Source organism: Mytilus trossulus, chromosome 4 (assembly GCF_036588685.1).
Source record: "Mytilus trossulus isolate FHL-02 chromosome 4, PNRI_Mtr1.1.1.hap1, whole genome shotgun sequence".
Lineage (NCBI taxonomy): Eukaryota > Metazoa > Mollusca > Bivalvia > Mytilida > Mytilidae > Mytilus > Mytilus trossulus.
The window spans coordinates 78,619,638-78,691,726 of record NC_086376.1 but is presented as its reverse complement, the minus strand read 5'-3'; the positions used below and the strand labels follow the sequence as shown (position 1 = coordinate 78,691,726).

General features: G+C 32.2%; 3 protein-coding genes across 20 annotated transcripts in view; all 3 read left to right on the top strand.

The window, feature by feature from the left end:
- Positions 1 to 2,248, top strand: part of LOC134716049 (uncharacterized) — a 7,614-nt gene extending 5,366 nt beyond the window's left edge. For both annotated transcript variants that reach the window (XM_063578753.1, XM_063578754.1), the window contains 2 exons: positions 566 to 775; positions 1,361 to 2,248. In XM_063578753.1, coding sequence (XP_063434823.1) covers positions 566 to 775; positions 1,361 to 2,131 — 981 coding nt within the window. In that variant the 3' untranslated portion in view covers positions 2,132 to 2,248. The remainder of the gene's footprint in view (positions 1 to 565; positions 776 to 1,360) is intronic.
- A 19,232-nt stretch (positions 2,249 to 21,480) lies between these two features.
- On the top strand, positions 21,481 to 46,330 carry LOC134716048 (tropomyosin). Of its 17 annotated transcripts, none has more exons than XM_063578747.1 (9): positions 21,481 to 21,817; positions 23,001 to 23,126; positions 29,827 to 29,960; positions 35,146 to 35,263; positions 37,635 to 37,705; positions 40,002 to 40,077; positions 41,822 to 41,884; positions 42,603 to 42,672; positions 45,202 to 46,330. In XM_063578747.1, exons 1-9 carry the CDS (start codon positions 21,704 to 21,706, stop codon positions 45,282 to 45,284), a joined length of 855 nt encoding a protein of 284 aa, XP_063434817.1. In that variant the 5' UTR covers positions 21,481 to 21,703; the 3' UTR covers positions 45,285 to 46,330. The 17 variants fall into 17 exon arrangements, with proteins under 17 accessions (XP_063434817.1, XP_063434818.1, XP_063434816.1 ...); XM_063578748.1 differs by lacking the exons at positions 35,146 to 35,263; positions 37,635 to 37,705; positions 40,002 to 40,077 and adding exons at positions 34,646 to 34,763; positions 37,771 to 37,841; positions 38,862 to 38,937; XM_063578746.1 differs by lacking the exon at positions 40,002 to 40,077 and adding an exon at positions 39,866 to 39,941 and having other exon boundaries at positions 21,483 to 21,817.
- Positions 46,331 to 71,560: 25,230 nt separating this feature from the next.
- The window catches only part of LOC134716830 (uncharacterized), a 2,381-nt gene continuing 1,852 nt past the window's right edge, over positions 71,561 to 72,089 (top strand). The window contains exon 1 of the mRNA XM_063579842.1: positions 71,561 to 72,089. This exon is cut by the window's right edge and continues 786 nt beyond it. Coding sequence (XP_063435912.1) covers positions 71,561 to 72,089 — 529 coding nt within the window.

The following is a 72,089-nucleotide window of genomic DNA, read 5'->3' as shown; positions in this document are numbered from 1 at the left end:
AAAAAAATTCATCGACAGATTGTAGAGCCATTAAAGTCCACATGTACATGATATAATATTTAGTTTGATTATATGTTACTGATGATAAAGTCAATATTCATACCAAAAGAAATCCATTTTTCCGTATTCTACTTTTAAATGCCAGGTAAAAACACATTCACTCTGTGGTTGAATTTTTAAAAAAATTAATTACTTTCTTATACTTTTTTTTTTAATTTGTTCCAAACTTGGACAGATGCTTGTTTATGATCAAAAGTGTATAGTATCGAGAAGAAAGTTTTGTCAATATTTTGTACCTGTGTATCTGTATTTTACTTATATGAAAATGGACTTAGTTTTTCTGACATTACATACAGTCCACAGTTAACGTTTTTAAACATTTCATAAAATATCCTGGATTTTTACCAAAATTGAACAGAAGCTTCTTAATATCAAAAGATAGTATCAAGTGGAATATTTTTATTGATTTTTTTCCTCATTTTTGTTGAGCCTTCGATTTACAGGAAAAGTAGACGAGACACTGGGTACCGCGGAACGCTTAAAAGATATTTTTTTTATCTTTCAGTTCCTTAAAAACAAGTCATTAGGAAGAGAAAGAAGATATTTAATTGCAGATATTGGTTGTGCCATTTGGTTCACACCATTTACAATTGGTTCCTTCACTGGGTGCATGATTGGTGCCAGCTATTTTACATCTGTTGACAAAGACTGGCAGGCAACAACACTTATTCTTCTAGCCATGATCAACCTTCTGATTTTCTCTTTGTGGTGTGGGGTTTGTATTTAATATCTATTATTTTAATCATCTATTTATAACCTTATAAAAAAAGGTTTAATTAGTATTGCATGCATTAACTGGACAATCAGTAAATGTGACCGCGATGAATATTTATCATTCATAGTGCCAAATCAGATAATGGATAACTCGAAAGTTATATATAGGAGGTATATATAAAGTAAGACAAGGGAGATGGAGAAATGCGTAAGAAGGAAGAATAAAATGCTAAAGTGATCTTAATTATTAATCTTAAAAAACCCGTTTGATTAAATCTGAAGATTGGAATCGTTTTTGACTATACTGAAACTCTCTAAGTCAAATGTCTAAATATTCGACTAAAAACAGGAAAAGAAACCTCACCAACGTTCATTAGAACTTCTTTTTGCTTTTATGCTTTTAAATTCATCAGACCTTTTTAGAAAAACAACAAACGGTGTTTTGACTTTTTAAAAGCAAAACGAAGTTCTAATGAACATTAAGTTGGTATGCTTCTTTTCCTGTTTTCTGTCGAAAATTCAGTGTTAATTTGAAGCAGAACCATGCAAAACAAGTTTCTATATAGTCTGTTTGCATTTTTTTCAGTTTACAATCAGGCGGAACTATATTCTGTGTTCAACATGGCGAGAAAACTTTCAAGAGATAAAAATCAAATATAATCCACCCGACAAAAATAATAACAAACAAACTGTCAGCCGAGGAAGTTCTGTCACTGACCGAATGCTTCTGGAAAACAGCTTTAAAACAGTGCATGCGGGAAAGACTTCTCCAGAGTTTCCAGCAAAACCAATTATCAGAAAAATAACATATGAAACTTCTCCCAAACACAGAAAACAACACTGTCACATTGAACTGGAAGAAGAGGATTCGACTCTGCAACCAGGAACACCATATCCAAAGCGTAAACAAAGTTCAAAAATGAAAAGATGCTGTGCTGATAAAACAATGACGGAAACTCTCCCACCAAATGAATTAACAATTTTAGAGGGTAAAAAAGTTAGAAAAGTAAGAAACAAACGTGTCGATCATCTTCAAAATAATTCCACTTCTACACCAGCCAAGACGAATTCTGGAATGCATAATATCTTTGATGAGAACCACTGTTCAGCTACACCTATACAGCTTGTGCCTTACCAAAATATACAATCCGATATAATATATGCTAATCCTGCTGCTGTAGATCATCCAGGCATGTTTGTGGAAACTCCTTTTGCGATCGTGCATACAAACGTTGCTACTCAAAGTATGACGAGACAAGGACTTATTTTCCAAGCTCCCCCAAAAGCCCGACGGTGTGAAGAAGCTATGGCGATGCCACCTGATGATATGGACAATGGAATACAAGACGTTAGCTAATAACTTCATAGTGCTAGATATTGTGTAAACATTGTTATATTCTATTTGCAACTGAAAATCATTCATTATCTATCAATTATCACTGTCTTGTCTCAAAATATAGAATTGCATTCAAAACTTTATGTATCGTTATATTAACTATAAATTATACTGTGGTAAGGTTAAAAGACCTTATAAGTTCCATACCGTTGTATAAAGGTCAGATGCGTTATTTTACAAAGTGTCCATCGTTCATTTGTACTCATAATCATGGTGCTCGAAAGTGTATAGGGATTTTGTTACGAGTATTTCTAACTTATAATGAGTCTTATGATATTTGGTTTATGAGATTCTTGCATGGATTAAATCCCCGCCAAAATAAGGATTTAGTTGATATCGATCTCGTCTCATGGAATCTTGGACATGTTAAGTTTGTTAAGTCATGCCCATATCTCGGTAATGAGCAGTAGGTCAACTATTGATAATTGTTGGTATATGAAATAATTGTAAATTGTCCATGTCTTTCTGGCAGGTTATACATTTGATTAACTGTCATTTTTATTGTTTCATTTATCAAATACATTAAGCAAAAGGTCACCGAAGTTTGGTGTATTCAATGATTGCATTGTGTAAATGTCTGTCTGGCAGGTTGGTCTGACATTGTCCTCAGTTTCATGGTTCAAACGTCAGCATTATGTTTTCTTGTTAAGGTCAGTTTCTTAAAAGCTATAAGAAATAGATGAACTATATCTGGCATATGTGATGATTGTAATGTATAATAAGAAGACGTGGAATGATTTCCAATGGAGTCAGGTAAAGAGTTGGCAATGAAACTCTTTACCAGACACCAAATTACATAAAAGGTGTAGGTCTCCGTTTGGCCTCTCAAAACCTCATATCTCCCAAAAAGCTACAAAAAGCCCCAATTTTTTCCGTTTTTTAACATTTTTACCCAGAAGTACCCAAGTATTAGGTACTAGGAGGTGTACTCTACGGATATGAACGTAAATAACTTATAGTATCACAAGCTTGTCAAAACTGAGGCTGTATATTCGGATCCCGCACGTGGCAGGTACGTTTAACTTCAATCTTAATTGACTAGGATTGTCATCGGGTTCTCACCGTCTTCCTCCGACAAAAACACGTTTTAATGACCCTCTTGCTTGTGGAATGATTCAAAGTTTGGGTAGGTCAGGATATGATTTGCTATTTATAATCTGTCATCGGTCTTGAAATTGGTACCACTGATATCAAAATTAAAAGTATAATGCGTCACAAGATATGGATAGTTATTTCTCTCCTTATTTCAAATGTCCTTGGAGTCGCATGCCTGAATACTTCTGTCTGTGCAAATTATACTTTGACTCTTTCTGGCTCAATCGTTAAGTAAATATCAGTGACAAATAAATATCGCAACTTAGGGTAAAAATCATTACAGCGGAAGAAATTTCATGGCTTCAAACATAAAATCTAATTAGAGTTATCTTTCTTTTAAAGATGGGTACAATATCATGTAGACAACAAATACTCTCATCTGTTTAGTCTCTACGACGAGTATCACTTTTGACAATCTGTTTTCATGATAACTCAGTAGCGCTAATAACATAACTATTTATATAAAATTAAAATCAAACTCAATCATATTATGGTCTATGTAATCATTTTACTTGTAAAAGCCCATTTTATATCATTTCAAAGAGACTCTCATTTTACTGTTTGGTCTCAATCAAATCAGTTTGTACACCGAAAGTCGACAAACCCGATTTTCAGAAATCGCGATGTGTTCAAAATCAAAAACTGCCATTTGCTTTGATGCAAGTAGAAATGAAAATAGCAGATGTCAACGAGGGCGTAAAAAAATGTTTGTTTTAAAATAGAATGCAACCATTGTTTGATATAAACTTTAATCATGATAAAGAAAAAGCATCTGAAGAAGAAAAAAACTGGATCTTTTTTATTTTTCCATATTCAACTAATTAATGGTTGCAGTAGACATCCTTTATGTTAATACTACAGGAATCGCAGGGGAGACAAATGCTTCATATGAACACTTTAGTATTTTTTACTTAAATGGAAACTATTTGTGGGGAAATCGTGAAACCTTTTTTATAATCATCTAATTTTTATCAAGGAACAAGAAACTCGTTCAAGTGACCAGTCAAGAATTTGAACTTTCATGTTTATTTTTTACTTAATACCACTCAACAAAAATATAACAGATTAGAAATATTTTCAATTCATATGAGCTTAAACATCTAATTCAACACTTGAAAATTCTTAAACCAGTGTTAAAGTACAAGTATTAAAATAGTCCACCGTCTTGATTTCAAGTTTAAAGTAAACAAACTTTCTCTAATCAGTTTAAATAAAAGAATTCCTGTGTGTTTGAGTGTTACTGTGTATCCAATTATCAGAAGTATTCAAATTAGGATACTTTTAACGTCAATGATCCTAATTGGAATTCCGTAAAGATAAAAGGTAAGGCTTTATTTGGGTTTTTCTTCTGGAATATAAACAGAAAGAAGTGATTGTGGGGAGGGTAGCGGTCACTCAATAAAACTAAAGAAATACATTCAGATTAAGATAATTCACGACTCCTTACTTGTATATTAAGAATTTAGTTTATCAACATAAAAGCTACGTCCGTCTCCGGCCATACCTGTATGTCTCCAACCAACCTCATTTAAATTCAAATACTTATCACAGCAGTGTTAAACAGCATTTACATATAAGTCCGCATGCATTTTTCATATATATTAGCACCTCTTTTGGTTTTAGTTTATATTCATTATTTACAATTATTACGATATATCAATGATATTCAATCCTATATTTCATTTGAACAATACAGTTTTGTAACAATTGGCTCACGCTAACCTTGATTAAACATTAACGTTCACATTGACATTGCTATATCTGAAGCGTTTAAATTGATGTTCTGCTATAACTTTCCACTTTTATGCTATAATGTTGATACCCCAGTAATCTAAAATACTTTTGGCATAACGACTTACGATTTCACGCTTGCATGATTATTAGAAAATAATGCAACTATCGTGGAAAAGAGATAATATGACTTATCTTTTATTTGCATAAGATAACTGCGGTAACGCCAAAAAAAAACAAAAAAAAACAACGCTTTTATTGATGTTGTTCATCTCAAATTCACAGTGAGGTTCTCAATCCGTCCGTTCGAATATTTTGCTTAATTTAGTCGATCACGTGCATGATTACTGAAGACGTTTTTAGGATAATAGAGATATATCTGGCACATATAGGTCCAAGTCGTAATTTCATGATTATTTTTTTGTGATTTCTAGGCACTGACAAAGGTTTTACTTCCTGGTTTAGTTCTTGCATGGACACAGTCGGGGATCCAGAAGGGGGAGGGGTTCCAGGGGTTGGAACCCCCATTTTTTAACGATCAATGGATTTGAATGGGGACATATAATTGGACCCCCCCCCCCCCTTTTAAATTGTCTGGATCCGCCCCTGGGACAGATATCTATACAAAAAAACTGTTGATTAGTATATCTAAAATGAATGTTTAGAAAGCCCAACGCTTTGTTAGAGAAAAGTCATAGTTACTATGCATTATGATAATTGGCTTGTAAAAAGAAATAATAAATGACAGATAAAAAGACATTATCTATTAATCTAAATGTTTCACATTCCTTTCTACATTCATCTATGTAATGTTTAAGGTTATGTTAGTCTGTTTTTATTTGCAGTGGGGGTGACTAATTTTGGGTTTAGTTTAACTTAAAGACATTTGAATGTCGTGCATCAAAATTGAAATAGCAATCCATTCCAGGAACAATAATCTCGGGTAATTGTTTCGATATGCATCCATTTATTGGATTTTCTTTTGAAAATATACTGAATAATGATATTATCCAAAGTCTTCTAATCTCGGTAAGTTTGTGTGCATGATGATTGAATGGCATCGGGATATTTTATCTTAGCCAAGGTAAATTATCAATAATATATCTATTATGAGAGTTTGAGGTTTGCTACATCTGGTAAGAACTGATTGTAGGCAGAATATGTATGTATCAATGAATCATATGGCTTTTGTTTATTATTATAAACAAACGTCATTTGATCTGATGCCAGTTGCTATTGGAGGTCATATGATATTACATGCATATCTACATACTGTGCCTTTACCCGAAGTTACCCTTACTAATTGCAGACACTGTCATTCAACTGCTTCCTAAATTACACTTTCGTTTTTCGGTTAGCTTGCATTGACAGTTGCATAGATACAACGAATAAGTTATACCATGGAAGTACTATATCAATATGATACTTCCATGGTACTCCAAGCAGGTGCTATCTCTTAGGGATGACCCTGGGAACAGTATATCTAATAAGTTAATATATTAGTTTGTATGTTCCGGGATGACTTTAGTCAAATTATTTCGTTATGATGACTAAAAGTAAGATAACCCCCCATATCGGACACTCAGTGATCATTTACTTCCAGTTAAGGTATCAGTAAGGATTATGTCTTAATCATGTTATTATCTACAATACCAAATTATGCGATACTCTATAATGTATGCTTCCGTCTTAATTTCCATTTACGCCATCCTTAATTATTACGCAACTTCACTTATGAGTGTGGAATGTGACTGAGTTGCAAGTAGACAATCTAACATTCCTTGTTAAAACTGATGAACATAATTTAAGTAGTTGCTCCTGGGAGTAGTTGTAACGTGAAAGATAAAGATAAAGATATTTATTGGTTTAAAATCAAAATTTACAGATTGCTACATAATTTGACAAAAAACATTGGCTATATATAAACATACAAACACATATTTATCAACATTTATAAACATTTTTTTAAAATGTAAGGTGAAATAAACGTTGCACGCACACTGAGGTATAGAGAAATCCTACTGGCAAGAAAACAAGAACCAAGCAACAGTAGTAAAACTTAGACTGTCACTCGCAGATTAAGTCTTCGGAAATTAGATCCGCTCTTATATGTCAACGTTAAAGGAGAAGAAAGTTTAACATCCGCACATTATCAGATACTTTACTAACATCATGCAAATTTTTCGGACGATAAATTAGTCTCGCCAATCGAAGAACGCCGATGGACGGGCAAATGAAGAAAGATCCGAGATACAATGCGCATTTTAAGACAAACTTGAGAAAGGCGAAAAACGAATACATAATCGCTAAAACGCTTTCCATTGAAAACTCAAGGAAATCAATAAGATCAATATGTTCCATTAACTAATAAATTTGTTAAAAAATGAAGCATGTTTTTAACAGAAAGATATATTTCTTTCCCAAAATGTCTAAAACTATTTGTGAAAAAAAGGATTAATACATCAGTGGCAGTCTAATGTGTAAACTATAATTAAGCCTAAACATAAAATGAGTCCTCAATGCTAAAACCCATGCATAAATGACTTTGCCTATATATTCTACCTCTTAATACGTGTATCCACCCACCTCTGCCATTCTTTGTTTTATGCATGTCATTCTCTGTACCTTTGATTTTATATGGTGAACTATTGTACTCTTAACGGCATGAGCACGTTGGGTAATCAGATCAAAATGTTTATATACAATAGCTAGTTTCACATATAAAAAAAATAAGCATACGCTAAGATTCGAGGAAAGGGGATTTAACCGGCAAAAAGGGCAAAAACATCACCGACGTACCATGGTGAGAATTATTTTTTTACAAGGGTTTCCCAAAATGATTGGAATAAGGGGTCCTATTGTTTGTCATTAACCAAAGGACTATACTTTATTCTGCCAGGGTTATCACTAAGGTGGGTCCATGGGTCCTTCATTCATGAAAATATGAGTAAACTCATCGTTTTCAAAACTGGTTAGTCTGAAAAAACAGCGAGATGAAAAAAATGTTGTGTCAACTGAGCGCGAGAACCATTATTTTATAGCAAAAGTTTAACTGTAACATAAATTAGATGTCATTTTCGAACCTCGTTTTGTGATTCAAATGGAGATGAGTCATTGATAAATATTACAGCGATAGCATGTCTCCTTAATTCTCAATATGGAACTCGCCGTGGCCGTACAAGATGAGATCCTGGACTCGCCTTAAAAATATCCTTAATGAGAACCCTGAACTGCAATGCATTAGATAATACAGAAATCATCATTGGTGCAACTATGTAGTAAAAGTTCTGCCATCTTTCTGTAATGCATTGAAGTGATTTATAATATATAGCAATACCTTTATCTACTATCAAAATACACATCCTAAATCTCTTTTCTCCTATCTTCAAGATGACATGAATCGTTATGAAAAATCACGAGCGTTTATTATGTGTTATTTTTATCTATCGTTTCTGCTTTTATCGTAAAATGCACTTTCTAAATAGCTTTTCCAATGCTGTACTTATCGTGTATACATTTGTATGTCTAATTACACGTTTCAACACAAGTCTGGCAAAGAATCATCAGATCTTATCATTTCACTTACAAGCCAAACTTCTTATAAACACAATTTCAGAAGCTTTAAATTTACAAGAGAAATCGGTCAGTTTACACAAACAAAACATATCATTCTGTACATTTCTCAATTCTTATTTTTCTTTGCATCTGTCATCCTAGTTCATCTCGATAGACTTACCAAAATTTCAAAATATATTAATGTGTGTGTGTGTGTGTTTAGACCAGGACCAAACCAACCCCACCCCTCCTTAAAAAAGCTTCGGCAATCTCGCTGTGGTCAAAAGGTAACATGCACATTATGTTTGACCATGGAAGTATTATATTGACTTCCATATACTACTTCTATGGTTTGACTGACCTATATTTTCAACATCTTGTAAAAAATAATGCAAGTTGTACACAATTTGATTATAGAATCATATTCAAAACAGTGTGGTCCTGGCCATTGATTGACGACCTAAATTATCCCACTGACTGGGACAGATTAGGTGAACGTTTGTCGGTAACAATCAATGCTCACTATGTACTTGTTAAAAACACTGAATCTGTGGGGTCACCAAAGGTTCTCAGCACCTAAATAAAGCAATTCGAAAAACGAATCCGGAATAATACGATGTGTTGATTTATATTAATGATATGAATCAAAACATAAAGGTTATTCCTGAATAATTTTTTGAATAATTTTATTATTAAAGGCGTTAAGAACCTTTTGGTGACCCCACAGTTTAAATTCTATAATAAGTAAGAAGTGAGCAATGGTCGTTACAGACAAACGTTCACCTAATCTGTCCTAGTCAATGGAATAATTTAGGTCGTCAATCAATGGCCAGGACCACACTGTTTTGAATATGATTCTATTTTACTTCAAATCATATATTTTGAGTAGTAGTACCACCAAAGATGGCTGATGAATTACCTAACATGGTGATGTGACACAGTGTTTTGGTCATAATTTAAACTTAATTTCAACGGACTCAATTTCCTCTTTATATAGTGTTTATTTTCCGTTGTTAATGTTATATATTCAACTGTAAAAAATAAAAATATTAAAACATTCGGCAATCATTTTCCTCTTTCTATCTAATCATGTTTATAAAGTAAAAAGAAAAGTATAACGATTTTGTTTCATCTCTGTATCAAGAGTGTAAACATTTGTTTGTAATGTTTAAACTATTTGTGATAACGGCTGAATCATCTGGAATGCAAGAAAGTGTATTGTTGAATTTTCGATGTAGCAGTAAAGTAAACACTTGAGATTTAAATTAAAATCGAAGTGATGTGCATTAGAATGCAAGCGTGCATATTTTGAAAATAAACGCATTTTTTTCTTTCGAAGAGGTAACTAGAAACAGGTGTTTTGGGGGAAGATTATTTGTCGTGGTTCGACGGAGGCAATATTGACGAACGCGAACTGTTTCCGGCAGTAGCGTTGGCGGCGTCAACAATTGATCATGTCAGTTTAGGCAACAACAAAAAAATATGCCAGCAATATTTGGTATGCTGTTGTATTAACATTGGTGTATCTCATTTGCGTGGAAAATCTTTGGCTTTGCGCCTGAAGTCTTTGAAACATTGTGCATATGATATAGTTTTATATGTCAAAGTTTTGCCATTTCGATTTCAACCCGTAAGTTTGTATAAAGAAAATAGAAAAGTTTATTTTACTGTTGAACCTCGGTTTACTTTAAAGTTGAACCCAGGTTAAATAAAGTTTACTTTAAAGTTTAACCTTAGTTTATTCTACTATTGAACCTCAGTTTCTTTATCTGTTGAACCTAAGTTTATTTTACCGTTGAACCTCAGTTTCTTTTACTGCTGACCCTCGGGTTATTTTACTATTGAACCTCAGTTTCTTTATTGTTGTGTTGTTTTCTGATTAATACGAGAGCAATAATTTGAAATTTGACTTGGCTATAACAAATTGGTCTAGCTCAGAAGTACATAGGCGCTTCAATCTGATTAAAATTCAGATCTATCTGGAATATATGATGAGGATATCGACATCAGAGATCCATATTTTAATGATTGACAGGTACTTGTCTCTGATCTGAATTATATTAAGGTAGATATGGGTTTTTTTTCCGAGACAAGTGCCTGTTAGCTAGTATGGACGTTTTTGGCAGTTAAGACATGCGGGAGTATATTGTATTACGTAAACGAACATTATACAAAATTCATTAAGATAAACAAAAACTGCCTCCGCAAAAATGTGTTGTATTTACACGATGCACAATGAAGCTATTTATTACTTTTATACCCACAACGTGACGTGACCTTAGAGTTATCTTAGTTCAATTACGTATTAGATCCAGTCCTTATTTGGCAAATAATTTAAATGTACACTACAAAAAGGGATAAATATTTGGTAATATTTCATTCATAAAATAAAATCGTCACATTATTAGTCACGCGGTATTTTTTTAACCTGGGAAAGGTGTTTTTTAAGATTTACATAGTTGTATATATATCATAAACAATGTAGAGCAGTAAATTAAATAACTATAACGTATAAACCGCAGTATTTAGTAAGGTATGACATAATAAATAAACTAGAGGCTCTAAAGAGCCTGTGTCGCTCACCTTGGTTTATGTGAATATTAAACAAAGGAAGCAGATGGATTCATGACAAAATTGTGTTTTGGTGATGGTGATATGTTTGTAAATCTTACTTTACTGAACATTCTTGCTGCTTACAATTATCACTATCTATAATGAACTTGGCCCAGTAGTTTCTGTGGAAAATGTTACCGGTAGTAAAAATTACAAATTTTATGAAAATTGTTTAAAATTGACTATAAAGGACAATAACTCCTTAAGGGGTCAATTGACCATTTTGGTCGTATTAACTTATTTGTAAATCTTACTTTGCTGAACATTATTGTTGTTTACAGTTTATCTCTATCTATAATAATATTCAAGATAATAACCAAAAACAGCAAAATTTCCTTAAAATTACCAATTCAGGGACAACAACCCAACAACGGGTTCTTTGATTCATCTGAAAATTTCAGGGCAGATAGATCTTGACCTGATAAACAGTTTTATTTCGTCAGATTTGCTCTAAATGCTTTGGTTTTTGAGTTATAAGCCAAAATCTGCATTTCAGTCCTATGTTCTATTTTTAGCCATGGTGGCCATCTTGGTTGGTTTGGCGGGTCACGCCTCACATTTTTTAAACTAGATACCCCAGATATGATTGTTGCTAAGTTTGGATTAATTTTGCCCAGCAGTTTCAGGAGAAGATTTTTGTAAAAGATATATAAAATTTACGAAAATTGTTAAAAAATTGACTTTAAAGGGCAATAACTACTAATGGGGTCAAATGACCATTTTGCTCATGTTGACTTATTTGTAAATCTTACTTTGCTGGACATTATTGCTGTTAACAGTTTATCTCTATCTATAATAATATTCTAGATAATAACCAAAAACAGCAAAATTTCCTTAAAATTAGCAATTAAAGAGGCAGCAACCCAACAACGGGTTTTCAGATTCATCTGAAAATTTCAGGCCAGATAGATCTTGAACTGATAATCAATTTTAATTGTGTCAGATTTGCTCTAAATGCTTAGGTTTTTGAGTTATAAGCCAAAAACTGCGTTTTACCCCTATGTTCTATTTTTAGCAATGGCGGCCATCTTGGTTGGTTTGGCGAGTCACGCCGCACCTTTTTAAAACTATATACCCAAAAGATGAGTGTGGCCAAGTTTGGACTAATTTAGCCAAGCAGTTTCAGAGGAGAAGATTTTTGTAAAAGATATATAAAATTTACGAAAAATGGTTAAAAATTGACTTTAAAGGGCAATAACTCCTAAAGGGGTCAAATGACCATTTTGGTCACGTTGACTTATTTGTAAATCTTACTTTGCTGAACATTATTGCTGTTTACAGTTTATCTCTATCCATAATAAAATTCAAGAAAATAACCAAAAACAGCAAAATTTTCTTAAAATTACCAATTCAGGGGCAACAACCCAACAACGGGTTGTCCGATACATCTGAAAATTTCAGGGCAGATAGATCTTGACCTGATAAACAGTTTTATTTCTGTCAGATTTGCTCTAAATGCTTTGGTTTTTGAGTTATAAGCCAAAATCTGCATTTCAGTCCTATGTTCTATTTTTAGCCATGGTGGCCATCTTGGTTGGTTTGGCGGGTCACGCCAACTAGATACCCCAGATATGATTGTTGCTAAGTTTGGATTAATTTGGCCCAGCAGTTTCAGGAGAAGATTTTTGTAAAAGATATATAAAATTTACGAAAAATTGTTAAAAAATTGACTTTAAAGGGCAATAACTACTAATGGGGTCAAATGACCATTTTGCTCATGTTGACTTATTTGTAAATCTTACTTTGCTGGACATTATTGCTATTAACAGTTTATCTCTATCTATAATAATATTCAAGATAATAACCAAAAACAGCAAAATTTCCTTAAAATTAGCAATTAAAGAGGCAGCAACCCAACAACGGGTTTTCAGATTCATCTGAAAATTTCAGGGCAGATAGATCTTGAACTGATAATCAATTTTAATTGTGTCAGATTTGCTCTAAATGCTTAGGTTTTTGAGTTATAAGCCAAAAACTGCGTTTTACCCCTATGTTCTATTTTTAGCAATGGCGGCCATCTTGGTTGGTTTGGCGAGTCACGCCGCACCTTTTTAAAACTATATACCCAAAAGATGAGTGTGGCCAAGTTTGGACTAATTTAGCCAAGCAGTTTCAGAGGAGAAGATTTTTGTAAAAGATATATAAAATTTACGAAAAATGGTTAAAAATTGACTTTAAAGGGCAATAACTCCTAAAGGGGTCAAATGACCATTTTGGTCACGTTGACTTATTGTAAATCTTACTTTGCTGAACATTATTGCTGTTTACAGTTTATCTCTATCTATAATAAAATTCAAGAAAATAACCAAAAACAGCAAAATTTCCCTAAAATTACCAATTCAGGGGCAACAACCCAACAACGGGTTGTCCGATACATCTGAAAATTCCAGGGCAGATAGATCTTGACATGATAAACAACTTCTCCATGTCGGATTTGCTCTAAATGCCTTTTTAGAGTTATAAGCCAAAAACTGCATTTTACCCCTATGTAGTTTTTTTAGCCATGGCGGCCAACTTGGCTGGTTTTGAGGGTCACGTCACACATTTTTTAAACTAGATACCCCAATGATGATTGTGGCCAAGTTTGGTTAAATTTGGCCCAGTAGTTTCAGAGGAGAAGATTTTTGTAAAAGTTAACGACGACGGACGACGACGACGACGGACGATGAACGACGGTCGCCGGACGCCAAGTGATGAGAAAAGCTTACTTGGCCCTTCGGGCCAGGTGAGCTAAAAAGCAGTTATTATATGCATTAATAAAAACCCGAGTAAATAAAACTTGAAAAGGGGGAGGCGAACGGTATATTTTCAATTTCTGTTACATTGACTGATTCAACAATCAGAAATCAAGTTAGATCATGCATTTTACATCGATTGCCGACTTCATTTTTACATTTTTTCTCTCAGTGGAACTCAAGAAATGATTTTTTGTTTACAAAATTATACATTTCCGGTAGCCTCGTAAAATAAAACCCATAAGTACGCTGTAGATATAAAGCACTGAACAGCTAAACACAGGACACTTGTTACATGAATTTTGTTTTGTTACAAGGCGGATACATAATAGGATAGAAATAGCTATTCACAAGTCATTATATAAGTAGGTTGTTCTTGAAATTACCTGCAGTGTGTGACGACCAGGATGTAGGGCGGAAGATTTGGACTGCCACTGGAATACAAAGGTATATGTTGGAGGGCAACCCATATATTAACTCATGCAAGGCCACATACGGCCATCTCAAATAGATGTTGCAATCCCACTTCTATGACATGCAAAGAGCGCTGAGAACGCGAGATGCATTTCAATGATGATACACAGCTTAATCAAATAATTAAACTATACAACTTTAATAATTCTAACCGGACGTAGCAGCGAATTTATACAAAATATTCTTCTGCAATGAATTACGAGCCCATTCATTGTTGACATCAATATAGATATCTCCATTTTCATATACTAGTATATGCAAGGCCCATACAATAATTCCTTGCATGGTTACATTACACTGACCGCAACACTTGCAGACGGGACAAGGGGTCCCGCGTATGTTCTTTGTTATCTTAGACAGAAGCTAACACAAGACGAACAGTTATTTCTGTCAGAGAGCTATTTTGATTCTATTGACAATCAATTTTAAAATACATATTTAGTCATAGGATAGGCATTTAAAGGAAATGTAAATACGAATTAATAAATGTTAAGTTAATGAATAAATAAACATTATCAAATTAAATCATTTAACCTCTACTTTATGTGGAATTTTAATATTGACTTTGATATTTTAATTTTACAGTTAGGATTCCGATATGTCACAAGTTATTTATATAAGTTCATGAAGTTTTAAAAGGGAATGTAACTCTCGATGTATGCAGAGCTTCTTGCAAATAGTCGGATGGAAAGTTTTGGATTGCATGGTCTTGTATGGTGATATGATTTTAAGGTTTTGCTAGAGAACTTCTGCGTTAATCATAATGTGATAAAATTATAATTCTTGTATTGTGACCGAGGTCAATTAAAAAATAGGGTATGTGGTTCATAAATGTTTCCCTTTTTTTTTTTAAATATACATTTGTTATTAGATCATTGGGTTTCCTGTTTGAATGATTGTATACCAGTGGCGGATCCAGGAATTATCATAAGTGGGGGCCCACTGACTGACCTAAGAGGGTGCCCACTTCAGTCACGCTTCAGTGATTCCCTATATAAACAACCAAATTTTTTCCCAAAAAGGGGGGGCCCGCCCCCCCCCCCCCCCTTAATCCGCCTCTGTATACTACTATATAGTCATTTTTTTTTTTATCTTTATAGTCTTCTGTTCGGTCTGTGCCAAGGCCAACACTTTGACCTATAAATGGTTTACTTTTACAAATTATGACTTAGCTAGAGAGTTGTCTCATTGGCACTCATACCAGATCTGTACACATGGTGGGCCGATTAATAATATATATAGTTGAGGAAATTTGTACTAAACCCAATCCACTTTGTACAATTTTAATATCCTTTCAAAGCTGGACGTGGCAGTTCGAGTACACAACTCTGTACATATCATTAGGAACATGTATCTGAGTATATCTCCTCTTTCCCCAAAAAGGGGAGAATAGGAAACATTTAAAACCGTATACCATTGTAGAGGTATGTTCCAATAATGTCCTATCCGAAATCACAAAAAGATAATGTGAAACATATAAATTCAAAGATTCAAATAGATTTGTTTAGGTTCACGTCCAAATTCAGTCTACGGAAGATGTTCTTGGCTCTTTCGATATCATTTGACTTGGTAAATAAATTGTTATAGAAATATCTCATCTGTCAACCTCCATATAAAGAGTAGTAAGGCAAACCAAGGAATCATTAGTATAGCAACCCATCAGCAAAAGATGTACAAATGTCCATTCAAATTATACTGACATTTAACCTTGACCTACATTTTACATTTCACTGATCTTTAATAACGTCCTAGTTCGTTTCTAAATATGTTGACCATATCAGATGGATTTAGGCACTACGTGTGATCCTGTGTGTGTAAAAGCTTTACAACCAAAGACATCTATATTCTCCTATTTCAAGTTACTATATATCTTCAGTTCTTGGAAAATGAGAAATATGAACCTTGTATAAGAATCGAAACAAGATGGGATATATAGTTCTATTCAGGTAAACACTACTTTTACTCGACTGACATGGGTACCTTTTTACATACATGTCACACATTAATACTTGATGTTTGTCTTTGGCAATCCTCACTTTTAAATTCTACTTTTGGTCCAATTATGAGAGGGGAAACATTAAGTTCACCGGCAAACTAAGGATATCACATTCCGAATCCGTCCTTTTCAATTTCACTGATCTATACAAGTTTCACATGAGATTCGATTACATGTAAATACCTGACGATAACCCTACTAAATTCCTTCCTTTTTGTAATGTTAACCGTTTATATATCGATCTTCTTCTGTCTCATATTTTTTTTCAACAACTTATAGAGAAAAAGTAACATTTTACCTGTATGTATATATATAATTGTAAATTCTTTCACGTGAAGATTAAACGGTCTTGTCATGTTTCTTACAAATTCTTTCAAGTTGTAATTGTCAATTAAATTGAATCAAATATTTTATTTAGCAGACGGTGCAGGAAGTTTTATTACAAGTTTAATGGCGATCTTAACAAGATAATCAAGTCCTGAAGGTAAATATTTTGTATTTTATTGAAATGTGTTGAACTTTAAAAAAAATCGTTCATCGAACGAGCACTTGCATAATGCATGAAGTGACAAAATGGTTAGGTTTACGTAGTTTTTAACGCCGTTTCAATGTTTCTGTGCAGTCAGTGGCAACTCAAGGTCTTTCCGTTAAAAAGAAAGGGGACCAACTAAAAATTGCAATACAAAAGTGGCACCATGCACTCCCTGGTTGGTCTGTTCCTTGCTTCGTACTAGACCAAAAAAATCTGAGCGACCGATTTTTAACGTTCTGGTTCTCATGGTAACAGTCCAATCCTTCCCGGAAGAATCAGTTTGCAATTAAACTTGCCAATCGTTTGTTTTATTCGTTAAAGCCACTTGCTTGCCGAAGAAACAGCAAATACCAATGTGTAAGTCATGTTTCACCCGGTCGGGGATAAAACTACCCGTGATGCAACATGAAATTATCGAGGCCGGGTATAGCGAATCAACTTCAGAAAGTTTTCTAGTCTATACTATAAGTATGTCCTCTTTCATTTAGATTTGTAGACGTCAGTGATCACTTTTTGTGGGAAGAGGGCCAAAAGCATCGTTTGCCTCAGATATACTTTTCAGTGAAAGGTGCCAGTTGCCCTTTTTACCCCCACCCATGCCGACAAGATATTGAAACGAAAAGAAGAAGGTTCCTTCGTAATGACATGTTAGTAAGAGCTGTATTAACACAAAATACATTTTTCTGTGCAATTGTAAAAGTTGAAGATTTTAAAGTGATGTTTTAAATGTAATGGGATAATACACAGTAAATACTTCAAAAATGTAATTGGAAATCTCAAGTAGAAGATGTTTGAACTTTAGTACACAGTCTGAACTTAAGATTGCTTTTCCGTTATATTTCTTTTTTCTAATTTCAAGCGTCAAATATGGGAGAGGAGTTTTGATACGTGTAATTGAAATTAAATATATGTTTAAACCATACCTTTTTCTAAAATACATTTCAAATAAGACTGTTCTGATCAGAAATCAGTAAATAGGAATAAAGTTTCTATTGTGGTATGTATAATTTTATTCACAAAGAAACGGCCGAAAACAGAAAACTTAATGAAAGAAATATTTTTATGTGTATGATGTGCATATGATGTTAATAATATTTAAGTAAGGTTAAAAAGTCCACGTGTAGGTGCTCCTACTTTCAGAAGGAGAATGCACATAAGTAAATGATGATCTGTAGCTTCTGGGCATCCAAGCTCCCTCCACCAATAAAAAATTACGGATACGAAATAATTAATAGTGCTGAATTGACGTTTATCTCTATCTGACAGTTTCGTCAATTCATTTGTAAGATTATCATAACGGCTAACAACATCCAAAGATTAGTTTCGGATAATAGGACGATAGGTCGGGTCGATCCGATACACGAAGCTTAAAAAGGCAAACAGATACACCTTAAATTAATTAGTATCAGTTTTTGAACGCACGATTTACTAACTGTATAAAAATGTGGTATTATTGCCAATGAGACAAATGACCAAAAATGACACAGACATTAACAACTATAGTTCATCGTAAGGCCTTCAACAATGAGCAAAGCCCATACCGCATAGTCAGCTATAATAGGCTCCGATAAGACAATGTAAAACAATTCAAACGAGAAAGCTAACGGCCTTATTTATGTAAAAAAGAAATGATCGAAAAACAAATATGTAACACATAAACAAACGACAACCACTGAATTTACAGGCTCCTGACTTGGGACAGGCACGTACATAAATAATGTGGCGGGGTTAAACATGTTAGCGGGATCCCAACCCTCCCCTAACCTGGGACAGTGGTATAACACTACAACATAAGAACGAACTATACAAATCAGTTGAAAAAGGCTTTACTCATCAGATGGAGAAAAAAAAGTGTCGATATCACAGCGGGTTAGTCCCCATGGGAATCATCGGAACAGTAGGCAATGCTCCGACACGATTTATAACATATTTTTCTAAAATTTAATTTTACAAGATGGGTTTGGCTATTATGCTTTGGGTATTTTTGTCATTAAAATGATTTCAAATTTCAAATTTCAATTGATTTTTATGGATCCGTCAATATCTTATATAAAGTAAGAGCTACAGCAAATATATATGTAGTTAGGGAGACTGTGATAATTGTTTCGATCTTTAATATAGTAACACTACAATTAAATCTCAGTAAAAAAAATAAAGATTGGTTCAATGTCTGGTTTATTTCGTCCATTTAATCCCTTTTTGTATGATAAAAACTACAGATAAACACCTGAGAAGGGAATTTTATAACTTGACAGGAGTAAGATCGTAAAATATTGTGCTTGATATACAATTTCTTGGAAATTTGAAAAGCTGCGTGCAAATAGTTTGCACAACCTAAGGGATTTGCACAACCTCTGCCAAATCTGTTCTGAGCAATTTAGAGAAAAAAAAGCATTCATATTCGGACCAAGATGAGAAGGATTATTTCAAGTTGGCCGCATCTGACCCTAAGCTATATTTACTCCTTCTAAATCAATAATGTACGATTTACAGCGAAAATTGTAAGTGATGGGTTAGATTAAACTGAGTTGCTGTTACAGAAAACAAATCATAAAGCACCTGAAAGAATATATCATTAATCTGACTTCACAATTAGTATTGTCCTTTTTAAACTCTTTTTGTTTATAGAATAAGGGGAATCATCTATTTAACAAGGTTATCATCAAATGATTTGACAAGTAATATTATCACTATGTGATCGAAATGAAAATCAGTTATTTATTATTATATGTGAACAGATAAACATCCCATTTAAAAATTAAGTGAGATTACTAATATCAATCAATTGTCCCTTTGAACCTCTTTCCTTTAAAACTGATTATACCAATCCTTAAAAGCAAAGACAAAAAGCAAGACAAAACACTTAAAATAAACTGATTTTGTCTTTGGCGGCCTAAATGCCAGATGACCTTCACTGTAGGTGACCAATGATCCATTTTCAAAATGTATCTTTAGATCGATATGCAATCAAAACCATATGAGAGAAAACACTGACGCGTGCCTCTGACTCGCGCTGTGAACATGTGGCTTTATTTAGTACGGTGTTTATGGATTACAAATGATAATTACATATAAGTTAATCTTTCATCATATATGACTTATTATTACAACATAAATAAGTCTGCACGTTTTACTTTTTAAAGATGTCAAAAAGTCATTGGTTTTACATGTCTATAATATGTTTCATTTGTCATCTAATTGTAAGAGTGAACAAAATGAGATTAAAAGGTAATCTAAATGATAAAATAAATAAACAAATAAACAAATGCAAAGAAAAAAAAAGAACTTTGAAAAAAGAACAGATCCGATATGAATGGTAAATGTACATACTCTTGAAAATTAAAGGTGGTCAAAGACATAAACAAAATCTTATGGTATGGATATCCGTAGTAAAATGTACAATCACATATTTTAACAACAATTGCTATTCACTTTGACTCCAGTGACCATTCGCTTATAGATTTAAAAAAAATAACAATGGTAATTTTAATGAACGCTTTCTTGATTTTAAGACCTCAAAGAAAACATCATACATAAACTGACGGGGTCATATTAAGGACATTCCAAGTTTAATCACAGTTCTTCGGATTCGCTCGCTTTTTTGGCATGATTTTTAAAATATGCATTCGAGATTCAAAAGCATATGAATTTTGCTCTCTTAACTCATTTTTTGAAGATATTAAAAAGTCAAAAGCACAAGCATTTAATTGGTGTGGCCAAAGTTTAATTGTTTCAACTAAAAAGTAAGCTTTTGTTGTCTCACTCTGCTCTTTTGACTGGTTGCTTTCTCGTTAACACACTCCTATTTCCATTTTCAACAAATTTGAAAAATAAATAATAGCTTTGAATTAGATACAAGTGATACAAATCAAAAGCTTGATCTTTTTTTTTTTTTTTATCTATTTTGTAATTTGAAAATAAGTAATAGCTATCCGAAATAATACAATGGATTGAAAGATTTTGTTACAATGCTTACCAAACACATTTATTTTTTTAAATTTGAAAATTAAGCTATGAATAATGCAAGTGATTTTAAAAAAGAGACTTTGAAATCTTTAATTGGGTGGGACACTATTACAGAAATACCATAAGATGTAAGTAAAACATCTATGCTTGAACCGACTCATATCAATAATACAATAACTGATTAGAAAAGTATAGTTTCCTCATCTGTAACCATGGCATTCGGAAACTTTTACTTCGGGTTTATAGTTCTCGTTTTACATATATATCTTGTGTTATTTAAAATAACCCATGTAAGATAAGTTCATTTTCTAACAAGGGCATGATACAAAATTAGATATATCAGCAATTTATGACATTCCATATGCTAGGTAATTAATAAATCTGTAGTCAATGGGGGTGAAAACTCAATAATCAACGATCAGATCAAAATTCGGTTACTGTTAATTAAGTTGATAATCCTTCGTAACAAACCTACACACCCCCATGAAAAAGTCTGCGATGCCTTGCGCGTCGTCTGCCTTCACCAAAGATGGTTGTAATCTTATCGCTTCGCTTGAACAGACGAACCACATGGGGGATTCCGATCGTCAATAACACACCCTCCGATAGGCCGATTTGGCACATTCCGTCAGAATCTCTTTCTCAATTTAGTTGGCAACAACCTTGACTGTTTACTTCGGCACAGCATCTTTCGACTTGAGTGGAGCGAGGTCTAGAAAAGCAGGAGTCTCAGTCAGTCAATACAGCTCTCGTCTGCAGATTAGTCAAGCCAATTCCCTTCGCTTTTTTATTCTTTTGTTTTGTGTTTAGTAACCACACTACAAAAAACTATCAATATGGATGCTATCAAGAAGAAGATGGTTGCCATGAAAATGGAAAAGGAAAATGCTCTTGATAGAGCTGAACAATTGGAACAAAAACTGAGGGAGACCGAGGAAGCGAAGGCCAAGGTAAAATATAGATTTCAAAGCTTTATTGTGTTTTACAAATTTGTTGCAAAATCGTGGTTATTCGCGAAAATCGGAAGCTTCTTCTGAACTTTTTCATTGTTCGATCGTAAATGTGACTTAATGATTAAATTCTCAATACGGAATATGTGTTCTATAGTGTATTTAATATGAAAATGTGGATATGTAACGTATATTTAACAATTTATAAGGTAAAACGATGGACTTTGATGTATACATGCAGTATCCTGATGCTTGTTAAAGGATCTTTACTCTCGTCAGGAGTATAAAACATATGGATATTAAACATGGAATCCGTGTTCTGTATATGATGTAATATAATGCATAACATGAACCCATCCTGAAATGCTGATTATCACTTTTTGTTGGGAAACATTCCAAACATCGTAACGGTAGAGACGCCATCTTGAAATATGAAACCAATACATTTTAAAAATAGAATCTTGTAGGATGCAGTGCTATGCACCCGAAAATCTTACTCTTATTAGGAATCGAAACATTTTCTCATACCACTTTCTGTTTCAAATATTTCAATTTTAATTTGCATGAGCTTGTCTGTTTCATGTTGTATGAGCTCGTCATCATGTAGCATCAGCTTTTTAATAAAATCGTCTTGGTCTTGGTCTGTAGTTTCTATACTGTTTTGTATACTATAGTATAATCTATACTTGTCATAAAAAAAATCTTTTATATAAAACTTATTTTGGAAAGAGTTAAATATTCATAACTAAAATATGCATTTGTACTTGAGAAGTCGTAGATTTCATGTTACGGGTGGTGGGTTTTATAAGGGGGAATGCATGCGCACAGTTCGCAAAATATACGAGAAAAAAACTTCTTTACTCATAAAAAAATATGAAATATTAAAAACAAACTGGAAATTGGTTGCACTTACTACAAGAACTCAGTAACAAAAAAAAAATATTTCGACGAAAAGAAATTCACGAGGTCAAATACTTTCAAAATTCATCTTACCAGTATTATACTAATAGTTTGATCTTTTTTTCATGTCAGACCAGTTCTTTTTCATAATATATACGAGATATTGCTATTGAAACTAATACAATCAATTCTTTTCATCATAGTTTGATACTTACTGTTTTCAGGGAAATGTGAAATAATGGAATATTTCGAGTTTTATTTAATAAAAATTATTGCATTTCAGATTGAAGATGACTACAATTCCCTACAGAAAAAGAGTATACAGACGGAAAACGATTTAGATAATACACAAACACAGTTACAAGATGTTCAAGCCAAATACGAAACGACGGAAAAACAAATTGCTGAGGTAAGGATCCTCCTATGCAAACATTTTACGACAGTGTGAAAACGCACAGAAAATAGGACACAAGTTTTCAATACTCTACCTCTTAAAATGAAAACAATTTATTTATAAAATTTAAATCTAATTTCATTTAATATTTTTAGACAGATGATTTTGTTTATTGTAGTTTTATGGTTTAATTTTCGAACAGTTGTGACAATTTGTTACGTCTGGTTCGCGTACAACAACATTCTGAATTAAAATTTATTAATTATAATATATAAATCAACTGAAATTAAACAAGAGTATATAAACTTGTGTCAAAACTTTTTTCCTCATCATTACCAATAATCAACTTAAAGGCTTTTTTAAGCGCATGGCTTGCATTAAATGTGTTGTTATACATATCTCTTTTAACATCTGTTTTTTCTTACATTCTGATCTTATTAACGACTTTCTTCATGAGTGTACTATCTCACCACACGTGTATAAGATATGTGTATTGCTCCGGTAACAAATTACCTATTCATAATGTGTTGTGTGACGTCATCAATACCTGATATGGAAATGCAGTGATGGAATGCAGCGCTACTCAGAGGATAACTACGTATCGGCTGTGCTATCAATTAACTATCACCCCGTTTCAACTTCGATTTGTTTACATTTGTATTCAAATTTAATAAAATGAAAATAAATACTATTGAATTAGTTTAATACTGAGATCGAAACATTTGAAAGTTTAAAAAATTTATTAGTGCAAATTTGACTTTAGGATTATGCTATCGAAGAAGAAAAGTCATTGGATTTAACGATGAATGATCAATTCCAATCGGAAAAAGATTTAACGGACATGGTTCAACTATCTCAAGATTCTGTATGTTCTTATCAACTCTCTCAGGACTCGGTACAATCTAATTTGTCACAGGATTTTACGTCAGAACTTTTAGGAGGCGAAAGTGTAAACGAACCCGAGAAAAAAGTTCGGAAGAAAAAAACAGGAACTAAAAAAGTTAGGAAGAAAAAGGCGGAACAACTTGACGATGAAACGGGTGAGGCCGCAGATAAACCGAAGAAAAAAAAGAAAAAAATCAAAATTACAAAACGACCTGAACCTGAAGGTGGCAATGCACCACAACATAGTTGTAATCCTATGACAGAATTTGACCGAGTTATTTATAGTAATGAACCTTTGTTTTCGGATATGGAACTCTCGGACCATGAAACATCAAACGATGTTCCCGAACGACCAACACGGACACCCAGACCCGGTGGGGCAATGATTCCTTGTCTCCAGTTAGGAATGCATTCAAACACTATGATTAAATTTGCGATCATTGGAAGTGAAATTCAAAATTTATTGCGGGTGTCTTTAATTAGGGTATGGTATAATGAATAAAAGAGTTGCATGAACCTGCATGATGTTTACATAGCTTAAGAAGTGTATGTCAGCTTATTTTTACACAACTTTGACGTTCAAGATAGATCGGTGACACGACAACTTTGACGTTCAAGATAGATGTTTCAAAACATAAGAACCTGTAAAAATTAAACAATGTTATCTGGGGTGAAGCATTAACGAAATGTTTAGAACTTCAGCCTCCCATTACCCTCTACATGCACTGCATACACATCATAGTCGGTAAACTTTAAATGTTTAAATGTCAAAACTCCAAATTGCTTTAATAATAACTAAACTGCTCAATTTAACCGTTAAAAATAGATGCAAGTTTAATGTCACACACATGTATAACTGATTGTGTATACATGTATTTACACATTTTTGTCTAAAACCTATTCTTATCGCACACTGCACGTGCATTTCTACATTGATACACTAATTGGCGCATCCATATATAGATGCTAGGGGTAATGAACCTGTTCACATGGAAACGTATAGCTGCTATGCTTCCTGTAATTACACACAAAAACCTGTTAATTACTTACTTTGATACATTTACCTTGTGTCTGTTACACTTTAAATTCAATTATTTCCATTTTATCAATATTTAAAAATGAATAAACCAGGGATATTTTTCAAACAGGACTTCGTTCTATCAGTTTATTATTAAAATGTTTTGAGCGTCAAATTATACTAGTATTTAATTATGATGTTAGGTTACACTTGTCTTAAAACTGAACAATTTATTTTTCCATTTATACAAATTCTAAAGTTACCAATTACAAAGTTTATTTTTTTATCAATAGAAATAGTTAAAACCCTGGTTGATTGTTATAAATTATTTTTTCAACTGTACTTGAAATGCCCCAAAAGTGCAATATTATCAATTACACCTGTCTCGCCTTTAACGTAACAAAATCTTATTTACCTGTTTTAAGGATGGATTCCATGTTGTAATTATTTACTATATTTCATATAATTTTAATTGTCAACAACGTGTAAAAACTTATCAAAATGAAAGTAAAAGTAAGACGTTATTACCATATTTGGATTTAATGTAATCTGCCGTAAGGGGATAAGCAATTGAGTAAACAGCACAGGTGTCTCATTTTAGGTCAAATGACTCGTAGTGCGACATTTGAATGTGTATCCCTTTGCGTAAGAATATAGATATTTTAACCACGTAACGGTTGTGATTGTGGTATCCGTCAAGGACAATTTTATTTAATAATCAGTTTCAATTTTACATACAAACCGAGTAGCTGCTTTAAAAAACATAGCGATAGAAACACCGAAGACCTACATTGAGTCGAAGTGATAAAAATTATAGTGGAGTAATACGGTCAAGAAAGATCGGAGTGGAATTCATTGACAAGAGAAAAATTTAAAGTTTAATATTTTCAAAATGTCCGTAAAAGCAGGTGGCGGGGCATTGAATGCTCTTAAGGAGAAAATGCAACATTTAAGAGACGAGAATGAAAAGTTAAAAGATGATTTAGAAGAAAAATCAGCACAACTAGAGTTTTCTCAACGGACCATAGACACCGTAGGTGTTGCCTTCATTTCCGCTTTAGAGTTTTATAGTTGTAAAAGCTTTATATGTGTATTTCTTATTGGATTATCTTTAAGGAATATTTGTTAGCATGCATATCAAATTACAAGTGGATTATATATGTTCTTTGCGGAGAAATGGGACTAATTATTCATGACCGGGCAAGTACCGGCTTCTTCCCAAGTATGGTATGGCGGATATACAAAGGGAGATCACTCTAAATTAATAATTCCACATAATTGAAATACTTTCGATAATTTTTGGAGAAAACGAAATTGTTGTCTTCAATATTTTATGAAATAATACATTATATATTCTATGGCCTAAACATCTTACATTGTTAACACATTAGTGTAAAATATAGGTGCACAATATCAGAACTTGATCCAAATGCTAATGTTTATGATTCATCCTCCATTTACATGTACATAATTTTGTAGATGTACAAAAGTTAATAACTTAATAAGGGTAAAGATGTATCCAGGTTGAAAATTACTTTGTCCAGTCTAAAAGAAGACAGGTAATTGCAAACATATGCAATTACTTTATTCTTCGAAGATATCAATTTTAAGGGCTATTATTCAAATTGACACCAAGGCAAATTAGTTCTTAAAATTATAGCATACACAATTATTAAGTATTGTATGATGGCACTTTTAATCTAAAAGCTATCCCCCAATGTAGCCCCCTTTTTAGCAGCACCTGTAATTTCTTTGATATCTTGGTACAAATTGATAACTTTATTTACTTTGAGATATGATCACATAATGTCTATGCTATTAAAACTTTCACTATTTAAACCATCAGTATCTTATCAGGCCCTAACATTATAGGACATTGTTTTAAATTGTTCCACAATTATATGTAATCACAGGTATACACTATGTTATAAAATTTATGATAGTTATCAACAAATATTGACAATGTCATTAAAAGTACACAAAAAGCACATAATGTCATAAATGTTGTGTACAATATATACATTGTGTATAATACATTGTATATATTGTTCTCTATTGCAGACTTTATTAAAGATTCTGGGCTTTTATATATATTACAGACAGTTGCTACTGTTGACCTTATGAAATGCACTTTTAAACAATATTTTTGCTAATATAGAAAATTTAAGATTTTCCTGTAAATAACTCTTAAAACATACTTATTCCTTCAAAGAGAAATACAATAAAACTTATGAAATTGAGTAAGGGGAAACAAAAATTTCTTTCATTTGTTGCTTTTAAATGTTTGATTTTGTAATATTTTCTTTAAAGGCACCTTCTTTAAAAGTTATGCAAAGTTCACCATTTAAAATCAGACAAATAAGGCATTTTGTACAACTTAGAAATGATTAAACCAAGGGCAATCCTTTCCATATCAGTGGGAAAACCACAGACATTCTCAAAATGCATGAGTGATTTGTTAAAATATGTGTAGTATGAACACACACTTCCTGTGCAAAACATTTATTTAAACATGGGTTTTCATCATACCTTGATCACCACACCTTTATATATAATATTTATAGATATAATATTGTCATATCATATTTCAATAGACAGAGACAGTTGGAGAGGTTTTTAATCATTTAAGTGTTTTCAATTGTAACTGCTACTTAAATAATGAGGACAAAGTGAATTCCAGTCATAACTTTACCTAGATATACCTTAATGACTACTGATGCATAACATGTTTTGTCAGCTAAAAAAGTTACAACTGGTCAAATTCCTTTAACAAAAAAAATGAATATTATAAACAGATACCTTGAGGGATATTATGCAGATAAGAATCAAGGGGATTTTGTTAATTTGTTTACAAATTTTAAAGATAACAAAAAAGCTATTATTAAATTGTATAAATTGTATGCAAAATTTTAAATGAAATCTTATGCAGTTAATAATCAGAAAACCCTATAAGCTAACATTCCCATGTACATGAACTGAGAAACAGATTAATTTTTAGATGAGATTTAGTATATAATTTTATTTTCTTCTATAAAACTTTTTCTTAATTTACTATGTCATGTATGTGGAATATAACTGTAAACATTTTAAATACCAGTCAATGTCTTTTACTAGTAGTACAATGTATCAAATTCCTTTTAATAGTTCATAAATATTGAAAAAATCACATAGGTAATAATTACAAACACATGAAATGATTTATCAACTTCTCTAACAATACATGCAGTACCCATAGATGAAGATGATGACTCATGCAACTTTAAATTGGGCGTAGACATTTTAATACTACCATAAACTAATTGTTTGTTTAAATTTAATTTGCACTTAAACAGTAAAATAGTGCAGTGTAAGCTGTTTTAAGAGATCTCATGTTGTTTACCTATATAAAGTCATTCTGTCATTTCAAACCTAATTCAGCCTTTATAAAAATGCATCTTGTGTGCAAATTTGTGTAATAAATTGCTAATTGTGACATGAATTAAATACCTCCTGTATTGATGTATTTATGAGGTTCAACTACCAAAATTGTGCATGTAGGTTACAAAACAGTTAAACCTGTTATTTTCTTAACAAACTTCCCTTTAACTGGATATGTTGAAATGAAATTTGAATGTTACATTTTAAACTGAAATTGATCGATGCTGCCCATAGATACATGTTACACATATCATTGAACATGATTTAACAGCTACATGCATGTATGTTCTGAAAGCTCCAAGACTACATTTTATTCATGTATATACATGTACATGTACATGTAGCTGATCATGCAACGACCTAAATAAAAACCTTGATAAGAAAGTCATGAACCTAAGGGATATAAAACAGTTTTAAGTCTATTAGTTATTTTTGATTGGTTTCACTGTATAAATGACTGTAAGGTTATTTGTCTGATTCGTATATTGATATATTTGATATAGATCTAACTTGTATCTTTATGAAGACATGGATCATATATTACAATGTTCTAAGAGTGACAAACATAACACAGTTTAAATTGTTACTTTATGTTGATCAACCCCCATGTAAATAGATTGATGGATGGGGCCACTAAACTTTATAGTTTGCATTGTAATGTAGATGTAGATATTTATATTGACTGACATCTATGTGTATTTATATTTAATTGGTTTGAGGTCTGATCAAATTTGTTATACAAAATGTAAATTGCTAGAGTCAATTCTATGCAAATAATGTGGTATATGAGCAATGATGAGTGTGTGATTTGTCCCGTTGTATGAGTAAAAACAGGATGTTAAACAATTTGTTAACCTCAAAAAGTTTCATATTATTTTGTTAAAAAAGCTATAAGTTTGTTATCAAGTTATGGTTAAATTCTCATGTTGTAGTTAGATTGTCCATTAATAGTTGAAAAATGACAGCTTAGAAATTTATATAAAGCAATGTTTTTGTCATTAAGAAAAGGTACATCTCCCCTACAATTCAGTTTCAAACAAAGTTTTATAAAAGAAGTTTGTTTAGAAAAAGGTCATTCATGTTGTAGTATGTATACAAATACATCTGACATTAAACTGTAGTTTTGATTATAAATGTATATTGATCATTTCACTTTAACTGGAAAGTTTGACATCAAACTGTTCAACCCATGAAAATAATTATATTAATTCTACATAATGGTACACTTTGTTATAAATCAGCAGGAAGACTGAAACATACAATGTATGTACAAAATATTAAAAAAAGTATATTATAAGAATAAAATGAACATATAAATACATGTAGTATCCATATTTTATTGTTAGTTAAAGAATTGAACATGTATGCTTAATATGGTTTTGCTGTAAATTTCAGCATGAACAAGAAATCCAAAGTTTAACAAGAAAAATCAGTATGTTAGAGGAAGATATTATGAAATCTGAGGAACGATACATAACAGCAGCATCTAAATTAGAGGAAGCATCAAAGGCTGCAGATGAGAGTGAAAGGTATATATCATTCTTTTAGCCATACCAACATCATATTGTGTATCTGTTGCCTACGCAGACTTGAAAAAAAGGGGGGGTAAAGTTCTCAAAGGTGCAAATGTCAAAATAATGATATTGTCTTGCAAAAATACTTTCAAAATAGAAAAGAGTATTGGTTCAAATACATGTACTTGGTGGGTGGGATGAAATCTTTCTAAATATACTCTGGTAATGTGGTACAAGGATTGGGAATAGATTTAAGTATGGATATTTGTTGTTGATATGGCTAACACAAGACAAGGTTACATTCATATATTGCTATATTACTTAACAACAGCAAACCCAAGATGTTTTAAAAGAAAATGAAAAAATAAAGCATTTACATTTGCATTTGTCACATTATAAACAGTAATTTAACAACTTGGGTTGCTGTTACATTGAATGATCAACTACACTTTCATTCATACTTGGTCATGTTGGTATACCATATTTTGCATTTAATATATTCATTTATTATATATATCATGTAGCAGTTTTATGAATTCCTTTTTTTCTTGGTGTACCATTATTGAGCATTCGCAAAATTACTAAACTAAGAACTTTAAGTGAAAAGCACATTCTGAGTTGTTTAGTTTGAAATAAGAAAACAACGAAATTTTTATATTCGCCTTTCAATTAAATATTTTTGAAATAACAAACGAATGGTACCCAAGAAATGAAAGAAGTTTATAAATCTACTATCTTTACTTCTGTGTGGTTGTCTGTACTGAAATTTAATATCTATCATGGCTTTAACAACTATCATTTATTAGAAATGTAAAGAAACATCAACTTTTTGTACATGTTTGGAATAAATTTAAAACTCGTAAAAAGATCAGGTTCAAAGTCTGATAGATAACATTTAAAGTACAGATTTCCACAAAAGCAAACTGGCTGTTCATAAGTATTTCTATGGGGAATTCTCAGTTATACTGATTTTGCATGCACTGATATGCATATTTAGGTTATGTTTTTTCATATTTCATTGAATTATCATAATTGTACATAAATTATTTCCTACCTTGGAAGTTTAAAAGTTGTTGATAAGATATTTGAGTTCAGAGCATACTTTGGTACTTATTCAATGCTGTTTGCCTTGCTATAATCAATATAATAGCTTTCATTTTACTATGATTTAAGCATAAGGACTAAGGTGTGCTTTTAACATGAAATCTAAAAATGTTTTGAAATTTGAAAATCATCAAAATCATGAGAGGACAAATTTGTTTTTTTAAACTTTTTATTGCAAGGTAAGCATTTTAAAAGGTTAATGAAGGGGAGATAACTGAAACATAACATTATATTTTCACCTCATGTTGAGAATTCTCAAAGTATGTTCTGAAATGAATTATACACTTACTAACATGAATACACACATTTGCCTATAACACTAGAGCATTCATAAAATCTTTCAGATATTGATAAAATATAGAAAAAGACTATATATTGTAAGGCCACACCAATTTAATTTCTTGTTCTACGGATTTTTGGACCCCAAAAATTGGGGCGAGCGAGCGATTTGAAAGTTTTAATAAAAAAATATTTAATTTGCAAATTTTTGAGGCGAAGCTTAAAAAGTAAAGGCGAGCGATTATAATTTTTTTTTGTAAACATAAAATAGTAGGTTTTGACTATATTAAAACTTGATTTATAACTTGTACCTTGACATTCAGTCTTTAATTTATGAAGTATTTTTTCCCTGTTCAACAAGAAATAATTGAATAATTAAATCTGGTATATGTATGTGTGACTGACAATGAGACAATTTTCCATCCAAGTCATAATCAGGTTCAGAACAACCCCTTAATGTTATGAATATCCCTTTTATGAGGGGTCAAAATATTAAAGTTTTAATATTTTTTTTTGTAAAAAAACTTTTACAAAAGGGCTTATATTTTCCCAAAGAACTATAATATTTGGTATTAAATGGTCAAAACATGTCCAAGAATTTCCTAATATTCCTGGACTTTTAACAGTTTAATATTATTCAAAATAAGTGGACCCATCCCTCTTTTAGAAAAGTTGTTTAAAATATAATGTATTTCTCCTCTTTTTGAGTAAAAAATTCTAAGTTGTCAAAGGTTTTGTATAGTAGCACTGTACAAATCCTTTTCTATTTTCTTTTCTACAACAGACTGAACAGTAAACATGGTAAAATGACCCTTCAAGGCCCTTGTCTGAGGAAGGGTTGGTCCAAACCTGATATTAAATAACAAACATAGTTCAAAGTACGGCCTTTTACACAGTGCTTTGATCAAGACCAACCAGCAAGCTATAGGGGACCACAACTTAGTATTGTACACAATTCGAACAGGAAAACCAACGATCTAAATTATATTTTCAAACGGGAAAATACCAATGAACCACATCAACAAACGATAACTGCCGAATGACGGGTCTCTGAATCAACCAGGACAGGTGCACAAACCTGCAGCGGGTATGACCGTCACCATACATTATAATTGCAGTTGAAGGCAAATCCTTCAGAAGTTCTTTGTACTTTATTTTAACAACGAACATTTTTTTATAGGGAATATAAGTTAGGGGGAAAGAAACCAACGTTTTGTTCTGTACTGGTATTTCTATTTATATCGGAGCACTCCCGCTTGGAATAAATCGGTTTCATGCTGAAACAAATACTCTCGCAGATATTTACAGTGTTGTGGGGTGCTGATAGGTTTAAAATCGTTATATAAAGGCTAGACTGATTTTAAAAAACAAATGTTGAGATCTTTATATAATATTTACAAAAAAAAACGGTGCGGGAAATGGACATGATTTCATTTCCGGATGCGGGAAGCGGGAATATAATAAAAATAAAAAAATCTGTTTTGAAAAAAATAGGTGCGGGCGGGTCCGTCGAACAAGGAATCAAATTGGTGTGGCCTAATGTTAAGATAAAATATAGAAAGGTTCAACATAAATATTGACTAGAATTTAGTCAAGCTTCAGTGGAGAAAAAGGTGAAACGGAAAGTTTATGAATGGGCACCTATGAATGTATGCTTCATAAGAAACAAATCTTAGAAATATAGTAAATCTTTTCCTTAAAAAAATGGATCTTTAGATAACACATGTTTCACACCCCTATAAAGTGACCTAAGGGACAGGTTGACTGTTTTGGAATGATATAACATGATGAGTCACCTACATGCATCATTTCCTCAAGGACTTATTGATATTACACATGTATTATTGATTTTCTGAAAAAGCTAAATAGCATTTTGTAGAGTTCATACAATAGTTCTCAAAAATCAGTTTCTTGAAAGTTCTGAATACAGAAAAAAACAAAAAAATGTTTCAAGAGATTATTTGTACATGCAGATAATTATTGGAAGTTTTATTTTAATGAAAATTGACCTGAATAACAATAAAAAGGAAAGAAAGTAATTGATGATAGATGGGGGCAAATGAACACTTATATACCCCTTAGCCAAAATGTGTCAGAAACTGGTTTTATATACCTGTTAGGCTAATGAAGTATAAACAGTCAAATACATTATTTGGTAAACAATTTGTGGATTAAAATTAATACTTTCAAAAATTTATGATTAATAGGTTTTAAAGTTCTGATTAAGATACACAATCATGTATATGGTAAAAGATAAAAGGATCTACAAAATAGCTATGTACAATATAAGTACAAGAAAAACATAACTATAAACATGGTCTATATGCCAATTTTATCTATTTCCATGTTAGAGCTAACAACCTGTTACACTTAAATACATGCATTGCTTTTAATGATAATACAATACTACAAAAGACCTTAGTATTTCATTACATGTTGTAGTGAATAGTACAGAAAAATGGCTGATCTATAGATTCAATTACATCCTGCTTGCATATGTTAAACCTGATAATATGTAAAAGGAAATTTTAAATGATTCCCTACTTCCTGTTAATCTATATACACTAACCCTCTTATGATTATATATATATATATATGTATAATTATAAATTCTTGGCTTTTGTCCCTACTGTGAAAAATAGTTGAGAAATGTTAAGATTTGGTCTATTAGATTAAATTATTTTTGATTTTAAATTGTTTCTTCAATGAAATTGTTTATTGTGATAAGATACATGTATTCTAAAGGAGCAGACCAAAGTCTTTTCATTTCTTAACTATTCAGTACATATGGGGGAACGTGCAAAAAATCATGTACTCACTAGATAACATATACTGCCTCTAATGCCATACAATATTTATGGTTTAAGGTTTATTTTATTCTGGAATGTTTTTATTTATTTCAAACACTTTTATTTACGTACTAGTACTGTGTTACTTGATTTTATGCACCTCACACCTACAGCAAATACCGTAATAAAAAAGTGCTAAAACATTTGTTTTAGAAAATTTCACAGTTAATGCACTGTCACTTTTATGTTTCATTTCTGCACCTTTACCTTCCTAATAAGAGATAGAAGTTTATTGAGAACAAAATGATTAAGCATTTCAAACCCTTGAGACTAACAAATTGGGATAAATATACCATATCTGTTCAGATAAAAGCATTGACATTTTCAAAAGGGGACAAGTTTATGATCTATGAGAGGGATGAACTTTAATAAGGACAATTATGGTAGATAATCCTGCTTAGATGTTGTCCAGTTGCTTTTTTGTTTCTATGTGTTTATTTCTGTTATAAATTACTTGCATGGCATTAGAGGCAGACGTCAATTGGAATTTCGAACCTCCACTGATGAAGAAAATTTGGATAGATTGGAGAGGAATTTGCATGATTTTAAAATCACTGCTGAAGACAATGAGAAGAAATACACTGAGGTAATAAGACAATTAATGGCTTGCATGTGGATTTTCTTTTTTCTGACAGAGGTCGACGAGCTTTGGAGAACAAAACGTTTCTCGATGACGGGAGAATAGAACAGCTTGAAGCTGCCTTAAAACAAACAGAACTTATCGCAAATGAAGCGGAACGAAAATATGATGAGGTAAAATCTGTGGTCATTGGGTGTGGCTTTTTATAACTTTTAGCTTTTATTGCCCATTAGACAATTAATATTCCTTTTTTTCTATTTTTTTCAGGAATCATTTGAAAACTAATGACTTTCTATTCTTTTAGATGGTGAAAATTTGTGGCATATTTCAGTTGCTGGTATTTTTGGTCAAAATGTTTTAAATAATTCTGTTTAAATCATCTTCATAGAGGAAGAAAGGTACTAGAAAGTCGTAGTGTTGCAGATGATGAACGAATAGATGCTCTCGAACAACAACTGAAAGAGGCCAAATACATTGCCGAGGATGCTGATAGAAAATACGACGAGGTGACTGTGCCACAAAAAACTTATTGGCATGCTTCTCATCTTGTTGCAAGAGATAAATACTGATTGTTAGTTCATATGCCCTCTAGTCTATAGCTTTATATTAATTCTTATACTGTATTCTGCACTCAGAAATAGGAAGGTCTTGGAAAACCTTAACTGTGGTAATGACGAAAGAATAGACCAACTTGAGAAACAATTGACTGAGGCAAAATGGATAGCTGAAGAAGCCGATAAAAAATATGAAGAGGTGATTCATTTGCATGATCAGTTGGGGTGACCATCAAAAGACACAAATAGACTTAGCAGTTTTTGTTCTCGACTGTTTATTATCTTTTATTTTGTGTGTTCATTAATCCATATTTTTTGCAATTCCATGTAATGACATGATAGCAATAGGATAGAATGGCAAGGAAAATATATTCTTTATCAATTACTAAATTTACATAAGATATCTTTAAAATTGAGAACAAAAATGAAATGATGTCTTGCTTTCTTAAGATCTGTTATTCACTTTAATATTTCAATTTAGGGGGGGGACTCAAGAGAAAAAGTATATTTGTAAACTTTCTGAATATGTTTTCTGAGGATGATGATTTATACAGAAAAGAAAGCAAGACTATCATATTTCCATGCATTTTCCCACTTATTTATTACCCAGTGTGACATAAATTACCCTTTTATCCATTTGAGAAAAGTTTTGAAAAAAATGTTCATTTCTATTAACCATTTGATTTTCTTTTATGCTGGACTAATGTTTGATAGCTTTTGTTTGCTATACTGCAATGAATTGTTTGATAATCTCCTTCATAAAACGGTCTCTCTAATTTTATCTTATCAATCTGAAATCTATACTGGTTTCCTTTTGATTTTTTCTCAAAATTTGTAAAATTTGAATTATTTCCCTTGCACATGAACCTTTGCAATTTAATCTGAGTTATTTCCCTTGCAATTGAGTCCAGAATTCAGTTTCATTTTAGGCGAGACTTGACCATGGAGCATGAAAGCCTACAGAAGTCTCAGTAATACAGATTTGTGCATGACTATTTATTAACTCTTCTCTTTTCTCTAAATATACTCTTTGCTGCATTCAATTCACAGAATGTCCCAAGAAAAATGCATCTTGCACATTGACAATTTCTGATATGCATAAGTGAAAAATATATGTAGAAGATAATATATTAGTTTAATTCATTATTAGAACTAGTTTAAATATTTGCAGCAAAGGGTGTACTGTTAAGAAAATAGAAATTTTGTTGAAATCTGAAACATGGGTGAAATATGTGGAATTCAGTTTTGCAATGAAAAAAATTGTTCTAAAAGTAAACACATATTCCATTGATGGTTCTTGTTTGTTAGGACTCTGATGACTTAGATAAAACAACCCAGTGGAATTATTGATTCTCTATTCAAGTATGCATTAAAAAAGAATATGTCAGTACCAGGACATTCTCAAGAGTAAATGGTTGGTGGCTGTGATTATCTAAGTCAACACTGTTCCTCTGTAAGGGAACTGTTAATTTTCGCTTTTCACAATGAAAAAATATATGAAAATATATAATTATTTCTTAAAGAATCTGAATTGAAAGCTAATGTTCATTGGTGAATCTTGCGAAAATTGACAGTTCTGAAATTGATTTGAGAAAGAGCATGTTTATTTATGCAATTTGCAATAAGATTTGATTTTGATGTTTTTCAAGTAATTATAAGATAGGTAATAAGTTAAGATTTCAATTTTATAACTATTTCATTGTTTTATCAATTTTAAATATTTCAAATAAAGTAAAAGTAAAGTAAATAATTTATTTTTTTTGAAGTAAATGTTGTGAATTAACAAAGTAAATGGTTTGTGATAGCAAGCATGAGCATTCTTCACAATGTCTTTGAAAATCCTTGCACGTTAATTGTACCATTTAATTTTGGTGCAGTTAGATTTATGTATTGTTAGACTTAGTTTTCAGAATATTAATAAAAAGGGGAGATAATTGGAGTTTTATGTCTAAATATGCAGCATTCATTTCTTCATAAAAGTAAAATTTCAACTGTCAAACAAATTAACATAGCATTTAGCTATATTTTCTAATTTTGTTATTGCATCTCCATAAAAAAATGATATTCTGAAAATTTTATATTAATGTTTACGTGTAAGGATTTACAAAATTTTGTTGAACACTCATAAGTAATGTAGTCCCCAAATTTGATTTGCAGCATGGTGTGTAAAAAATTGCATGATGTTTTAGAAAAAGAATATTTGGCATTTGTTAAATAACAAAAGCATGATAAATGTTAAAAAAAACAATTTGAAATTTGAAAAAATATTTGGACATGTAAAAGTTTTGAAAAAAGGAATTGACCCTTCTATTTCCTACAACAGGCTGCCCGTAAACTTGCTATCACTGAAGTGGACCTCGAGCGTGCCGAGGCACGATTAGAAGCTGCAGAAGCGTGAGTATAGGGAATGCTTTGGAATGCCTTTGTGTGTGTTACCATATATAATTAACATTTTCTAGGCTGCTCGCAAGTTGATAGTAGCTGAAACTGAATTAGAACGCACTGAAGAAAAATACGAGCATATGAGAAGGTTGGTGAATGGTTAATTAACAGACACAGCTTAATAGGGAATATTAGTTCACATACACAATCAGCTTCATAGCTCACTGTCTAATCAATCTGTTCACCACAAAGTTCACACTATTTCAATGTTGTGAGGTAAACTCAAGAGGAGATAATAACATATTTAAAAAAAAAACTTGTGGTAAATTTGTATTTGAATACAAATATATTTATCTCAATAGAACACAACACATAAGCATTTTCAACATTAAATTGACCAATGCCAATTTCTTCAGATTGGTTGAGATAATGTTAGAGACATAAGAAAGCAGCAACACATAGAAAAAAAGATATTCATTGTATATTTTGTCTATCAGCACAAAACAAAGAATCAAAGCCATAACGCATACATGTGCTTAGGAAAAGTGCTTAGTTATACCCTTATACTAACATTTGTTGCACTTTATATGTAGGGAATTTGTCACATGATACTATTACATTTGTAACATGATACTATTACATTTGTCACATGATACTGTTACATCACATGATAAGTTTAATTGATAAAAAATATATGTTCAAGAGGAATACTTTACATGAATGAAAGCAAGATGTTCTTAGCATTTAATTTATAAGAAGAATTAAAACAAGTGTAATGATACAAGCTCATTTTAATTGAAAAAAAGCTTTTACTCAAAGAAAAATTGTGTTATTTAAGATTTGCATGGTGTGTTAGCATGATTTCACATTGACAATTGACCGATTTCAGAAAATATGCCCTCTTGACCCTTGAATCTATATACAAAAGATTAGTATATGTACAAAGTATTTGTTTACAGAAGTTAAATGCAAAAAAAATATTCCCTGAAATGTTCAGTCACATTTTTATTGACGATTTGGTCAAGGAATGGAATTTGAATTCAACTGAAAATGAAGGTTTGAATTGCCATTTTGTGGACAGAGTTCACATAAACCAAAATGTCAAATGCATGTGGTCATGCCTGCATGGTGTGTTGATCCCTTTGTATGCCTGTTGTGAATTTTTCAGACAAGTAAAAACACTTGAAGATGAACTTCATATAGCTACTAACAACCTTAGAGGCCTAGAAATAGGCGAAGAAAAGGTAAGCATGCTCGATGTTGTGTTTGTAATAACTGCATTGATTGGCTTGTTTGAATAAGGTTCAAATCATTTGACCTTTGGCTAGATTTCATCGGTGGGGGTATTATGATAAATGTTCTATGATTTTATAACTATTCAAACAAGCCAAATTGTTTTGAGATTACTAAAATTGGCAAATCTTTGAAGAAATATGCATTTCACCTTTTTAATTGGATAATAGAAAATTATGAACAAAATTTAGAATGCATATTTTCCTTATTGATTGCTAATTTCAATTCTATATGTTTGTGTATGGTTCAGTTGTCTTTGGAGAAATGTATAATATTCCAAATACTCCTGAAAATATTTCCATGGCTGTTGAAGAAAGTTGTGTGAATGCAAGTCCTGGAATGTTATGTGTATGCATAACTAGTCAGTTTTATATGCATTTTGTAAATCATGTTATCATTTAAAACAATTTACATAATTTCATTTACACAGAGAAAGTTTATGCATGGTAACCAGCCATTCTCTGTTTTAGATAAAAATAATTAACTTGATCATTTTGATATGAACAAAATTTCATTCAGTAAAGTAATTTTCATATTGCTCTACCAAGTTTAACGTTAAATTAATTTAATTTGTATATATGTCCATTCCAAAATCACACAATTTTCATAATCAGCAGCTAGACCTAGCCAGATTTACACACCCATATTTTTATTTCAGCATACTTTAATGATTGGGTTTGCTGGAGTTATATTTGTGGCATGAGAGTTTTCAGTTGTAAAAGCATGGAGTTTTATTTTCTTTTAAAACAAAAACAAAAAACGATTTTGAAATGAACTTCCAGAAGCATATTTGATGAAGCACATTTTTCATCATTGGGCTTATCAGGTTGTTCATTTCATAAAATCAACATGCCTAGTAAACCCTTTCTTATTTTACAGCAAAGTAATTGATCTTGAAGAGCAGCTCACAGTTGTTGGGGCAAATATCAAAACCCTTCAGGTCCAAAATGACCAGGTAAGATAAACTGGCTGGGTCCGGCTGTACTTAAGTTGTTTCATTTCTTTGCTTTTTCAGGAAAGTCCTGGAGCTCGAAGAGGAGTTGAAGGTTATTGGAAACAATATGAAATCTCTCGAGCTTTCTCAGGAAGAGGTATAAAACCAACACCATATTCAAATGGTGCATGGTGTTCGCTTTCTTGCGGCGCATGAACTGACCCATTTAATCATTTAACTTTCCTCTCTTAAAAACTTAAGTTATGAACAATAGATTTTGTTCATACTTTGCCAAACTGTAGTTAGCAGTCTATTAAAACAAAACAATAAAAAACTCTAGGTCACAGTGATATTTTTTCAATCTAAAGATTGTGTGAAATTAAGATTTTGTAAAGATTATACTTGTATACATGGACACACATTAATATGTGAATAGGGGTAAAACTAAATGATGATTTTTTTTTTATAGCTTTTATATTAAAATTGAAATTTGGTCACCATATTGGTTTTTCTTGAATAGTTACAAAAATGGAAAATTTACAGTTTACTCCTTCATAAAAAAGATCTAATTTATCTATTCAAATAGAACATAGTTCACAATTTTGAATTAAGATCAGCATTTTCTATATTTTTAAACAAAAAGTACCCAAAAGCTAAAATTATAAAAGACTTAATTCCTTTAATTAAGGTCTGTTCCATTTCTGTATCAAAATTGCTAAGATTATCAGGGTTCCAGAATAAGCCTTTGCAGTTATTTACATTAAAAATTGAATTTATTTATTAAAACGTAAAATTAAACAAAAACAAATTTTGATATACATGTTTGTATATTGTTAAGTTCCCCAAAGTTTTAAGTGTTGGTCTTATATATATGCTCATTTTCATGATAAATTGAATGTTAACTAATAATAAGCACTATTATATTAGCTTCTGCTCTCTAAACACATAATTAATATTCTTGAAATTATGTTTTGAGAGAAAACCTTTAAGGGTCAGTTGATAAAGTTCATAAGTGTTTTTATATCAAACTAGTGTAAGTATTTTTTAATCAGGCACAATACACAAAGCATAATTTCAGGAATATTTTCAAATATAGATAATATATTTTTCTACCAAATTCAAGCAATTTAATCTAAAAGAATGCATTAGATGTAGATTTATTTTTATTTTGGCAGCATGTCAAACATAGCAGCCTCAATTTGATGTTGTAGGCATGTTCAGAATGTAAAAATGTGAAAATCCACAATTTATCAATTTTTAGGCAAAATATTTTGGCAAGAAACTGAAAAAAAAGTTAATTGAACAAAAATCTTAATTATATAATAGATTAGATATGCTGTAGGTTCCTGCTAATTATTGCTTACAAATGTATTGTGTCTGCCTAATTTATTTTGCTTTTTTTCCTTTTATATTGTAGGCAGATCAGTATTGTACAGGGCATGGCTATGTCCATCATATATATTTGTTATATTTTGTAATAAATTGCAGATTTTAAATGAGAAAAGCCAACTGATCATCTAAATTTGAAAAAAAAGAATTGCAGTGGATCCAATTTGAAAAAAATATCAAAATACGAATGATCATCAGGTGGTTTACAAATTTGCGTTAAAATAATAGTTATATTTATTGTAGTTGCTGAACTTTAGATTTCAATCTAAGACTTTTATCTACAGATTAAAATAATATGGAAAGATCAGAAAATTAAAGAGCTATTAGTGATGTTTTTGCTGTTTGATATCTGGGCAAAAATTGTAATTGGAGAAGTCAATATTTTAGAGAAAAAGACCTGGTTTAAAAAGAAGTTTCGATTTTGAAATCTTTCCACATTGTTTAAACTTGACCATTGGTCATTGTTGAGTTATACACTTTACTAATGTCTAGAATGTACTTGTGTTTAACAGGCCTCACAGAGAGAGGACAGTTACGAAGAAACAATCAGAGATCTTACAAACAGACTGAAGGATGTAAGTATTATATGTAAACAAATCAATGCTTGTATACTAAGCATCTCTACTAGGTTTCTGTCTTTTCTTGAGCCAGAATATTCCAAGTGGGACCAGTTTTTTTTCAAATTCTTACCTTCATTTGCATGGTGCTTGAAATTCACCTGAGAAATTAAACGAAAGGTGTTCTGAAGAAAAGTTACATTTAATTTCAAGTCTCCTTCCTTTTAGCTATTTTTACATGATTTTTTTTAAGGATGAGAAGTAAAAAATAATTCTATAAAAAAGAGATGAAAACTTTAACTATTAGTTACTGATTGTTCTAATTTATCTGTTTTTAATTTACAGGTTAAAATTAGAGCACCAATCCAAATTATGATAAATACTATGTGCTTCTCTCTCTATATAACACTATGCTATCCTATCTGGCAATGCTCTGCTTTCTACATTTTTTTAGTATACTTAGTACACACATTTTGTTCTGTATAATTATGTGAATCACTATTATTTTTGTATCAACCATAAAAAAAGAAGAAAAGGCATCAACACTACCAGAAAAAGTTATTTATAACATGGCCTTGTGACACTGTCCAACAAAAATACCATCCAACACTATCCAGGAATATTAAAAAAATATAAGACCAATGGACACTCTCTTAAAAAAATTTAAAAGTCACATGACCATGCCTACAAAGTAAAAGACGATTGATAATTTGAATTTTACCATTCATTTTAAAAGGCTGAAAATCGTGCAACAGAGGCTGAGAGAACTGTATCCAAGTTGCAAAAAGAAGTAGACCGATTGGAAGGTAGGGTGCATGGTGCCCTCGAGCGATTAGTTTATGTTGTTGCACCTGTTATCTTGGTTTTTTGTTTTTCAGCTAGACCAGAGGTTCTATCATTAAATTTGCTCAAGTCAAAGTTTTTATTTATCAAGATCACATTTCTGGTTTTGTAGATTTTATAAATATAATAGTATGGTTTGCCTCTTTAGAAAAAAAATACAAGTTGAAAATACTTGAGAATTGACTTGATTTTAGAGAGTATCTTGAGCAAATTTGAAGATGGAGTTTACCTCGAGAGATTTTTGTTTTGTTTGTTTGTGGCCAAAATAATTCCTTGAAATTAAGAAAAAATATGAACCTGCATGTCTAAACAGTCATTGACTAACAAGTATGAAAAATGATAGGAATTATTTTGGCTCATTGTTTAGTTTTAGATTGTGCAAAGTGTTCAGCAATTTCTTGTCTTTAAAAATAAAAAATAAATTTGTTATTCATACCATAAAGAAAGAAACAATAATTTTTTGAAAAGAAAAGAAATGCTGAATCCTTTTGCAATAAAGAACCAATTTTTTGCCCAAGATCCAGAAAACTAACTAATTGCATGATGTTGATATTTGTGTGATTTGTCCTTAGGCTGAATATAGGGCTGAAACTAGTGACCGTACCGTTCAAACGTTACAGAGAGAGGTGGACAAAATCCAAGGTAGGTCAGATACAAATCAAAATTGCCAAAAGTTATGACAGTAATCAAAAAAGGAAAAAGAGACTATCTATCAAAGGGAAGTAATGTGTTATCAGATTATCATACAGTTACTTCCCTTTAGATAAGAAAAGAAAAAATATCAATTACTACCAGAAGACAATGCTATACGATACGATATGTGTATGATACATCATTTATGAAAAGAGTAACCAGGCTTCAACATGAAATGGGTTTTAACGGTTTACCTAGTTTATAATTTCCTCAAATCTATTTAATGCATCATGAATGATTGACATGTCAATGCAGGTATTGTCACTAATTTCACTACAGAAGATGCATTCATTAACAGAAAAATGTTAAAATCTTTGATTTTATAAAAAAAGTTTAGAATTTGGTGAATAGTATTTTTGTTTTTCTGATAAGCTGATGGAATACTTTACTGTTAATGAATTGAGTGTCTGTAATGAAGTTATTGATATTAGTGTTACTGTAAATGCCTTTTGTGTGATAATTTAACATTGAAACATGCAAGTTATAGAACATGTGTACTAATAACATATACAAATTTCATGTATTACAATCAGTTTATGATTTAATTGAAAAACATAAAATACATATGTTGAAAAGAAAGCAGATTTTCATGATATTTATTGAAAACTACATCTTTTGGTAACTGATTGTAGTGAAATTTCCTGCATATTTATAATATTTAGAGCATTATTAAAGTAGAAATTAAGAGTGGATCTTTCCAAAAAATAAGGTGTATAATCAGAATAGAAAATTTTAAACAAATTGCTATTATTTGGCTAAATGGCAAGTTCAAAGAAAAAAAAGTACTAATCCTCATGAAAATTGTTTTCTGCTGCCACCATAGTGAGGGCATGATTGCATGATGTTATTTTTCTGCATGTGTGTGTGTTTACAGAGGATTTTGAAAATGAACACAGACAAAGAATGGATCTGCAAGAAGAAATGGATGCTACATTAGCAGACTTAAACAATTTGTAGAGATGCATGCTTTTTTTTGAATGATCTACACAGTTGTACAGGTTTGAACTTATATAGATACATTTTATACACAGTGGCTCAAAAGTGTTGGAAGATATAATGTGTAAAGGAAAATGTTATAAAACATCATGGAGAGTGATTTTTACATTTATCTGATTTTAATAACTTTTCATAATGAAAATGGATGAGACTTAAGAATATATTTTCAAATTTTGAACCACTGTGACCTGTTGTATGATAAAATAATATGTTAAAACAAAATGAAAATGAACAAGCAAACAACATAATATTTATCTGATATATCAGGCTGATTTAGAGCAATTCTGTGATGACACTACTATTGTTGACAGTAAATTGATAAGATGTTGATTTTGGATTTTACTTGCCTAACAGTTACCACACATCTCTTTTAATTGGCAATTCAAATTATATTTTTAAAAATTCAGTTAATGTATGCATTATTTTAAACTATTTAATAGAAGGAAGTCATAGCCAAACAAAATATAAACATTATACTTAGGTTATGAAGTATTATAAGTGGCAACTCTGAAATTAACCACTCTACAAACAAAAAAGAAGGATAAAATCTTAGATTTGGAAATTGACCAAATTCTATACCATCAAAGCAAGTGCAGAGGATAATATCTTCTTACAAAAAGCTTATGTTTTACTAGAACTGTAAAGTACATGTATTAATAGTGTTAGCTGTTGAAGTATGATAAAGATGCCTCATAAAAAGTCACATGTCTAATTTCTCAGAATTCTGCTACAGTAAATTTGTATTTCATATGTTTTTACCACCACCATAAACAGAATCTAATTTAACATTATTATTTTTTCAGATGAATTGCTTACTGAGAAGGAGAAATATAAGGCAATCAGCGACGAATTGGATGCCACCTTCGCTGAATTGGCTGGATACTAAAAACTGGTTTCATATTCCCCTCACCAAAGTCGTATATATCATTGGTTTCTTTACAGGCCAGAATCATGTGTTTCTCGGACAATAATGCATTTTCTTGTAATAATGTATTTATTTGTACAGTTAAATGTTTTGACTGTTTTGTGTAAAGAAGGATAATGATATAATACAGTGCTTGAAGTACATGTTCATTTTCAATTATTTATGTAAAGACAAATAAATATCTGTTACTAATATATTTCGATTTTAAAAAACGAGATCTTTAGTCACAAATCTTTAAGGTTACTACACAACTTTTGATACCAAGCAAATTTTTCGTCTATTTTATGTTTTTGCAATGTTTGTATATCTGGGGAAATATGTTTGTGTGAATCAGTATTGGACCGCCAGACTTTTTAGCTACTTTGTTGAGGGAATCATGGGATACATATAGAGCAGGTTTCTCCTTCCATGCAATTTGTAGTAACCTTTAAGATTTTTGACATGCTGTTGACAAATTTTACACAAGAAAAGGGGTAGCAAAATAACAGAATATGGTGGGTTGATAGATATTCAGATTGGCATTTTAAAAAGTTGCAGAATCTGCAGTAAAATGACCAAACTGTCCTTATTTTTGGCCTACCATTGAACAATCGGGCAATATCCAGTCCCAATCCTTCTTTCCCTCCACTTCTGTTGAAGGAGACACCACAGTTGTATAATATAATGTATTGAACGTTGATTTTTTTGCATGTAATATTTGTATAGTATGACTAAGACTGGTAGCAGGCCTAGGGTTCACAAAATATGCTCCACTTCTTTCATAAGTAAATTATTGTATTTCTATAACAGAACAATTCTTAATTGTATTGTACCAAATTTTTATTCTTTATTATAAATATTCTTATACTTTACATATTTTTTTTTTGTCGTTTGACAACATTTTTAGTAAGAAGTTTGGAACTAATATGTTACGAGAGCTGTACTTGTGATGACATTGTGTTCATCATGTGACGACTCCCTGGATATTGCCAACTTGTTTTTACCGACAATAAACTTGTATTGCTTAACTACAGAATTTGTCTTTATCATATTTTTTTTAATCCTGCCCTGTTGTAAATGACCAGATTGATTCAGGCCTTTGGTTGATTGAGATGTTTCTTGGTGTGTGTTTCATGAATCATCTCCCTTTGTCTGTACACTTGAGATTTTGCTAAGTAGAAAAAAAAACCTGTTAAATGATAGGGATAATGTGAAATTGACACAATTTGATCTACCCCAAAGTAGTGCTGCTGCTTATCTGTATGTTCAAAAAATGATTTCAATATGATACCATGCCACGGTAATGAGTTTAATCACACAAATCCAAGTCATTTGCATTGGAAAGAGTTTGCATTGTGAATAGACAAAAAATGCTAAGACTGCTAGAAATGTCCATTCTACTATTCTAGGCCTTTTCCAGACTAATATTAACACTTAAAAGTGGTTGGTGTTTTTGACATATCAACAATGAGCAGTACATACACATTGGAAGTTAAATATATTGGAGTCAAAATCACCCAATGGAAGTCTTTTGTTATCCTTTAGTAGTTAAAACTTAGAACACAATAGAACAATCGACTTCATCAATTATTATAATTTATTAAAGGTTTAAGTGATGCAATGTCAAGTATTTTAGTTATCACAAACTAAATTATGTTTATTTATATCTTAACATAAAGCCAGACAGGGCTTTCCCATAAGTTATTGTGCTTTCTCCCCGCCCTGGAAATCTATATTCAATACACTTCTATGAGGTTATTGGCACTATCTTGATGTTTTGGTGAATTATTTGATGCTGTATATTTGAAGGTCAAATGTATGTGTTTTGATGTCTTGGATGTTTGATGAGTTAGTCATCAGGTTCTGGTTCGTATAGGATTATAAACTTTGATGATTCATCGATTTTTATGCAGCATTTTGCAGTTAGAAAAGTTTGGTTGTTTAAATATAAGAAGTGGAATTGATACCAATGAGTTTACTATCAATCAAGTTTGATTTGAATTTACTTCTTGTTGGATTTGCAATGCAAAATATGAATACAAAAAACATATAAGGAGGTACAAGAAAAATGACAAGACAATTTGAAAATTGAAACAGCATCATAACCCAACGAAAAAAAATAAAATCATCAAAACAATTAGGGGAAAATTAAGTTCTATTTACACGAACCCAAACTTAAAGTTGAGAGCCAGTCAGTGTTCTACTCGTGCTACAATCTAATGAGGCATTATCCTAAGAAGATTGTCTCATATCCTTGGACAGAGATATATACGAAAGCTCTTTTTTTGAGAGCCCAGGTGGTCGTGTGGTCTAGCGGGACGGCTGCAGTGCAGGCGATTTGGTGTCACGATATCACAGTAGCATGGGTTCGAATCCCGGCGAGGGAAGAACCAAAAATTTGCGAAAGCAAATTTACAGATCTAACATTGTTGGGTTGATGTTTAGACGAGTTGTATATACATTATGTACACAGCCATGTATCACCATCATTGATGGCGATCCGATGGATACATCTGTTGTAGGGTTGTCACTGACTCAGACGTACTTATGAATATAATTATTTTCTGTGACTGTATCTTACATTAATTTGTAGGATCCTTTACTATAGATAATTTAGCTGATCTGTAACCACAACATCTTCATGCCTTTTATATCATGTACTGTAGTACGCCGCTAGATTAAAACTGACGTGGAAAGGTAACATATGGCCACCGAAAGCTCTTTTTTTGAGAGCCCAGGTGGTCGTGTGGTCTAGCGGGACGGCTGCAGTGCAGGCGATTTGGTGTCACGATATCACAGTAGCATGGGTTCGAATCCCGGCGAGGGAAGAACCAAAAATTTGCGAAAGCAAATTTACAGATCTAACATTGTTGGGTTGATGTTTAGACGAGTTGTATATATATACTCGTCGAAATATATATATATATATACAACTCGTCTAAACATCAACCCAACAATGTTAGATCTGTAAATTTGCTTTCGCAAATTTTTGGTTCTTCCCTCGCCAAAGCAAATTTACGAAAGCAAATTTACAGATCTAACATTGTTGGGTTGATGTTTAGACGAGTTGTATATACATTATGTACACAGCCATGAATGATGGCGATCCGGTGGATACATCTGTTGTAGGGTTGTCACTGACTCAGACGTACTTATATATATATATATATATATATAAACGATTGGAACATGCAAATTCTCTGAGTATTTGATTGTATTCTTATTATGAGAAGGAGTGCATGCTTTAATAACTGCTCGATAAAAGAAGCTTCTACATTGAAATAAATAGATTTCAATCTATTTACATTGAAAATATTGGCCAACTGATGACTAGTAAAGATACAAGTGGATCCTCCTGAACACACTTAGTAATCTGACCCTTGAAGTTCAAGTGTTGGTGCAGCTGCTTCTGTAAAAAAAAGCTGACATAATTTGAAAAAAGGAGTTCCTGTATATTTCCTTTATTGTTCATATCTGTCTTGATTTATGTCGCCCCTTGTTTTACCGGGTGGTAAGTCGACTCGAGGTTAGGTCGTCAGTAAACAGTTCTCAGTTAGATGGTCGATTCTTCTTGTAAGTGTGATGGTTAAGAACGAAACTATCCGCTCTGCTGTAATTGTTCAAGGTCTTTAATCAGCATTCTTGGATGAGGTCCCACAGCATTTCAGCATACTCGATCGACATTATGATCAGTGCACAGGAGACGGTGACATTGTCATATGGCTTTTAGGGGATAGGATTCACTGATGATGATATGTATATTGCGCATCAATATATTTATCACCCTCAAATTCCAGCTGGTGTATATAATAAGAGTAGTGGTATGATTGCCAATGAGACAATTATTCACAAAGATCAGATGACACAGATATCAACTACTATAGGTCACTGTTCGGCCTTCAACAATGAGCACATTGTAAATTTGTTTGCACGACTTGACGATTGTATGGAATCCGTAAGCCAGTGCACTTTTCTGTGATATCTGTTATACACGTTTCCTACTCCAAGGACAGAAAGTTCTCTAGAGTATCACCGGATCTGCCTGATTCCTGATCTTTCTGTAGACCAGGCATCTTCAAACAATCTGGCATCTCGAAATGTGTATTTCGGCATTCAATAATGAAAACTATGTAAAAAGAGTAGTCGTAAGGCAGTCCTATAAAAGAGGGAAAGATACCAAAGGGACGATCAAAATCATAAATCGAAAATAAACTGACAACGCCAAAGCTAAAATTGAAAACGACAAACAGACAAACAATAGTACATATGACACAAGTTCACATAGAAAACTAAAGAATAAGCATTACGAACCCACCAAAAACTAGGAGTGATCTCAGGTGCTCCGACAAAGTACGCAGATCCTACTCCACATGTGGCACCCGTCGTGTTGCCCATGTTATAAAAATACGGTAAATAGTATAATTCGGTCTGTCACATTCATGAAAGGTAAGGGGATTTCAACTTCACTATTTTGAACTCTTGGTTTAATAGCTTCCTTGTGAACAGCAACCCCCTATTAAGAAAATCATGATTGGAAATACAAGCACGGTAATATCTTTTCAATTGGGAGATATATACCCATATGTAGGTGCTGCTGGAATGTTTCTTCTTATAAATTGAATCATCTCTTTTGTCGTAAAGTTTTGTTTTCAACCGACCCTCATTGTCAATTTATAGATGTAAGTCAAGATATGAGGCTATTTTAACTGTATCTGTTGTATCCCTTATCTCTAGTTCGATGGGATAAATGCGTTCAATATAGTCATCAAAGTATGAATTATTTAGACATTATGACATCTATACTATATAGCGGATTGTAAAGAGAAAGGATACTTTAAGATAAAACTTAAGGTACACCAGAAAGAACATCTAATGGTGTTTGTGTGTGACCTTTAGTACACCTGACAGGTTACTGTTCTTCAAGAAGTCCTTTATCCGCAATTAGTAATCTTCCCTAGTTTTGATTGGTGGTTGCTAAACGCCCAGTGGCAAATATTTCATGCAAGTTCAGGACGTTAGCAGAAAAACAAAACAAAACAATCACTTGGTCTAATATAGCACGTGAAAGTTGGGGAAATTAACGTCAGACCAGACGTGGCTGCAAAATTGTATGTTACCAAGTTTACGTCCTACTTTGGCAATGGTTTTACTGGCGATCGGAAGACGATCTAAACTATCATATATTTTTTTTATTATTTCCTTGTATAGAAGGAATAAATTTTAGTTCGCTCTCAACAATGATTTGTGTTAATCATATACACTGTTGGATGTTCAGTAAATTCAGATGGCGATATTGCTTTTTTTATAGTCGTTTATCTGTTTATGGTTCTACCAGTGCCACGTGTGTCGATTTCAAAACTAGAATGTTATCCCAATACAAAAATGCACAGAACTTTAAAACTGTTATACGTCACCGTACGGCCTTCACCAATGAACAAAGTCCCTAATCACAAATGTAAAACAATTCAATCGAGAAAACTAACGGCCTAATAAATGTTAAAAAAAAATGAACGACAAACAGATAAGTTACACCGCAAAATAAGACAACCACTGAATTACAGGTTCCTGACTTAATAAAGGCACATACATACAGAATGTGGCATGTTAAACAAGTGAGCAGGATCATAACCCTCCCCAAAACTCCTGGGACAGAAGGGTTGAAGATAAGTTAAGTTTGGAACAATCAAATAAGCAGGTATATCTTAAACGTACAGATAAAAACAAAGTATGATAGGGAATTTATTTAAGAAGGACTCGATATCAATTCTGACCTGCACAAGTCAACACTTTTTTCTATTGAGACGCACATTAAGATACGAAAAAGGCAATTTACTGGAGATTCTCCACTTTTTAATGGACCTATGATTAACTTCTTTTTTTTTAAAATGTTTTGCGTTTTTTATTGTTGTCTCAGTGCCGTCTTATTTCCGTTCCTTAACTATGTACACCAGACAAATGGTGTCAGATAATTTAAACTTTTACAAGAATTTGAAGTCGAATCTTTAAATATCAAAGATGAAAGTCTTCTCAACGTCTAAATATCTTAACGCGAATAAAAGGAAGAATGGTATGCTTAGTTTATAATAATAGGATTAAGTCTTCACAGCACTGAACCCATTCGGAAATTGTATAAAAAACGCAACAAATGAACCCTTATACAAAAAAGTAACACACAGGACTAAAAGAGGCTACGGTTTCTGATTGAATGAATGAATGAATGAATTGGAAACGTTTGTTCTGGAAAATTTAGTCGCAATAGACGTGGTGAATGGCTAAAAATTATCAAAACAGACGGTTCTTTTGACTGATTTATGATGAATAATTTTACCTAACCTGATGGCATCAATACATTTCTTGTCAAATGAAAGATTTCAGAAAGGTACTTTTCTCACGATACATCATTTCCAATGTAAACCAATCGGAAAGTCTGTGTAGGGGTGAACATCCGAGATGATAGCAGTAAAAGTCATATGATTTGTACTTAGGACCAATATAGTTTCGAAGGGAAATGATGAATACCAAACGACTTCTACATACATAAATATCATATTTGGTTGTTATATCCAGTTCGAGTTAGTAGTATAGCTATAGGTAACATTTGTTCCCACTGTAGACTAGAACAAAAAGCAATGAAAGAAGAGTAACTCAATTTAGAAAATAATTCTTGTGCAAAATATTAACATTTGCATACAGTATCATCTCTCAGAATTTGCACATACTGTTTCATAACTTATTAATCTCAATAATTTAGTAAATATATTTTTCATTCAAATAAAAATAGGTTTGATGCAGAACATACGTCCAAAATAATAAAACTCTAAGAGTGATAAAATATACAATTTAAACACAGCACTAGATTAAACAAAAATACATAGTTTTTTCTCTAGTTTGTTGAATTAGGTCTAGGATTTGTAACAGTTCAGTTAAACATTAACTTGTCTCGTTATATATCGTGTTTGCTTTTGAATTGAAATTTGCGAAATTTTCAACAATGTTGTTTTTTAGAATTTAAAGAATTCTTGTTCCTGAATTAATGCATAAAAGTGTCCAGAATATATTCTAAAAAATGCAGTTCCCATTATTCAAATTGAACAATTGTAATGGTATTACGTTAACGTGTAGATCATAGTATGGTCCTCAACTAATTTCTTTGAGTATAAATCTTTCTTCCTCTTCTTTCACACACTGCCCTCAATCAAACGCTGAATATCATGGTTATTTACGGGTGATTAAACGCTGGTTAACAAGTATATTGTTGATATGGTCATTTTTCACGAATATAGTCCCTAGTGTTGACAGTGGGTTACTTGCCATTTTTTTTAATACCCTTCCGAATTTATTTCTTCATGTTTAATGCCTCAAATTGCAAGTAAGGAGGAGGGGGATTACACTGTAAACAAATTTGGGTCCAGAATTTTAAAGGAAAGTAGTGATTTGGTCCAGCTGAAAAAGATTAAAAATTGACACTTCGGAAGCTGTCGAAAGATTTCAAGACGCCTAAATATAAAACTGTCCATATTTTGAGTTAGAGCCGATGAAATTTTCTATAATTTTGATATAATGTATCCCAAAAGTAGTACAACACACTGAAAAAATTTCATTGAGAAAGCGCAGGTGGGATTTTTTTTTAATTTTCATTTATGTTATAAAAGAAATGCACTACGAAATAACTGTGGTCTCGGACCAGTTACTGATGTTGATCACCTGATTATCTGAAGGGACTTAGCTGTGGTGATATTATGAGTTAGCTTGTTTTCGTCCTTGAAGGTATTTACGAAGAAGGACCACCAGGTCAGAAGAACGTGTCAGTTTAACATTCGTTTGATGCATGTCCAGGTGACATTTTCTCTATTTATACTTTTACATATTAGAAAAAATAATTGGGAATGCATTAATGGTAATCGTAAACTTATTAAGATCAATAGTTTCGGCATTCTTCTATATATCAAGAATCCCGTAAAAGTATGATGGTCTTATTAATGTGGTCCCCACATGCCATATATATTTATGCACTTTAAGTGTTTCATAGTTATGATTATAACTTTATACAATCACGAATGAACATTTTTTAAATAATGCTTGCATGTCTAATGGAATTTTACATATACAATTTTTTTTCCAAATAAAAAAAGTTGTCTGCTTTACAGAAAGATCTTTCCAAAATTTGGAACCTTGCGTATATATTAAGAAAAAAAAAACAATTGTTGACATTTTAAAGTTTTAACTACATTTAATGATTTTAAGACTTCAATCCAGTTGCCTTTTGGTTATATTTATCATTTGATCGCTGTCTTCAAGTATTATTGAAGCATACCTCACATCACACATCTAGCCAGAAATAAATAAAGTTGCTATTGATAATCTTCATGTTTTTCTTGACTAGTCTTAAAACCTTCGCGAACAACAGTATATTGTATTGTATTGTATTGACGTACTCTTGTACACTGTTGAGTCTGAGGATAATAAAACTTTGAATCTTGAATGTATTTTATTGATAGTTAAAGGTACTTTCGATTGAAACAATACCATGCTATGTTTGATGTAATGGATACTAAATTATCTCTTCATAACAAACATGTTCATTCGATTTTGATGCGTTTTGTTATTTGATTTTGCCATGTGATTACGGACTTTCCGAATTGATTATCCACTAGGTTCAGTATTTTTGTGATTTTACTTTTTTTGGAAAACAAGTTATTACAACTTATAATAATCCCTTTCCACTTTACGGGTGCGAGTGCTACCTTGTAGCGGTATTAGCCTGCTTTTTATCAAAATCTACAATGGAGTCTTTTACGTGCAAGATACATAGCTCTCTCTCTCAACACGGGTCAGCAATTTATCATCCCCTTCCGACAGACTATCAACGTTTTCGAAGACCATACCCACAAATGGTGTCAAGGAAGAGCCGAAAATAAGTCCCTGAAATGTTCTGACAGGAACGGGGATGAATCAGGAACATAAGTGTTTATAGTCTGATGCGCAAACCACTACAACACGACTCTCCTATAACTTTGAAATCACCGCAGATGAGAATCAACCCCAGAACCCCTCCCTAGATTTCCAACTAGCAGATATGCATTTGGTAATGCTTTTATCAAATCAAACTTTTATTGTTTCTTTGCTTTGTCTTTTTCAGTAAAATTAATGAGCATACAGCTTCAAGTTCAAAATAATTCAGTTAAAATTTAATTAAAACGAGGTTTATAACTTTTAGCTGCAAACGATAAAGTGTGCATTTATGAATATGCCTTACACAAAATCTTAACTTAACAGACGAAAATAATCCCAATATGATTCATTGATCTTTTACACCTTCTATAATACAGAGATCCATTTTGCTTCGCAACATGCGAAGGTTGAAATCTTGTAATTGACTCCACTATAGGCTTAACTATAAAACAGCTGATCTTTACAATTTTTTGAAATTAAAATGTTATATAGAAAACAGATTTCATGTTCATATCATGTTTGTAGTAATGTGAATTGTTGATTTAACGAAAAAAAGTGGTTCATGCCACGAAGAATAAAAATGTAGGAAACCCTGAAATCAAAGCTACTTTTTTTTCTACTTTATGTTTGCTGTTTTTACTAGGCCGCAACACTTCCTGCTGTAAACATGATATTATTCCACCTTCCTGGTTTTATGTGATATTCCCAAAACTGCATTTTTTTTTAAAATCTAAAAACATGTTTTTAAGCATAAACTTTAAATAAAATTAACAGAAAAAAATAGAGTTCCGAAAAAAATCAGGAAAAAATGGACTATCTAATTTCACTCCAACTATAGTTGTAATATAAGGATTCGATATTACACACCATTTTTGAAATAAATTATATTACTTACTATCATTAGTTCTGATTGGTTGCTTATTGGTTTTGCTAAGTTTCTATTGGTTTGAATGAGATGGTAAATTTTGAACATGCATGTCAAGAAAGGAAACATAAATTATATGCTGATGGTCTGACAGTATATGTATTAGAGATCGGAGTATACATATGTTACCATAGGAACGATATATATGTATGATATATATGTTTGTATGTTTTGTATTGTCTTGGTATCAATCCTGTAATTTTGGATTTCAAACCAATAAAAATTACCTACTTACTTACTTACTATAGGAACGCGTCGAAAGTTAAAAATATACATTTATTATTATGCATATTTTTTTAATACTAAACACTGGACACTTTGAACTTGCACAACATCACTCATTTTTTGCAAGTTTGCTGTCGTCCTTTCTTAAAGACCCCGGCCATGTAAGTAACCAAACCATGTCTATATGACACAACTGGTTTTATTCACATTGTTTCTGTGGTTTTCAAATTATCATATCATTTATGCAGTCAATACTTATAAAATACTGGCATTTCCTGATCAGTGTACTCGATGGAAACCAATATATTAAAAAAATAGCTATTTGTAAAAAGTTATTTGGTACACGATTGGTCTGCAAAAAGCACAATGCATTTCAAATCATATCAATCTTTTCTTTTTATTCTATGGATAGTTACCAGTTCAGTATTATCATGTATATCTATTATATAGTCATTTTATAAAATTTACTGTTTGCAAAACTATGTATTATTCTTAATAATAATGATGTTTTTGTCCCAGGCGGATAACACTGGCCTCACAACTTTTCTGGAATTTTTGGTCCTCGGCGATCTTCAACTTTGTAGTTGTTATAGCTTTCAAAATTTTTACATCTGAGCATAGTTTTGTGTGGACGTAGCGCGCGTCTGGCGTATACACATATAATTGTTAACCTGTTACCTTTTGATGGCCATTATCCGTTTGTTTCTCTGTCCTATATTTTTTCTCCCATTTATCTGTTTTTATATTGTAACCCTGTCGTGTAATGTTGTCATTTTAATGTTATAATTAACCATGACATTAAAGCGGGAGGCTTGGTATGCTACAAAACCAGGTTCAACCCACCATTTTTTCATAAAATGCCCTATACCAAGTCAAGAAAATGGCCATTGTTACATTAGTTCGTTTCTGTGTGCGTTACATTTCGGTGTTGTATCTCTGTTGTGTCGTAGTTCTCTTATATTTGATACGTTTCCCTCAGTTTTAGTTTGTATTTAACCAGATTTGTTTTTTCTCTATCGGTTATGAAATTTTGAACAGCGGTATACTACTGTTGCCGTTATTTATCGCCTGTCAGATTGTTCTTGCTGGAGATTGGTATATAATAATAAACCAATTATTGACAGTTTTCTTATTGTATTTCATTATCACTTCATTTCATATTCAGTTGTTTTTGCAATTCGTTTAATCACAATGACTTTTTTGAACTTGTTTTTGTCTTATTTGCAATGTTCAAAGAATTATTTTGTCATAAAATGTTGACAGTAAACACTTTATTACAAAATAGTTGTGTTTTTGTTACAAAATTACGGTCCTTTATGAAATATATGACAGATTGCCGAATAAATTGCGTAATTTATGATCTGTACAAAACCCATAACTGTTATTCTTTTAGATGAATCTTACTATTTTCTATTGAAAAAAAACACAAAAAAACAAATGCATTGATCATCTTTGGAATTTCGTCGTTTATGTATAACAAGAGCTTTCTTCCACTTTTGTATACTGATACACTCCATAACATTTTTCCCCAGCGAATATGCATTATGCTTCAACATATATTACTAAATAACGTTTCAGTGAGTTTCTAATTCTTTCAAATTTAAATTCCCAAATTGCTTTAAAAGAAACATTCAATGAAATGTGCTGCCTAATTGACATCGCGTCATGAAGTATATCATATTAAATGCTTCGACTCGTGATAGGTTGATAATGTTTTCTTGGGTAAAAGTCTGCTCTATCACCCCCTAAGCTATATATGCTATATGTGTCTACATAATGTTTAAGCACAAACATATATAGCGCTTCCCCTCCCAAAAGATGTGCCTTGAATTGAAAAGAGCAAATTTTTACAAAGTAGCCGTTTCTATCCAATAAGATTCTACGACATCTATCGTAAATTTTTAACAAACAAAAAAGTGACAGAACTTAAAATTTATTTTAAACTTAAACGACACAAATGAATGGTACACACTTGATTCTGATGTCTGATTCTGGTGATTCTGATGACGACGATGATAATTATTTTAATATTTTACAAATACAAGTAATGAAAATTGTTAGAATATATGATCTTTTACATATTAATCGGTGCAGTTTCGACTGGCTGAATTTGTTAAAGGAAACTCTTACAGGGATTAAGGAAAACAGAGAAATACGAAATCAGATACATGCTATATGTTGTATTTTGTAGACGTGTTTCTTCTTGCCGTTTCGTTTTTGTCCTTGTCGTTGTCCGTTTGTCTTCAACTTATGAGTTTTAGTCAATACCAAACTGTGATATAATATAAGTTATATAGTTCGCTACTGACCCCCTTCGGATCCATAGAGGGTTAGTTTTAATAATCTTATTACAAAATCTCAAACTATTCTAAATTCTACAAACCTTACAGATTTCTACCAATAAAAAAATGACGACAGAAAATGTATAACTTTACTACTATAATTTCAAACGGAACATTTTTAGACACTTTTTATATGTCTACTATGCAAGGCCACATGTATATTTTATGACAGAAAAAGACGACCCGAACTAATATTGTGACATACACAAGATAGTAAAACATATACAGAGATAATAAAATATGATAAGGTGATAAAAATGTACATTAGTGCATCAGCGTAGTCTTTATTTTTGTGAAAACAAAATAGTAATATACAGTTTGCAACTCCTACCAAACCAAGGTAACATAGCTTTACATATTCAACTACAGCCAAAGAAGGCACTATTTGGGACATATTCCCTGAACTCGAACCTCACAATAACATATTCAACTGCAGCCAAAGAAGGCACTATTTGGGACATATTCCCTGAAATCGAACCTCACAATAACATATTCAACTACAGCCAAAGAAGGCACTATTTGGGACATATTCCCTGAACTCGAACCTCACAATAACATATTCATGCATTACATTAAGTCACTGTTTTCAAAGATCTAGTCCTTCAGGCAATCATCCGTCAAGTACAATAAGAACCGATATTGACGTTAGCAAAGACATGATGTCATCTGGACTAGCATTCATCCGATTATCTCTTTATATGTGCAACTCGGATATTGCTCATTCCAATCATCATTCTAAAACAAGACTATTTTTTTTGCACGCAGCTTAGTGTTGATATCCAGCTACAAGAAATTACAGATTTTGTTGACTGTGTATAGCACTATCATTACCAAAAGTAAAACAGAAAACGGCTGTCATGTACGTTTTATGTTTCTGCCATTATTGAATTTGGAACTTTGTTTTATAGATCACTATAGACGGTATGGGTTTCGCTCATGGTTGAAGGCCGTATGGTGTTCTTTTGTTTGTTTATATCATCATTATCTGTTCTCTGGACTCGTGATAGCATTATTTTCTAAAAAGAAGAAGGTCTTTGGTTTGTATCCCGACCAGGTCATACCAAGACTGTAAGATCGGCGTTTGCAACTAATCGCGCGGACTCCTGCGGACTGTTACCTTATGAACTGGCATATTAAAAAATGTATGGCTCAGCGTGTCGGTGAAATACATAGCAGGGTTTATATTCATTATTATATTCTCGTTCTGAATATGTATTAAATTACCACTAGACATTAAACCCTCTTATTAATCCACCCCTTTGTTCTCTGTATGGTTGATAGTTCGAGCACTGACAAAAATCATTCCACATCCTCGTGTTTTTGTCTGTTTGATAGTTGTCTTATTGGCAATCATACCATATTTCCTTATTTTCATGTTGGTGTTGATGGTAAGCCCTGAACATACATGGTAAAGTTTATTTACAACTTTTCTAGACTCGTGAAGTGTATAATACTGTGTTGTTTAGTCTTTTGTTGAAGACCGTAGTTTAAAGGCTTTCCCCAGTATAGTGTCGTGTATTATTGTCATTTGACGTTCACACCAAAACTCATTTTACATTCATTAACAAACTTATTTAACGGAACACTTTTCTAATTGTTTATGCAATCATGTCAACAGGTTAGATGACCCAATCTGTAAAAATGGCGCCTGAAATAAAAAATAAAAGCAAAAAAATACACAAGATAACATACGACTGAGGTAACCTCATAACAGACTAGCAAATGAGTAACCAACAAAATAGAAGTTATACCAAATTACTGACCATTATACGGTGTAACAACCTTTATATGATTCATATATTAATATCCACTTATATACAAAATGGACCTATAAATCAATATTGTCACGTTTCTGTGTATATTTGTATATTTATTCTCTGATTCATCAGTTACTGTATATATACATTATTTGTGAATAAGCAGTTTGATTTCCTGGTAACTTATAGGTCTTCTCCATCTGTACTAAAATCCTTACCCTACTAAAGTTAACTACTTCAGAACTGCCGGTCTACCGCCAGTGGCGGATGCAGGAATTTTCGAAAGGGGCCCCAGGCAAAAGGGGGGGGGGTGCAAAACATATGTCCCGATTCAAATGCATTGATCGGCCAAAATAAGGGGGGGGTGCGCACCCCTGGAACCCCCCTCTGGATCCGCCACTGACCGCCGTTTTACTTTTAAGATATTAACAACAAGCGTAAATATCATTCTTTATCTGGTATTTTTTTTTAGGGATTATGATAAATAATCTCGTCAAGATGTCGTTTTATGAAATTGCATAACTTTTATATCATGATTTTCAATAATATATGATCCAATCGCTGGTAGACCTTCACCTAAATTACTGACAAATAGTATATTGGCGTAAACTACATACAATCATTTGGACTAACGCCCTCTTGATGTATCTAATATAAAAAAAAAAAAGGTTTTAGAAGGTATGCACTAGACAATCACATGTCTATGATTTGATTGAAAAGATAATGAAGACATTCGGGACTTTTATTTAGTGATTTTTTAAAGAATAAAACAGAAACCATTCGAATCGTCTTCAAATTAAGAAACCTCGCGGTGTTCAAGTTGTTATATAGCTTTCATGAATTTTAAACAGACTTGCTTCCTCATTGTCAGAAATGTAATATTGCATAAGGAATAAGCTTCAAAATGTTTTAGAAATTGGGTACAACAAAGAAATTTCATTGTCTCGTCTTTTAAGTGCAGCTAGTAAAATTTCCAGTTGCTGGCATAACAACGATTAATATTGAGAATAGAAATGGGGAATATGTCAAAGAGACAACAATCCTATCAAAGAACAAACAACAGCGAATGGATACTTTACTTTGTCAGTGCGCAGTCAAATACTGGACACAAGACATTCATAACGTGTTGTATTAATTTTGTACAGCACTAGATCAGTACCGCTGCTTGAGGACTTTTAATCATAAACGATATATTTAACTCATTGTTGTCAGTACTTCGGTAATTGAGTTTTCTAAAACTGTCTTTATAAATTTATAGATGATCAGAAGAAAAAAGGTTTCAGTCAACTACCTTTGTCAAAGTTGATCTCCGATAGATTTGGCTTTCATTGTTATGTTCTGTTTTGTCAAATATAGATCTTCGGTTTCAGTATCTGTTCTTTTATACAAGCATTCGGCTTTGATAAAGGAAGATATGGAAAAGGGTTTCGGACGCATGAAATTCATAATGCGTTGTTCATTTTTATAACAAGACAAATGTTGTTGTGGCGCTGCAACACACTTGGTATTACAGAAAAAAATTTGACTTCTTTGAAAAGGTTAAACTGAATGATTTAAAGCCATTTTGTAATCTGTACTTTAAAGTTGTCTGGTATTTTATGCAAAATTAATAATAATAAAATGAATTTTATCAAAAACAGCAATCTCTGACTTTTCAATTCGTTTTGATATTCCATTTTTTTAATCTGTCTCTTTTTTTTAGTCTATCTCAATTTGTTTTTCAAAACAAAGGAGAAAAGTAAAACTATCACATCTCGTAATACTGATTATAGTGATGTTTCATTTTACGAATTTACCACGAAGGTAACCCCTGAACATTTATAGCTGCGACCTTTATATCCGGTATACCTATTTTAGTCATTGACACTTAACAGAGAACTCACAAGTCACTGACCATTCATCTTTTGTGTAAGAAAGAGGGCATGGTGGTGTTGTTTGATTTTAAATTTCTGAAGAAAAAATCTAATAATATATAATATATAGCTTATTAATTAATTAAACGTTTTAATGGTACCAAACCTCCCCTTTTCTGAAACAATAGTATAACATAACAACATAGAAATACACACTATAAAATATCAATTGGAAGGCCTTACTTAATGAAAAATATAAATGTTCCATATTAATTAACAGAACATGTCAATTTTCGGAGCTCTAAAAGTTTTTAGAAAAAACTGAAAATTAGGAAAATATATGTTGGGTCTTCCAATGTTTCTACATTGAAACATGAAGATGCAGAAAATACCTTAATGATGACCATATCATATTTGAGAATTGAACACGCATAAGTCACTGGAGAAAAGCATTGCATACACATCAATAATCTCATGATTGTGACCTAATATTTCCCCCCAAAATCCTTTTGAAATCTCATTGATTACTGTATCCCAGAAGTTAAAGTATTTATGCTTAATACCCTTCTTATGCCCCCTAAAAATATAACTGACAGGTTAAACTTGATGACTCGTAAAAGCAAATAATATTATCTTTACAGCATCTATTTTCATAAAAAGCGACAGAAGAAATAGAAAATACACATTGAACGAAACAAAAACTTTCGAGTAAGGTGTAAACATAAAAAAAAAACTACACTGTTCATTCATTTAAGGATTGAACTCACTTTCAATTCTTCCTACAGAAAGAAAAGAATAAATAAAAAAAAATATTCATCAAATTTGGGCACATAGCATACAAACAATATCATTTTAAACAACAATAAAATATGCAATACACAGACAATAAATATGTATCATGTGTAATAAAAAAAACAATAATTTTTACCAAAGCCACGATACAAACTTTCAGAACGCCATTCCAAATGAGACAACCTATAGGTATACAAATATAAGCATACATAGCAGATAATAAAAAGCAGAGGGAGAAAGAGCAATGGAAATGTAAAAACAAATTATATAATGTCAAACGTGCCTTTTTATGGTAAGCAAGTAACATTGTTGAACTCGATGTTATAATTTGAAATAAGTGATCTTTGTCAAAAACATGTGATAACTGAGCCGACATGATGCACCGTATGTTACTCTAAAAACCAAATACTAGTATTGAACATCTAAAAGCATCAAAAAGCATATAAAGCAACAATCCTTAGGAATATATTTTTACCTCATCGTATCTCAGCTGTTGTCAAAAAAAAATTATACATAAGTTGTAACTGTTTACATAAATCACAAAAAACTGACATTTACGCTTGATATTACGAAAAAATAATAAATAAAGATTTACTTAAGATAGATAATAATGTTCCGAAAGTAACACACCGTCAGCTAACTTGTCATTTGTCCCTAACACCAACTAATCATTTGCCGTCTATAAATGAAGTTTGTGTAGTTCTTTAAACTTTGTTTTTGACACCTTTTTGCCAAGTGTTAAACTGACATTGATGATTGAGCGTCTTTGGTGTCCTCGCTACACCACACACATTATTAAAGAAAGACACGATTGAAAAAAAAGTGTGTAAACGGGTAAGGGGTTGTGTTTGTTCTAAACGACTTATACTTTCTACATCCAAGAACATCGTCCTCCGTTTACTTGTATCTCAGTTTTCTCAGCGCAACCAAGTGATGATTCGACTTCCAAAGTAAAATATCATCAATTTTATTTGAAAGGACGTTTGCATTGATTGCAGATGTTTGTTAGCCTTTATCGAATTTAATCACATTTTGTTCAGATTCTGATCGATTCAGAGCTTGACATGATATTGACACATGTCAATTATTATGTTTTCCGTAAGTTTTATAGTCTTGTTGATCTGAATTAACACTTGATTTGAGTATTAAAAATACTGTAAACAGTATGATAACCTTCATATATCTCTTTATGTTTTGTTTGTGTTTAATATCAAAACATTGACAGAAGAAACCAATTGGACTATCACACATCGCATTTAGAAATGATCGAAGCCTGAAAAATTTCTACCAAAATTGTGTTGAATAAGGATGCAACACATTACTCAAACTACAGGCACTTGTAGGAAAAGTCCTGTATGAAAGGACTGCACAACATGTTACCTGAAGGTGAAGACTGTCCATGTTTCTGAAGGAAAGGAAAGGAATACGCAACATATTGCCCGTATGACTGCTTTATATTTTGTATGTAGGGAAAGGAATGGTCCAAATATCTTTAATATATGTGTAACTTTATCTGTCTTCCCGAGCCTGTACTTATTCTTCGAAGTTACGTTAAGTAATTTAGTCGTATTAATGTACACAAATATATAGGGAGGTCTTATATATGACAAATTTATCGACTCTGCACAGGTGTGATACTGTAAATCTATAGGACAATTTCATCAAATACTGATAATCATGTCTCTAAAATTTACTATAGCAAATCAACATCGAATTACATGTATACTTAAAACTTATCAGTCTCTGTTTGGACCTTTTCCCAACAGATTGACAGAAAAATGTCATGCACAGGCCTAACCACTTTTAGGTGATTTTTCTGAATGCGCGTATGGGCAGGATTTTTGGGCAATAACATTGGTATCGTTATATGTATTGTAAGCACGGCTTAATCCAGCACATACATTTTCAAACCTACATCTATATAAGAAAAACAACCTTTTAAGCTGTAAAATCGCTTACAAATTTTCATTACTGCCTGGTGTATGGGATGAATTATGTATAACATATGATTTTTGGAAGTGTTAAATGTTTTGCCATCGTTTCTTGAAGTAAGTACACAGATTATAAAAGAGGGACGAAAGATACCAGAGGGACAGTCAAACTCATAAATCGAAAATAAACTGACAACGCCTGTCTAAAAAGGAAAAAGACAAACAGACAAACAACAGAACACATGATACAACACAGAAAACTAAAGAATAAGCAACGCGAACCCCATCAAAAACTAGGGGTGATTTCAGGTGCTCCGGAAGGGAAAGTAGATCCTGCATCACATGTGACACTCGTCGTCTTGCTTGTGTCATAAAAAATCCGGTAAATAGTCTAATTTGGTAGATGACATTCATGAAAGGGAAGGGGATTGTAGTTACGAATTAAGGAATATATCCAATATCATTTGTGAAACGGGTATTTCATAACGGTCAACCAACTCGTTGTAGTGTCCAATAAATTTACGAAGGGATGATTTCAACTTCACCATTTGGAAATTTTGGTTTAATAGCTTCCTTGTAAGCAGCAACCCTCTATCAAGAAAAGCATGATAGGAAATGCTAAAGGATATTGCTAACTTCTTATCTTTCTTGCTAAGAAGTTCCTGTATGAAGTAAGCCTCATAATAATAAAGAAACAAATCGACTAGAAGAGGGACACAATTGGCTCCCAGTAGACTTGAAAACAACGTCGATGCGTCTGACGAAATATTTTTCTCAGACAAGCATGCTCTTCCTCGACAGGAGCATTAAACAACATACGGAACAATATACCATAATAATTAACAATACACCACGAAAAGTAAATTCAAAACAATTTGTGTATCTTTCCATGCAAGTGTTTTACTATAGAGTAACTGTATGGCACTGAATTTGCGGAGCTTTAGCAGCTTTTGTATTACTACAACTAATGATAGCTAAGTTTCATAAATGTCTGCCAACGGTTATGACTGCTTGGTCTGTGACTGTTTGATAACTTCTGCATATTCATTATTTCTTCGAACTTGAACTAGACTATCATTTGCTAGTACGCCAAAAAAATCAGATAAAACTGTGATGCAAAGAGTTATGCAATTGCCGCCAAAATAGCAGTATCGGAGTCATCTACTATGACAGTCTCTTACATCGCCCGCACAACCAGTCTTTGTTGATCTATAGGTATCTTGGATTTCGTAAGGTCTTTATAACACACGAGAAATAACGCTGTTGCTGAGTAATATTTGAGTTTTGTCATATTTGGAACATGGAAGAAATTAATTGACTTTGATGTTGTAAATCTCTTCATCTTTGGAGGTTCAACCAAAAAAGATAAAGAACTGGATCTTCCATTACTGCACTGGATATCTAAACTACATAAGTTTCCTTAAACACATCGGTATATTACTGGGTCTTTCAAGTGCCCACGAAACCTCTTTCTGAATTTTTTTAACAACCATTTCATAAGCAATCAAAAACGGACTGAAAAGTTATTGTGAAACTGTATATTCTAGAGGTGGCGTGAATCAGATGTGGAAACTAAAAAATAAATCCAAAGATCTTTTAGATAACAAAAAATCAAAGACACTTTCATATTTCAATAGTATTTAAACATTTGACTTTTCTGTCCTTTAAAAAGGTTTTGGCACTCACACCACATCTTCCCATATCTAATTACCCATTCCAAGCTAAAAGACAAACTAACAGTCGTTATTGCTTTGTTTCATAAAAAAGAATGGCCAACGTAGAAATAATCATCTTGTCTTTAATAGGGAAGGATAAATCCTACTCTGTAAAGAAACACACTGATTCAAATAAAAAATTCTCTTAAACTGACATTATCCAGATGCTTGATGTCTAAATTGACAACATATTTTGTTTGGAGGACGTGTTTTTCAACAGACTGTCGGTATTCCAATGGGATCCAAATTGCCCCTCTTTTTGTCGACTTGTTTCTTTATAATTATGAGGCTGATTTCATAAGGAACTTCTTAGGAATAAAGAGAAGAAGTTAGCAATATTTCTTAACTTTACTTTTCGCTATATAGATAATGTTCTCTCACTAAGTAATTAAAAAAATTGGTGACTATGTTGAACGCATCTTTCCAATCGAACTAGAGGTAAAGAATATCACAGATGCAGTTTAGTCTGCCTCATATGTTGACTTACACATAAAAATTGAGGGTCGGCTGAAAACAAAACTTTACTACAAAAGAGATGATTCAGCTTCCCAATTGTGAACTTTTCATTTCTATGTAGCAACATTCCAGCAACGCCTGCATACGGAGTATATAGCTCCTAATTGAAATGATATTCCCGGGCTGGTATTTCCTATCATGATTTCCTTGATAGAGGGTTGCTGCTCACAAGGAAGCTTTTAAACCAAGAGTTCCAAATGGTAAAGTTGAAATTACCACTTCGTAAATTTTACGGACGCCATCACGAGTCGGTTTACCGTTATAGAATAACCGTTTCACAGATGATATTGGATATGTTCCTTATGTCGTAACTAACTACAATCCCCTTCCTTTTTCACGAATGTGACTTACCGAGTTAGACAATCAACCGGATTTGCAATATCATGTGCAACACGACAGGTGCCACATATGGAGCAGAATATGCCTATCCTGCCGAGGCACCTGTAATCACCCCAGCTTTTTTAGGGTTCTTGTTGCTTAGTCCTTAGTTTTCTATGTTGTGTCTTGTGTACCATTATTTGTCTATTTGTCTTTTTCTTTTTTAGACACGGCGTTGTCAGTTTATTTTTCGTTCTATGAGTTTGACTGTCTCTCTGGTATCTTTCACCCCTCTCTCGTGCTGTCAATGTTTGTCAACAGGGATAATGTATACTTAATTTGAACATATTCTTAAATATCCTTGTGCTATACGACAAACACGTTCTGACTTCCGACATCTGGTACAGCACAATGTCTTTAATCATACTATCGTAAACGTTAAAACCATTGCAGAAAATATATAGGTGCCGACTTGGAATTTCAGTGATGTGAGAGTTTACCCCTCAATGTGACATTTAGATGAAGAACATCATTAAAAGCGCTGCTTCTTTGCTTTTTGTGCATTTTGTAGTTGTTGTTGCTGTGCATGTAATGATTTTATGTCATAGATAGATACCCCATACTCTTTTTTTTTCAAAAAAAAAATAAAAAAAAAAAGAATTAAGCAAATTATGAACTTTAATCCTGCTTTCAGAGACAGTATTCATGTTTTATTTAGTATTTGCATACTTAAGTTATGTTGTTTTGCATCTGAGATATGGATTAGAAATGTGTTTTACTTATTGATTTTCACCCGAGAAGAAGAACTAAAAACACTATGTTAATCTCATGTTTATATGCCTCATGCCTGTATCATATCAGAAACATCTTTATTGGTGGTCTTTATTTATGTCTCACTGTTCAGCACATATAAATGCGTAATTCTGAATGTCTTAATTGAATAAATTGTTTAAGAATCGTTGAAGAATTTAATTATCATAGTAGGTCTTGTAAACATGGTTAAATATATGCATAACCAGTTAAATTTCTCTGTTTAACAAAACTTTGAAATTTTGAAATACTAAGGCTATTCTTCCTCAGGAATATATTACCGTAGCTGTATTTGGCAAACTTTTATGAATTTTTGGTCCTCAAAGCTCTTCAACTTCGTTCTTTATTTGGCCTTTTTTAACATTTTTGGATTCGAGCGTCACTGATGAGTCTTTTGTAGAAACGCACGTCTGCTGTAAGTGTAAAATTTTAGTCCTAGTATTTATGATGAGTTTATTTATTATTTATCATGTCATATTTGTTTAGTATTGCGTAGTACGGGTGCTGCAGTCTTACTGATATATTACTAAGATGTATCGTTTTTTTTTTATATTCATGAGAAATCACAGTAGTTTGGTTCCAGTATAATCTGGTTTTATTATCATACAAATATATATGCTGACAATACACTAAAGCCAAATTTCAAAACGCAAAGTCAGACACCTTTAACATACAATGTTGAACATCATTGCACAATGAAATAATTATATAAATAGTAGAATAGTCGTAATCAAAAACTGACAATTATTTATACATATGTTTCCTTTGATAATGAAGCATATGATTTTATGTCCATAATAAGGTGATTTGATGGTCCTAACACCAAATATATTACCATACTTTATTGGTCTAGTGTCGCTTCTACTCATGATGAAGATAAATAGACATCTATATATTAACATATTCATAAGTTTTGATGATTTTTGTGAACTAATGCATAACCTTTAATACTGCAAGTTATGGTCAAGATATAAATAAGACCCATACTTACTTTTTCGTCAGTCAGACAGTAAGCGGGTGTTGCCATAGTTAACTTAGGTAAGGACGTTTCCTTTTTTTAAGTAATGTTGTCTGTGGGAATAATATTTGTGTCAGTTGAAACGGCAAGGAATACACAATTATTAAAATATAAACTTTTACATTTTCTATCATTTATCGTAAAACAAAACATTTCTATTAATAAGTATTGCAATATGCATTTTTTTTAAATGAATTATCAGTATTTAGTTCTAATATAATCTTAAAGCAATCCTAATTCTAGCTCACTTTTAAATTATAGTTTTTCATGTGTGACGTCATGCTGTTTCTAAATTTCATAAATTCAAATGTGGCATAACGTTTGCCTTTTCGCCATCGTATGTGACGTCATTTTTTTTTTAATTGCGTTGACGCCTGGACTGATTCTGGTGTGTCTATGCTGTATTGAACTTGGCATCATGTATTCGGGTTTAGTTTTCTGTAATAAGTTAATACTTCAGTTTCATTATGAATATATCTTTCACATTCATTTGTTAAAATTTACTGTTTGCAATAGCATGCATCGTTCTATATAATAATGTTCTTATCCCGGGCATAAAAACAATGCCGTATTTGGCAAAACCTTTTCAACTTTTGATCTTCAGTGCTGTACAACTTTGTACTTTTTTTCACTTTCGATCTTGTATATCGGGGCGTTATGTATTCGGGTTTAGTTTTCTGTAATTAGTTAATACTTCAGTTTCATTATGTATATCTCTTTCACATTCATTTGATAAAATTTACTGTTTGCAATAGCATGAATTGTTCTATATAATAAGAATGTTCTTATCCCGGGCATACAAACAATGCTGTATTTAGCAAAACCTTTTCAAATTTTGATCTTCAGTGCTGTACAACTTTGTACTTTTTTCACTTTCGATCTTTTATATCTGGGCGTCACTGGTGCGTCTTGTGTGGACAAGACGCGTTTTTGGCGTATTGGATTTTAAACCTGATGCTTTTTGTTATCTATTTTGGCGTATTGGATTTTAAACCTGATGCTTTTTGTTATCTATTTTGGCGTATTGGATTTTAAACCTGATGCTTTTTGTTATCTATTAATCATGCTTTTTATTTTGTCTAATATGTTCTCCTTTTTATTTGTATTGTAGTCCTGTAATATTATGTTGTCATTTCGATGTTATATTTAACTTTGCCATTAAAGTGCGAGGTTTGGCATGCCATAAAACCAGGTTCAACCCACCATTTTTATTCCCCTTTAAAAGTGTCCTGTACCAAGTCAGGAAGATGGCCATTGTTATAATATTGTTCGTTTCTGTGTGTGTGTTGCATTTTAATGTTGAGTCGTTTCTGTTTTCTCTTATTTTTGAGATAAGACGTGGCACGGTACTTGTCTATCCCATATTCATGTATTCGGTTTTGATGTTATATTTGTTATTCTCGTGGTGTATTGTCTGTTGGTTGGTCCGTTTCTGTGTGCTGTTGCGTTTCGGTGTTGTGTCGTTGTTCTCCTCTTATATTTAATGCGTTTCCCTCAGTTTTGGTTTGTTGCCCCGATTTTGTTTTTTGTCCATGGATTTATGAGTTTTGAACAGCGGTATACTACTGTTGCCTTTATTTATATACAATATTAGTTCAATGTTAGAAAAATATAAACATTTTGTATGTATGAGGCTGAGAAACTGGCGAAGGGCGAGGTTTTACCGATCCCTTCCCAAGTTTTGTGCCGAATACAAAAATTATATTTTAATGCCATTGATCTAATATTGTTTTTATACTGCAATTTAATTTAAACCATTGATTGCTATATAAATTGTAACACAGACGTATGTTCATTCCTTAATGAACCCCTGATGCTGGAAAAGTGTTCCATAATGAAATTGACATTGCACAAGCTGTGTTACTTTATTTAGGCATTAACACAACTAGTTGCAGTATAAACCAGTATTTGTGTAAAAAGAAAAGTAAATTGTGAATAAACTATTTCAGATGAGGTCAGTCAAAGTTGTCATATGTCCTATTTGGTATAATTTGGAAAGATAGAAAGTGTTAAGAGATATATGAAGAGGTTTCGATATATATATTGGCAACAATATGAACCTTTCATTTGGTGTGTGTTTAAATTTTGGGAGGGAGCATATTTTAAACTAATTGCTAGATTCTAAATTTCTATTTTTCAGAAGAAATTAAAAAAAATAATAGTTTGTTTTTACTGAACATTGGGAAATTGAATAATATTTATTGAAAAAAATATTGTTCTGTTCGTCATGAAAACTATAATTTTGATTTATTTCTTTTAATTAAAAAAATACACCATATAAAAAACAAACAAACAACGAAACCCCATCACCACTAAATATAAAAGTTGGTGCTACAGGTAAACAACGTGGAATTCACGGAGGATTATAATATTACGAATATAATATGAATAAAAGGCGATATGTGGGGTTACGTCAATGATATATACTACATGCATAGATACACAAAATAGTTAGCTTCTGAAAAATATATTTTATTGGTATTTTGTCGATGGTATGGCTAATAGAGTGTTAAACATCACGGTATAAAACAAGTAAATCCTTGGATCATATCGGTAAACAATCATAGATACGTGTATATGTGTTTTTACAGTTTTTTTTCAATGAAGTATACAACATACATCCATTTTTAAGAAATTTTGCCCGTAATATTTTGGTATGTATGGATAGTATCCTTGCGAAGAAGATAGTTACAATGCTCACATTTATTTCTAATCAAATATTTTTTGGTGAATTATTTATAAACTAATTTATAAAACGTTAAATGTTGAAATAAACAGATACATGTTACATGCATTATAAAATGAAGATGTGATTGGGGTAAAACTTGGGTTAAAGTGGTAGTTCGTGTACAGTTAAGACATAATCTATGTTTCAAGGTCTAATATTTCAATTTGGAAATTTTGATGACATCTAAGTAAAAGTAAAATTCACTAATATAATTTGATAATTTGATTAATATCTTAAATTCTCAAGTCAGATACATGCTTTTGTCATATCGTTTACTGATTAATTGCAAATTTATCCTGGCATTCACTTTCCTCATTAGATCATTATGAATTAATAAAATATGACATTTGTTTTACAGGGAAACATTTGATTTAAAATGGTCCCATTATTTGTTGCATTTTTGATAGCCACTGCTCAGGCAAGTGGATATGGCGGCTATAACAGTGGCTATGGCAGTGGAGGTGGAGGTGGAGTAGTTACGGTTGTCAGAGGAGGTGGTGGTGGCGGAGGAGGAGGAGGAGGTGGTGGTGGCGGAGGAGGAGGAGGATACGGAGGAGGATATGGAGGATATGGATCAGGCGGTTATGGAAAAACTGGCGGCTATGGATATGGCGGCGGCTATGGTGGCGGTAATGTCATGGTTGTCAGTGGAGGTCATGGCGGTTATGGTAATCAAGGATACGGATCAGGCAGTGGATATGGATCAGTAAGCACTTACCTTCCAGTCGGATCCAAAGGTGGTAGCTTGAATCTTGGAGGAGGATTTGGAGGAGGAGCGTATGGAGGAGGATACGGAGGAGGATATGGAGGCGGAATCGGAGGAGGATATGGAGGAGGATATGGAGGCGGAATTGGAGGAGGAGGTGGAAAAGGTGGAGTTGTTGTTGTAAGTGGCGGAGGAAACG

Coding starts and splice junctions, on each gene's coding strand:
- LOC134716048 (XM_063578743.1), top strand. CDS start 23,914: ATGAATGATCAATTCCAATCGGAAAAAGATTTAACGGACATGGTTCAA. Junction 24,481..29,826: donor TGCGGGTGTCTTTAATTAGG/GTATGGTATAAT, acceptor TGTAAATTTCAG/CATGAACAAGAAATCCAAAG. Junction 43,352..44,276: donor AGAGGTGGACAAAATCCAAG/GTAGGTCAGATA, acceptor GTGTGTTTACAG/AGGATTTTGAAAATGAACAC.